A 61,231-nucleotide genomic window follows, 5' to 3' on the forward strand; every position below is an offset into this window, starting at 1 on the left:
TTGACCAGCACGACATCAGGCCAGTCAGAAGCCATATTAGAAAAAGGAGGAAAATAAAAACAAAGAGCTTGAACGCATTACTTATGAGGTGGTAGACGTAACACTATTTAGCTGTGTCCTATAAATTTCCGCGCTGTTGACTGCACAGACGTATTAGTTGAGGTGGAGGACTGCACATGTACTCGTATGGGAAATACAAAATTTTTTTTCTATCAGTTACAATTAGAGTTGCACTGCATTAAAACTACGGTTCGCTAGTTTTGGTTCACTACATAAATGAGGTAGTAAATGCTAGAATTACCTGTAGTATTGGTAAGGATAGAAAAACAAAAGAATACGTAACAGAAAAACTCGGAGCCAACGCCTTCTCTTTGTTTTTTTTATTTCTCCATTGTGTATTTGTGTACTTTATACCCTTACACAGTATAAATAGCATTTTACAAGTAACAAAAATTAATTCTGCGCTTTTCTGTAACCAAAGCAATTACTTTTGATGCAAGTACAGCTTATATGCAGAAACATAATATTTTTTTGTTATTTTGTACTTGATAGTACATTTTTAATCATTATCAAAGAGAAGAGTTTCCCGTTATTATTGATAAATGCGAAAGTTGTTTATGAATGACAAACATGTTTTGTATAAATGCGACGAAGTATTTAAGTGATGTATGATACATATTTTTGTTCCGCGTTTTTTTGTTTTATCTTTTTGTTTTGTTTTCTCACGCTACGTGATAAATCTGTATCGTTTTCTTTATTTTTACTACAACATTCGTCTGTTTCACGTTACAGACAGACAGTTTCCAAATAAAATTTGAATTTAACATTGACAATTTCAGTTTTGCTGTAAATAATGTTCATTCTTAAATAACAGCCTGGAGGATAACAATGGAGAACAATTTTCGCTAGGTCGCCGGCCTTTCATATACCCTCACTCAGTTTCTAGTCGGTTCAGCGCTTCTGCTTTTTAGGGGAATCTAGTAAGACACTGTCGCATACGTAAGGAAAGCGATCGTAATGAGGTAACGACCGATAGGTGTGCAACACACCTGACGTATAGGCAGTGCGTGTAAGATCTTAACTGACCAAAGCCACAAGGAGAGCTACAGTAGTCTACGTTCGCTTATCGTAGTCTTTCGTATCGTACGCTAGTCTTATAGCTAGATAGAACACCCCAGGCCGTCAGTGGGAGAGTTTGTTACATTCACGGCCCAGTATTCCATTTTGTATGTAAAACATGCGATTCTAGCAATTCAGCATCTCGTTTATTGCACAGCCTCGGACACAATGATATTGTAAATTGTTTTAATATCGGAACGAGTTTCGCAGAGACATTATTCGAATCCATAACAGCTAGTTGTGTAACAACTTTTTACAGATTTGTAATTTCTTGTAAAGGAAGAGACATCCACTGGTAATAAGGCGAATGCGTCATCGTACGAGTGCAATACACGAGATGTCTGCGCGCTTGGAGAAAGAAACGGTGTACAGGGACGGGCGTTGCTCAGGCGGCGACGGCCCCCCAGTCCTGCTTGATCATGTCGGCCCCCTTCTCGCCGATCATCACGACGGGGGCGTTGATGTTGGCAGTGACGATGGTGGGCATGACGGAGGCGTCGACGACGCGCAGCCGCTGCACGCCGTGCACGCGGAGGCGCGCGTCGACGACGGCGGCGGGGTCGGAGGCGGGGCCCATCTTGCAGGTGCCCACCGGGTGGTAGATGGTGGTGGCCAGCGTGCGCACCACGCACGCCCAGTGCTCGTCCGTCTCCCAGGCCAGGTGCTCGCACCCCGGCACTGGCTCGCGGCTCATCTCCACCTGCACAGCGCCAGCACAACACGCAGTCACACAGCGGACATTTAATTGGTCGTTTGATTTTTGCAGGTACTAGCACACTGGGTGTTAAGTGTATGAGCGCAGGCGTTGTGATGACTGACGCCTTAATATGTACCAACTTCAGTACAATAATTGTTTTTTCTCTGCATCCGTCTGCCCACAAACACGTCACACGATTTACTGCCTGATATCTTCTGCACGGTCGGAACTGCACCACTAAGTGGACTACACCTGTCAGTACAAACTAACTATTTTGTGTCCGAGTGTCCACACTTCGACACTTGACCTGTTGCCCAGGAGAAAATAAGTACACTCCTGGAAATGGAAAAAAGAACACATTGACACCGGTGTGTCAGACCCACCATACTTGCTCCGGACACTGCGAGAGGGCTGTACAAGCAATGATCACACGCACGGCACAGCGGACACACCAGGAACCGCGGTGTTGGCCGTCGAATGGCGCTAGCTGCGCAGCATTTGTGCACCGCCGCCGTCAGTGTCAGCCAGTTTGCCGTGGCATACGGAGCTCCATCGCAGTCTTTAACACTGGTAGCATGCCGCGACAGCGTGGACGTGAACCGTATGTGCAGTTGACGGACTTTGAGCGAGGACGTATAGTGGGCATGCGGGAGGCCGGGTGGACGTACCGCCGAATTGCTCAACACGTGCAATCGATGTTGTCGCCAGTGGTCGGCGGAAGGTGCACGTACCCGTCGACCTGGGACCGGACCGCAGCGACGCACGGATGCACGCCAAGACCGTAGGATCCTACGCAGTGCCGTAGGGGACCGCACCGCCACTTCCCAGCAAATTAGGGACACTGTTGCTCCTGGGGTATCGGCGAGGACCATTCGCAACCGTCTGCATGAAGCTGGGCTACGGTCCCGCACACCGTTAGGCCGTCTTCCGCTCACGCCCCAACATCGTGCAGCCCGCCTCCAGTGGTGTCGCGACAGGCGTGAATGGAGGGACGAATGGAGACGTGTCGTCTTCAGCGATGAGAGTCGCTTCTGCCTCGGTGCCAATGATGGTCGTATGCGTGTTTGGCGCCGTGCAGGTGAGCGCCACAATCAGGACTGCATACGACCGAGGCACACAGGGCCAACACCCGGCATCATGGTGTGGGGAGCGATCTCCTACACTGGCCGTACACCACTGGTGATCGTCGAGGGGACACTGAATAGTGCACGGTACATCCAAACCGTCATCGAACCCATCGTTCTACCATTCCTAGACCGGCAAGGGAACTTGCTGTTCCAACAGGACAATGCACGTCCGCATGTATCCCGTGCCACACAACGTGCTCTAGAAGGTGTAAGTCAACTACCCTGGCCAGCAAGATCTCCGGATCTGTCCCCCATTGAGCATGTTTGGGACTGGATGAAGCGTCGTCTCACGCGGTCTGCACGTCCAGCACGAACGCTGGTCCAACTGAGGCGCCAGGTGGAAATGGCATGGCAAGCCGTTCCACAGGACTACATCCAGCATCTCTACGATCGTCTCCATGGGAGAATAGCAGCCTGCATTGCTGCGGAAGGTGGATATACACTGTACTAGTGCCGACATTGTGCATGCTCTGTTGCCTGTGTCTATGTGCCTGTGGTTCTGTCAGTGTGATCATGTGATGTATCTGACCCCAGGAATGTGTCAATAAAGTTTCCCCTTCCTGGGACAATGAATTCACGGTGTTCTTATTTCAATTTCCAGGAGTGTATTAATGGCTTGCTCTACCCACATATACTTGGAGATACTAACCAACCTAAAACCATTCTACAGCTATGATTATTAGCACCCTGGGTAACGCTAAATGAACTAACACAACTGGCGGCAGACCGAACGAAGAATTCCTGCCCCACATCGCAGTGAAACAGAACGACAGACAAAGCGCTATGCAAGATACATACAACGGTCCTTTTAGGGACCAACTGACAAAGGATCTCGGACCATGCATCCGAATCTGCCATTTCAACATTGAGGGCATAAGCAGAGCAAAATGTCAAGTATTGCAGAGAATTTTACACGATAACGACATTGACCTGGTAGCCATACAGGAAACTCATGCTGAAAATAGAGCCCAACTTGAAGCTAGAGGAAGGATTCTGGGATATGATCTACTTGGAGCCACGTATGACAGACACTATGGCGTTGCGACATATGTGCGTGGGGACATAGAGGACGCCTTTCCAGTTGAAGCCTCCATTGCAAATGATATCCATGAAGTTGTCATCAAAATAGGAGAAGTTACAGTAACTAACATCTATAAACCTCCTGCTACTACATGGACAGCTGAAGTGATAAAGATCCACCCACACCCAAGCGTATACGTTGGGGACTATAATAGTCACCACGAAATGTGGAAATATAGTACTAATGATAGCAATGGAGACATGCTGGTCGATTGGTCCGAGGAACAAAATACATATCTGGTCTTTGATGCCAAGGACCGAGGGACATTCAGATCAGCCGCATGGAACTGCGACTATAACCCGGATCTGTGCTTTGTTTCGAGGGATACAAGCGATAAACCACTGACAGCCTCTAGAAGGGTCCTGACGGACTTCCCTCATAGCCAGCACCGCCCTGTGCTTATTAATATCGGTCTATCCATCCCGATAATAAGGTCTTACCCTCGACCAAGGTGGAATTTTACAAAAGCTGACTGGACAAAATTCTCTGTACAACTTGATTATACCTTGAGCTGGATCCCTCCAACCAGCAAGAGCTATGAGAGGTTCGTGGGAGCGGTCATTAGCTCTGCGAAAACAGCGATCCCAAGAGGGTACCGCAAAAAATACATTCCCGGCTGGACAGGGATATGCGATGACCTGTACGCGGAGTTCCTCAAGAATGGGGACCGGGAAATAGCGGATGAACTATTACATAACATCGACTTTATTAGACGGCAAAAATGGGAGAATACTGTTGAAAATCTAGACTTCTCAAAGTCAAGCCGACAAGCCTGGTCCCTACTACGTAAACTTGGAGGCGCAAACCCACCTGAACGTAGAAAGGACGAAATATCTCCCAACAAGGTTGCATCCCGCATAGTTTCTGCGTCTAGAGCCCCACGAAATAGAAAGCACACAACAAAAGTGAAGAAAGACTTAAAAACATTAAAAAGGACCCGTGCAATAGACTCAGAATATTCATCAGATATTCGCATCGAGGAGGTTACCAATGCCCTGAAGAAGGTTAAATCAGGCAAAGCTCCGGGTTTCGATGGTATCCACCCTGAGTTCCTCATACATGTTGGAGCCTACACAAAACAATGGCTGGCTAAGTTCTTTACGGACATTCTCCAAGTGGGTAACATTCCTCCCTCACTTAAACGAGCAAAGATCATCGCAGTCCTGAAACCTGGTAAACCAGGCGATAGACCAGAGAGTTACCGCCCCATTGCCCTTCTCAGTATGGTATATAAATTACTAGAAAGACTGCTCCTCAACAGAATAGGCCAGACTATACTCAAAAAAATCCCTATCGAACAAGCAGGATTCCGTCCATATCGCTGCTGTACAGATCAAGTCCTATCACTGACAACATATATAGAGGCGGGGTTCCAGAAGAAAAATAAAGTAGCTGCAGCATTCGTAGACCTAACAGCAGCCTATGATACAGTTTGGAAACAGGGGCTCATGTACAAATTAATCTGTGCCGTCCCCTGCAAGAAGATAACCAACCTCATTGATGATATGTTGTCAAATAGAACCTTCCAAGTAATAATGGGGAATGAGAGAAGTAAACAGATGAAACTCAATAATGGACTCCCACAAGGCTCTGTCCTTGCACCCCTTCTTTTCAGCCTTTACATCGCTGACATGCCTGCAACCAGATCGCGCAAATTTGGTTATGCTGATGACTGGGCTCTAGCAACAGCCCACAGAAATATAGAAACTGCCGAAGATATCCTTACGAGTGACCTAGGGATTCTCAGCGAGTACTTTAAAAAATGGAGGCTACAACCTAGTGCTACAAAGACGGAAGTATCTGCCTTCCATTTGAACAACAAAATGGCCAACAGAGAACTACAAGTCTATCTAGATGGGAAATTACTAAATCACAACAAACACCCAAAGTACCTTGGGGTTACCCTAGATAGGACACTAACATTCAAAGAACACCTGACGAAAACTGCAGCGAAACTTAAAACACGCAACAACATATTGCAGAAGCTCTGTGGCACCACTTGGGGCTCCACAGCATCTACCTTAAGAACATCCGCACTTGGCTTGGTGTATCCAGTGGCAGAATACTGTGCCCCAGTGTGGCTCAACAGCAAACACACACACATGGTAGATAGCCAACTTAATGCAACAATGCGTATTATATCAGGCACAATCAGGCCAACTCCTACAGTGTGGCTGCCCGTTCTCAGTAACATAGCCCCTCCTAACCTGCGCCGTGAACACGCTCTGGTTAGAGAATTTCAAAAAATCATGACCAACCCTCAATTACAAATCCATGAAGATACTCACGACATCCAAGGAAACCGACTCCGGTCTAGGAATCCTCCACTAAAGACCGCACAGGCTCTGCACCAAACCAACTTCAAAATAAATGACCGATGGAAAGAGGAATGGGAGAGCAGAACAGTAGTAAACTGCCACAGTATGCCATGCATCTTTAGTAAACCAAAAGGATTTGATTGCCCTCGCAAAGTTTGGTCAACTCTTAATCGCATCAGAACCAACTGTGGGAGATGTGCCGACTCCTTACACAGATGGGGTAAACTTCCTTCGGCCGCTTGCGACTGTGGCGCTGAGAGACAGACGGTCAAACACATCGTGCAGGAATGCCCACTAAGGGCATACGAGGGTGACCCACAAGATTTCCTAATGGCGACCCAAGAGGCAATCGACTATTTACTATCTAAGCTGGACGTCTGCTTGTGACTGGTCTTCTGTGAGTGTAACTTTACAATTGGCGGTGTCCTTATATACAAACTGTTATTTATTGCTCTGTTTATACATATGTGATTTTTTTTTTAATCGTGTTGTTTCTGTAATTTTTACTGTGATGTTATGAGCCATACGCTAAATAAATAAATAAATTATTAGCCTGCAAGTAAAGTAAATACTGATGTAATGTTACGATACTGCAGTGCCTATGTTGTTAAGAAAAACGAGGCAATGTTCCTTAAGAAATGCACAGATATCCAAAGGAACAGGCACTGCAGCGACAACAGCCGTTACGAAATACGAGACATGTCTTCACTGTTGCGAGTACTAGTATCCGTCAGCTGTATAAGCGAGTGATGAGAGTGAAAACTTTTGCCGGACTGGAATCTGAACCCGTATTTCCGGCTTTACGACAGCGGTCGCCTTAACCGCCTGTACCTCGACGGTACACTAATCGTGGCCCAGACCTGAGCTTCAATACATCGTCGTTCCTGCGTCACAACATGTACGCTAAGTAATTCAGAGGAGGACAGTTTAATTGAAAGTCGCTACCTCGTGTCAGCAGATTAACGTGATACTGATGCATATCTGAAGGAATATTGCATTGTTCTTCTTAAAAGGAAAGCGTCTGCAATATCGTTTTTACCCCCTGATACCAGGCAGCGACTTTCAATTAAAATGTCCTCCCCTATACACAATTTACGTAATGTGTATACGAGAACAGGTTGTAACACAAGGACGACATACGGAAGTTCGGGTCTGGCCACGAATCGCCAAAGTTTTTAAGGTGATCTCTCTGTAAAGCGGAAATTCTGGGTCCGGGTCCTGGTATGACACAAATTTTCGTTGCCGTCATTCCCTTATACAGCTGATGATTGTTCGTATCCGTAACAACGAATGTATCTCATGTGACGTAATGTTGTTCAGTACACTGTTCTCAGCCAGCAATAAAAACATGTGCACTTCTACCCCTAACACCCTGTATGTCTGCAACTCTCGTACACACTGACACAGCCGCGCAGAGTGGCCGCGCGGTCTGAGGCGCCATGTCACGGATTGCGCGGCCCTCCCGCCGGAGGTTCGAGTCCTCCCTCAGGCATCGGTGTGTGTGTGTGTGTGTGTGTGTGTGTGTGTGTGTGTGTGTGTGTGTGTGTGTGTTGTTGTTCTTAGCATAGCAAGTTAATTATAGTAGTGTTTAAGTCTAGGGACCGATGACCTCAGCAGTTTGGTCCCTTAGGAATTCGCACACATTTGAACGTTTCGAACACACTGACATCCCCCACGCCACAGTACTGCAGCAATCCGCTACAGGAGCCAAAACAAAATGCTGCAGCTCTTTCATAAAGTGGACTTTTGTACGTTAATTTGTTTTCTACATTGAATGGTAACAATGCTGCAACAATCCATACAGTGTAGGTGGAAGTGTATGTCGACAATGTACCATCATATCACACAGCAGATGAGTGGCGCAGATCTTTCCAGAGTGGTCAAGTAAATCTGAATGATGGAGAATGAAATGGCAGAACACCCTTCCGTGAACAAAGAGGAACTGCAAGAGGAGCGCAAGCTCTGGTGAGCGAAGACCGGTGTACCACAATCGAGGCGATAGTGGAAAAAGTGAAAATCAGTCACAGATCAGTTGTAAACACCTTACACGCCGTTTTGAATTTGATGAAGGTCGTCAAACCTATGCAGCACTGGAAATGTGGCAACTCTGTCAGGCTAAGTACAAGTGCTGGGAGTATCGCTGTAATTCGAGACAAAGGAGCGAAGCAAGCAGTGGACTTAGGAGTATTCACCACTTCCTGAACGGGCAATGACCCGAGAGAGTGAAAGATTGCTTTTTTGGGACTGGTGTGGTGGCAACAAATTATGCTCGTGAGGGGTAGGTGTGTCACCATTAGCGGTCAATATGTAGAGGACTACACCGTCACCAAGTTTAATGGAGGCAGCTTGATATTTTTGAGATGATACTTAAAGCTTCGTGACTACATATTGTATGCATGATGTCATGGGGAATTACACTTGTAAGGGAACTGCAAACGTGTTCACACAACTTTAAAAAATAGTTTTGGCATTGGCCATAAGTAATCACTTTCGATCTATTTCTCATTTTCGTTCGAATAGTCATCATACAAGCTGACACTACATGCCGAAGTGTCACGTGGAAATTATGAGATCAAGGGACTGATGACTTCAGATGTTAAGTCCCATAGTGCTCAGAGCCATTTGAACCATTTTTGAACCTTCTTGCTTCCCATAGTTGAAGGGCAAGTCGGGAATGGCGACTGCAACATTCAGCATGATCGAGCACCTTTTCATAATGCAGGTCTCTGGCGGTATGGTTACACGACAATAATATCCCTCTAATGGAGTGGCCTGCACAGAGTCCTGACCTGAATCCTACAGAAAACCTTTGGTATGTTTTGGAACGCCGACTTCGTGCCAGGCCTCACCGACCGACATCAGTACCTCTCCTCAGCGCAGCACTCCGTAAAGAATGGGCTGCCATCCCCCAAGAAACCTTCCAGCACCTGACTGAACGTATGCCTGCGAAAGTGGAAGCTGTCATCAGGGCTAAGGGTGGGCCAACACCATATTGAATTCCAGCATTGCCGATGAAGGGCGCCACGAACTTTTAAGTCATTTGCAGCCAGGTGTCTGGATACTTTTAAACACACATGTCTGGGTTCTCCTCCCAAAGCCTTTGATCAATTTCAACCAAATTTACCACATAAACACGAGACCTCACAACTATCAGCACTGTGGGGTTGATAATCTCCTGGCTCCATAAGGAGTGTAGATATGGGAAGAAACGTGTTTTCTCAGTCTGTGGTGTACAGGCTGCCCTGCACAAAAGGCGTATTGTGTGAAAACGGTATCTTCCTGTCAAATCAAAACTGCTTTGCAGTTACACCTATATGTCAGTGACAAGAAACGGTTTCCTGGGCTCTGGCATGTAGGCTGCCTTGTATGAGAGGTACTTTGTGTGGTAGTAGTATGAGCCAGCTTCATCGACCTTTGCCCTGCACATTGGCAGCAAATAAATGATTTTCAAGCCCCTGTGTGACAGGAATGTTGAGAGAGTAATATCAATGAGTATGGCTGGGGACTGGTTGGAATGGATAGAGAAGGGTATGGACACATTGAGGGGAGATGAAAAGAATGGAGAGAGAGAGAGAGAGAGAGAGAGAGAGAGAGAAGAGGAGGAGGGAGGATGCAGGATGAAGGATGAAGGATGAAGGTGTAGAAGGGTAGTGGCATGTGGCAAAGGAAGAGAGGGAGACAGAAATGGAAAGAGAGAGTGGGAGGAGAAAATGGTCATAGTGAGGGAGGAGGAAGCTATGGTCAGAAAGAGGTGGAGGAAGTGGACAAAGAGAGCGAGAGGAGGAGATGAAGACAAATGGTTCAAATGGCTCTAATCACTATGGGACTTAACATCTGAGGTCATCAGTCCCCTAGACTTACAACTACTTAAACCTAACTAACCGAAGGACATCACACACATCCATGCCCAAGGCAGGATTCGAACCTGCGACTGTAGCAGCAGCGCGGTTCCAGACTGAAGCGCCCAGAACCGCTCGACCACAGCGGCCGGCAGAGATGAAGACAGAGGGAGGGGGGGGGGGAGGCAAGGAGGGATGGACATGGGGAGGAAGAGGTGATGGTGTGTATGTTGAATGCATGTAGTGGGTGGAGCCACAGGGAAAGGCATATGTATGTATGTATGTGTGTGTGTGTGTGTGTGTGTGTGTGTGTGTGTGTGACAAGAAATGGATGACTGTGTGAAATAAATACCGTAACTGTAAGACATTGAGGCACTTCCAGAAATTAAGACTGGCAGTGGCACGGTGAACTCTTGGAACATTTTCAAATTATCGTGATACACACTCTAGATGAACACTTTTTGCACGTTACATGGAGTCAGATGGTGAAACCATCAGTGTATAGTTCAGATAGGGATTATCGTTCATCGTGGATGCCTTCTTAGTAGAAAACGTAGCACGTAATTTGTAGGTAGTGATTTAGCACAGGAGGCACTGACCTCGAAGTCCTTGGCGAGAGCCTTGGTCTTGGCCATGCGGGCGCTGAACTTGGCGCCCTCGACGAGCACGGCGACGTCGTGCGGGTGTGTGAGGTACCGGGGGTCGATGGCGGGCGGCACCAGCGGGTCCGCCGACCGCAGCCTGATGGTGCCCCGGCTGCGCGGCCGCTGCAGCACCGCCAGCTGCACGTAGATCTCGGACCGAGACACCGGCCGCCCGAACACCGCCTCGTGCACCTGCAACACGCCGCCGCGCCGCCTCGCGTGTCCCTGCATCCTGCTACTGCTGGCACACTGACTGAAGAGGAATAATAGCCGCACGTTCAGAATGTCATAGAAGTTCGATTGATACACCGAAAACAAGTAAACTGCCTGATCTTGGTCCTCTAGCAAGAGGACTAACCTACAACTTCTTCCGAAACATTAAGGATTGAACCATTTTCTGATGGGTCATGTAAATTTCTTATAGCGAACCAGAAGGAAAGAGAGAAACTAATTTACCTGTGGAGAAGGCGGCTCTCCAGAGTACATTTCTGGGAATGCCCATTGTGTGCTGATAGGGCCAGTGATGGGCAGCAACAACTGACTCAGCGTCGAATACCAGATGTTAAGGAGATCCTTCACAACATTCCTGACACAGTGTCCTAAAAAGGCGTGGTAAGCACAACGATATTTGAACCAACATGCTCCCCTGTACAACGAGAGAACAAACACCGTCGAAGCAGTGGTCTGCCCATCCGAGGAATCTGACAGATCTGGGTAACGCGGTCTTTATCCGGCGACAGTCGACACTGAATATAGCAACACACACCACGATCAGGGAATTGTCTCCTGCGAAGAGGAAGCACAGGAGCAAATTGTGCAGAGGAAGACTGCTATCTAAACTGAATTGGACGAATGAATCACTTTCCTTCACAAAGTCCTTTGCAGTGCTCGTAGAACTGCAGGGGAATGTGCAGAACGAATCAAAACTCTGCCCCTTTCCGGCTTGACCTGCATTATAGGCAGCTTATGTCCAACTAAGTAGCTCGTTGTGGGTGGGGAATTCCATTGGGTTTCCATCGATTACTGATTTCGAGAGTCAGTACTAAGCGATAAAGCTGGGCAAAATTTGCAACATACAGGTCCGTAATACAAATACTTACAGAGTCCTGGACAGAGTGCTGGACAATAGGGTTGGGAATGTGTCTTATGACATTGGTGCAGTGCGTGGTCAGCCGTCTCTATGAAAATGTCAAATGCTGATACAGTTCCTCGATATGAGATTATGTTGCATAGGGTCTGTTGCATGATGTGTCTGACCAAATCTAAAACAGTGACAGACATTATCTCTAAATTACGTAAGACGGTCTGTAGAACTGAAGCTTCACGGGTTCCAAAAGCATAGTAACAATAAACTTTTCGCTAAAGTTTCGATAGTAGAAAAAGTAATTTTAGACCAGGCACCCCACATTTGAGCTGCAGTGCGCGTAGCTGACTGCGACTCTTCCATTATTTGCTGGTAACCCATTAGTACATTCGCTTCAGCATTAACGGAATATCAGGGAATTCTTACCTCCAGTTGGTATTAAATGGCGGGCACACACTAAAAGACAACACACGTCAACTCGGTTTGAAGCCCGCTACAGATCGTGAGCCTGTCAGAAAGCTAGTTTCTTCGAGTCGCCGCTGGCTCACCTCTGGACGGAAGCGCGTTACCCTGGAGACGCGCTCCACCGTCTCGAAGTCCTTGTGTGGGAACCGGATGTGCTGGTACTGCACGTCGGGGTAGTCATCCTGCGGATCTTCGTACTTTGTCTTGATGAAACCCTGTGGAGGAAGAAACACATCAATTAAGTGCCAAAAACGTTTATGTTTATTCGTATCTTGATACAATCAATGCGAAAACCAACATGTCTTTTTCTACTGGAGTGCACGATTTTCACGTTTTTCTTGGGAGGTACGTTGTTTCGTTACTTCATTTAGAACTCTTGACAGCTCAAGATTAATCAGTGATTCAGATGTTGAAACACTAAAATCTAAAGTAGTTAATGTTAACACAAAATTAATATGGAGTGGAGTCGCTTCTGAGATTCAAAACACGTCATCTGTGTTTCAATGCATAAAAATCCTAGATAGCAGTTAGTGCTATTTTACGTCATTCCTTTGGTCGAGTTGGTTGCGAGATGCTGGAGAAGGACGCATATAGCTGGATCTTATCTGTTATTTTGATAGAAACCAAACTGCCTGTCCAGTGAATTTCGAACCGTATTGTTTCCCTCCCCACATCGTCAAACCAGTATTGGTCGTTTCCGAAGATTTGAATGAGGCGTCATAAGGAAGATGCAGTCCTCTGCTGGAAACAATATTCACGCCACTGAATGAACATGGTCAGTTACAACGGTTTTATAGACCACACTTGTGACTACAGTATCCTCTGAAATCCACGGAAGCCATTAGAAATCTTACAACATACAGTTGGAATAAAGTTGTCTGCGCTGTATATTTTCCTTTAAGTTGTCCACACATAAACATGTATAGGTTACAGTGTAAAAGCAAACTCTGTGCACTAGGTTATGTTTATCCATTTATCGGCAGTCCAAGGTATATACACCATGCGCAACGGAATTTTTTTTTTATTTGCGTCAGGTTGGCAGTATCAACTCTAAAACAGTTGTTTACGCAGTTGCTCTTACGTATCTTTGTTGACACTCTGGTCTTGAACACACATGCTAATGAGTAATTTCTTTCCTGATCGCATTTCACTGACGTTGTCGCCGATGAGATCCATACCTTCCTGTCCCGGCCGCCCTGTGTGTTTCTCCTGTGGCTTGTGTGTTCGCTAGGACCTGCATCTGTGGAAAGTAGCTTTTCTCCATCTTGGAGGTGCGAGATCTCTGGAGTGGATAAGCTGATTCGAAAGTATTATTGATTTACGTGTGTAGGGGACTTAGTGGTCCACCGTGACCACGAAGCCAGTAAATTTTATTTGTTTTCGTGGAAACTTGAGTGCGGAAATTATATATGACCTTTTTCTGCTGACTTATTCCTGTTTTGTTGTTGTGAAGATGGGAGGAAGTTGCTTGTAGCCTCTTAACGGCGATCTTCAAATATGTGTGAATTCCTAAGGGACCAAATTGCTGAGGTGATCGGTTCCTAGACTTACACACTACTTTAATTAACTTACGCTAAGGACAACGCACACACCCATGACTGAGGGAGGACTCGAATCTCCGGCGGGAGGGGCCGCGCAATCCGTGACATGGAGTCTCTTCAAATGGTTCAAATGGCTCCGAGCACTATGGGACTTGACATCTGAGGTCACCAGTCCCCTAGACTGAGAACTACTTAAACCTAAGTAACACACCCGTGCCCGAGGCAGGATTCGAACCTGCGACCGTAGCAGCAGCGCGGTTCTGGACTGAAGCGCCTAGAACTGCTCGGCCACAGCGGCCGGCCTTGGCGTCTCTAACCGTGCGGCCACTCCGAGCGGCGTTGGAGGTGATGGATGAACTCTTAGGAGTGAACGTATTTCCAGCCCAGCGAGAGGATGTTGGAATCTTCATGAGAGTAGATAAACAGCTAAGGGCTGTAGTTATTAACTTCTGACATTTAACACTGTCACGCGTATGAAAGCGGGATGGGGTAATTTATTTTAAATGGTCTTAAAAATGTGGGAGTGCAGAGAATTAGTCCTTGCTCGCTAATAAACGCTTTTGAGTAAATCAGTGGAGCAATATGTCGCATACTTTGTCTCGTAGCTATGCAACCTTGAGTAAGATTTCGCACGATGCCACAGCAGCTACGAGAAGGAACGTTTCAGTAGCTGTCAGCTTATTACAGATAACAATGATTGTTAATGTCTTCTAAGATACTTCCTCTGCAGTGGGTAGCAAATGAAGTATTACTAGGAGTCTGTTGGCTGTAACGGTATTGCATAACGTAATTTTGTGTATAAGCCGCTAGTAAGCGTGCCACCAGTATTGGTGCATCACCTAAAATGGAACAGAGCACTTGGCCTCATAGGAGGGCTACGACAGTAAATCAACACGACAACATAATGATCTTCGAAGTCATATAACTGAGAACGCTTTCCCTCTATTTATCTCCCAACTCATCCTATCTTTGTTCCCATCCCTCACCCATCTCTTCCCCTTCGTTGCATTTCATCCCATCCCTCTGCGTTCCCTCAAATTTTCCCTTCGCTTTCCCTACCCTTTTCTTTCTCGTCCCTTCCCTTTCTCCTTGATTTCCCCTCACTCCCTTTTTCTTCGTCCCTGTCATTTCCTGTTACCTCCTTTCCTATCCCTTCTCGTCCATACTCCCATCCCTTCACTCCTCCCATACTTCCCCTCTTACGCACCTTCCCTTACCCCCTAGCCTCCCTTTCCCCGTCCCCACACTCTCCTCCATTCCCCACTCCTCCCCTGTCCACGCTCTTGCCCTGTCCTTCCTAATCCTGTTCCCTTCCGTCATTACTCCCACCCATCCCCCCATTCCTTTCCTGTCACATTTTCTTTTTCCTTTTTCCTTTTCCTTCTCTTCTGTTTTCATTTTTGCGTAATTTTCTTTCTTCTCTTCTTTGTTTTCATTTTTATTGCTTTTTCCTTTTCGTTTCCCTTTTTTCCTTTGCTGTTCTTTTCATTTTTCTTTCCTTTATCCTTTCGTTTTTCTTTCCCTTGTTCCTTCCATTCCCACCCTATGTCCTCTTCTCATGCACATTTTCATTAACAACACAAACAAGCAAAATATAATACTATTTGTACAACACATTATTTGTATGCATCAGATGAAACCAATGGAAAATTTTATCCAGGATGATACCGGCATGTTACAGTTCCACTTCGTGCTCATAACTACGAAAGAAAATAGTAATTTTTGAGAACATTTCTCGTGGAGAAATAGTGGACTTACTAAAAATACGTTAAAAAGGGATTAAAACAGTCTTGAGTGTAATAAAATACACTCCTGGAAATGGAAAAAAGAACACATTGACACCGGTGTGTCAGACCCACCATACTTGCTCCGGACACTGCGAGAGGGCTGTACAAGCAATGATCACACGCACGGCACAGCGGACACACCAGGAACCGCGGTGTTGGCCGTCGAATGGCGCTAGCTGCGCAGCATTTGTGCACCGCCGCCGTCAGTGTCAGCCAGTTTGCCGTGGCATACGGAGCTCCATCGCAGTCTTTAACACTGGTAGCATGCCGCGACAGCGTGGACGTGAACCGTATGTGCAGTTGACGGACTTTGAGCGAGGACGTATAGTGGGCATGCGGGAGGCCGGGTGGACGTACCGCCGAATTGCTCAACACGTGGGGCGTGAGGTCTCCACAGTACATCGATGTTGTCGCCAGTGGTCGGCGGAAGGTGCACGTGCCCGTCGACCTGGGACCGGACCGCAGCGACGCACGGATGCACGCCAAGACCGTAGGATCCTACGCAGTGCCGTAGGGGACCGCACCGCCACTTCCCAGCAAATTAGGGACACTGTTGCTCCTGGGGTATCGGCGAGGACCATTCGCAACCGTCTCCATGAAGCTGGGCTACGGTCCCGCACACCGTCAGGCCGTCTTCCGCTCACGCCCCAACATCGTGCAGCCCGCCTCCAGTGGTGTCGCGACAGGCGTGAATGGAGGGACGAATGGAGACGTGTCGTCTTCAGCGATGAGAGTCGCTTCTGCCTTGGTGCCAATGATGGTCGTATGCGTGTTTGGCGCCGTGCAGGTGAGCGCCACAATCAGGACTGCATACGACCGAGGCACACAGGGCCAACACCCGGCATCATGGTGTGGGGAGCGATCTCCTACACTGGCCGTACACCACTGGTGATCGTCGAGGGGACACTGAATAGTGCACGGTACATCCAAACCGTCATCGAACCCATCGTTCTACCATTCCTAGACCGGCAAGGGAACTTGCTGTTCCAACAGGACAATGCACGTCCGCATGTATGCCGTGCCACCCAACGTGCTCTAGAAGGTGTAAGTCAACTACCCTGGCCAGCAAGATCTCCGGATCTGTCCCCCATTGAGCATGTTTGGGACTGGATGAAGCGTCGTCTCACGCGGTCTGCACGTCCAGCACGAACGCTGGTCCAACTGAGGCGCCAGGTGGAAATGGCATGGCAAGCCGTTCCACAGGACTACATCCAGCATCTCTACGATCGTCTCCATGGGAGAATAGCAGCCTGCATTGCTGCGAAAGGTGGATATACACTGTACTAGTGCCGACATTGTGCATGCTCTGTTGCCTGTGTCTATGTGCCTGTGGTTCTGTCAGTGTGATCATGTGATGTATCTGACCCCAGGAATGTGTCAATAAAGTTTCCCCTTCCTGGGACAATGAATTCACGGTGTTCTTATTTCAATTACCAGGAGTGTATTTATTTACAATGGTTGACAGTTAGCACTGTGGAGTCAATAACACCTGCTGCCCTCACCACCACCACCTAGTATCATAGTATAAATGGTCTGAAATCGGTGGCCATTGTAAATAAATGTTTCGTTGCTGTCAAGACTGCTTTTAATCATGTTACTTATTTTTTTATTCATATGACCGGTTTCGGTTCATTCAGCATGTGAAAGTTACTGGATTTGGACGGGTTACTCCTGTAACTGAAATATCAGATCTGAAGATGATTCTGAATGAACCGAAACCGGTCATACGAATAAAAATATTTGCAATCAAGACGGATTATAAGTAACATTATAAAATCACTGACTGCTGTTATCGCATCAGACATTATGTCTGTTTTTGCACTGTTTTTATTCAATTGCAGAGTAGTAAAGAGAATGTTCGCTGTCCTAAGTCAGCGATCCACGGAACATTTTACTCGGTGGATTGTGCTGGAGACGACATTAGTATCAATAAGTCTCTCGGACCTTCGTTTAACACATATAATCAAATATCGTGAGAGTGTAGGTTATTTACCATGTAAATCAGAGAGGTGGAGCATCTGAAATCCAGTGCCAATAAATAACCTACACTTTTCGAAGAGCACAGAGGGGCTATGAAGCTTAACGTCCGTATCTCGGAATCGCATCACAGGGGAGAGTTCAACGTTTCCCATGGTACTGGGCGCACAGCAAGGAAGTTGGACACAATTAGCTGCCACCTCTCGTTCCATTTCCAGTCAAATAATTGTGTCGAGAATGTCTTTCTACCTCGTACTTCGAACCAGTTACGTCTAGGTCGGACAAAAAGTCACTAGAATGGCTTAACGAATCCATTTACGGAGGCATGTTCCGACGGTAAGAAGAGCTAGCATAAAGCTGTGATGTTGGTCATAACGATGCTGAGAAAACTGAGTAACAACAGAAAATATAAACGAGGGAGATACAGCGGCACAGCACGTTCGCAGTGCAGTCCAGCCTTCTGACTGGGAAGAATCTGGCGATACCTGCTGTGCTGCTGTTGTCGGTAGTTACCTGTACTTGAAGGAGGTCCAAGCTGGCAAGTGGTCCAGTGCGGTGCGCGAAGTATTCGTAGACGTCGTCCATGCGCTGGGAGGCAGTGCGCTCCTGCGGGTGGGACCTGTTGAAGAGGTAGGTGGGCGCCACCAGCTGCATGTGGTCTTGCAGGTTCTCCCCCACCGGCAGGTCCCGCACCACGGGGATCCCCAGCGACTCCAGGTGCCGGCGCGGTCCTATCCCGGAAACCATCAGCAGCTGGGCCGACCCCACCGTGCCGGCGCTCAGCACCACCTAGGTGTTCGTAGCGTGGGCACATCGAGGTTATCTCACAGCTTTGCAGTTAGTGATCATTTCAGATGTTGGTTCAAATGGTTCAACTGGCTCTGAGCACTATGGGACTTAACATCTGTGGTCATCAGTTCCCTAGAACTTAGAACTACTTAAACCTAACTAACCTAAGGACATCACACAACACCCAGATGTTGGTAAAAATTCCGCAAAAATATTAGACATCTCTATCTTTAGTCTATAATGTGTTGGAGTACATTCCAAAAGAAAATTCCCGTTACGAAAACAACTGACGTTACAAGAAATGTTGTAAAAAGTATTTTTTACTTCAGCTTCTTGAAAAAACAGAACCATTGACATATTTGGACTGAAGAAGCAAATGAACATCCCGAAAGTTTATGGATTCATGCGATACGTATTTTATTGTGAAAACATAGAACTATTCCGAGGTAAAAACCAAAACGAAAAGAAAACTGTTCCGCCAGTGTAACGAAAGATGTCGTCGCTAATGAATTTGCGTTCTGTTGGATCTTTTAGAAACTTCCAGCGAGAAAGGTGTTTAGAAAAAGCATTTCATTTCCGAGAAACACCGTGCGCACAAGACGATAGTGCCGCCGGGATTTTAATTTGGACGGCTTACCTTAATACGAAGGAGAACATTCCCTACCTCGCGAACTTTTTCTTCAGCTCTTACCGACCTTTCGGCAGTGCACCCACCACCCAAATTGTCGATATACAAAAGTACTGTAGGTACTTTCAGGCCAATATTTGCGTTGAAATCGAGCCAAATATATTTGTACGTATGGCTTCATGAAACCCAAGTCTTATCAAAGTATATTCACGCCATTATTTCCGTTGACGTCGAGCAAAATACATTTGTGCGTATGGTTTTATCGAAGTATAACCTACAAGACTGTTGTACTCAGCAAGCAGTGAAGTACACTGAACACAAAACTTCGTTCTTGCTGCTGCGATTTCTCTGCATTCCAATAAAATTATTCCTCTATCATTACACTTTCTCAATCAAAGACCAAGTGAGCAGAGAATACCGATAACGGAGCTCCCTGATTCCCAGTGTTTAATATTTTCATCGAGATCGCTCTGTATTTTTATAGCCGCCGGATACTCTCGTCTGTCGTAGTATCTAAGTACGGTTCTGCTTACTAACTTTTTTTCAAAATCGTCCGATTCGTTTGATTTCATTTTTCATTTATGCCCCTTTCTTGGAGAATGGAAACACATGCTCACATATATAGATTATGCCTATGTTACTGCGCTGTTAATATGGAATACAGTCGATTTGGAAACAACGCAAGTTTTCGTTGTCATTTTATGAACTTGCGCTAAATTTGCATTTCTTCTAGTTTCTTCACTGTTGACCTGATCAGTAAAAAAAAAAAAATCTCAGTGCATTCTATACTACAATTTAAAATTTCTCTTTGGCTGTTACGCATACCGTTGGAGAAAGACTACATATAGGTCCTTCCTCCTGCATTTCGGTCACCAAACGCACATCAGTGCACTATTCCACGAAAGACTGATAGAACGTGTGAGCACGCGGTATCGCACGTAAACAGTGAACACTCAGCTGGCGTTGGCTTGTGCCACTTTTAGGAATGTGTATGTGGCAATAAAGCTACGAGGCGGGCGGATCGCAGCGTTCAGCACTTGCGGCCTGCAGGCAGCGGCTCTGATCTCGGGGCGTCCAGCTTCGTGGCGGCCACTCTAGTAATAATTACGTGTCAGACTAATACTGCCATTTTCTTCGAAATTGACATTTTACTGGAAATGTATGATCCAGTAGTTGAGATGATAAGTTATCAGACCCTTTTTGTTAATCACGTCCTGCAACAAGTGTACGTTGTTGGAAGGACACGTTGCGGTCAACAACAGCTGCTCCTTGGTTATGTGAGGCCTGTTTCTATCAAGGCAGCCATAAATTCTTCCTCATAAGTAGTTCGACAGGCAGTCATAAAATCATAGTCTTCCAACACTCCTATCTAAATACCTGCTTAATCACGCTACCTTCTGGAAGCGTGGACAGTCACAGCACCAGATTCATTCCTCGTACAGCTGCTCAAGTGTTAGCAGTTACCAGGACGTCAAGTCACTGTGTTGTGCAGTGAAAGCCCAGCACACTGTTTAGAAGGCTGTGCACCCCGTGTCGTGTCAGACAGAACCTATAGTAGTAAGCAGTGCAAGAGAAGCTGTACAACACCTGGGAACTGATTAGGGTGGTTTGTTTTATACGCCGAAACGAAATCTAATAAAAAATAAAAGCGGAAGAGACGCGTCGACAGACTAAGTAAGCTGCTCGAACGGTGTGCAATACATTTCAACATCAGCAGAATAATACACTACTCCTGACCAATGTCATTTGGTTGTTCCAAAAACTACTGAACAGGAAAAACTGGTCATACGGAAAGGGCTACACACATAAGAAATTGTGTCGTGGCGTCAGGAAAGGTGATAATATGAAAAAAATTGAAAACATATTGCCCAAATGTTTTGTGAAATAATTTCTGTGAAATTAAGGTATATAATGGAGAAAGCTTTGCACACCTCATTTGCTGCACACTATTTCGACCGTCATTCGGAGGCACATCAAATGTTTTCGTAATCTATTTTACATACTTTTTTAGACAAATCATTTGACCAAACATCTGGACTGAATTTTTCAAATTTTTTATTATTTTCAAGCTTTTTTCGGAAAGCATGAACTTCCTGACGTCCCTCTTACTTTCGTAGCGTCCTCTGTTCCCGAAACATCCTGAGCATTTGATCCGAAGGACCATTTTGACCGTTAAAAATCATATCAACGTAGCTTTTTATGCAGAAAATAAATAACCCTTGAAGAGGTGAAGTTCTTAGTACTTCATTTACGTAGCTGATTGTGAAATCATATACAGTCGATGTTGCTGAGTCCTATTGACTCTCACCTTTATCTACGATGATAATGTAGGTTGGAGCAGTGAATTAAATTTTGTATGAACGGCAACTCTCCTGCTTACTAGCCAGACACTCCATCCGTTGTCCCACACTGACCCTCAGAGTACCACAGCTGCACAGACAACCCTAGTACGTGCCCCTCCCCAATGCAGAGTCCTTTTCACGCCTAGCCCATAACTGCTCCCCTTGTAAATTCGGATCACTACTGCCAAGGCTCTCTGTTATTGGATTAGCACGTTAGCAACGAATGAAATGGGGTTAATCCCGCTTGTACCTCAGATGTGGGTGATACAGGGTGTCAATTATTAAACTATATGAAAGGAAACGTACATTAGTTACAAACTACGGCGTGCACACACTTTATTCAACATGTAAACGTCACTACAGATACTCGGATTTATGTGATGACATGTTAGATATGCCTGCCATCATGGGTGATGGTGTGGCCCGCTGAAGTGTCGGAAAATCTATGCTGTCGACGATCTGCTGAATAGCTGCTTTCAGCTCAGCAATTACTTCGGAGTTATTGCTGTAACGTTATCTTCAATATAGCCCCAGAAAAAGGAGTCGTACGTGTTCAGATCCGGAGAATACGGGGCCCAATCGACGGCCATGCCAGTGGCCTCCGGGTTCCTCAGAGCCAGATTGCGGTCCCCAAAGTGCTCCCGCAGGACATCAAACACTCTCCTGCTTCGACAGGGTCGAGGTCCGTGTTACACGAATCACATGGTGTCGAAATTAGCGTCACTTTGGATAATGGGGATTAAATCATCTTCCAAAACCTTCATGTACCTTTCGGTAGTCACCGTGCCATCGAGGAATATCGCACAGTTTATTCCGTGACTGGGCCGGCCGGAGTGGCCTAGCGGTTCTAGGCGCTTCAGTCTGGAATCGCGCGACCGCTACGGTCGCAGGTTCGAATCCTGCCTCGGGCACGGATGTGTGTGATGACCTTAGGTTAGTTAGGTTTAAGTAGTTGTAAGTTCTAGGGGACTGATGACGTCAGCTGTTAAGTCCCGTAGTGATCAGAGCCATTAGAACCGTTCCGTGACTGGACACTGCACACCACACAGTCAGCCGTAGAGGGTGCAGAGACTTCTCGATCGCGAAATGCGGACTGTCAGTCCCCCAAACGCAGTTTTGTTTATTGACGAACCTAGCAAATGAAAGTGGAATTTGTCGCTCAACCAAAGGCCACTAATTGTCATCTTGCTGCGCGGCCGACCGTGCAGTTTCGACGTCCTAACGCAAACTGTTCAAAAACAGTAATTGCTACTCTGCATGTTAATCACACACAGCTGTGCTTTCTGAGACACATCGAATCTCACCTTCACCTACGATAACGGTGTATACTGAAGCAATGAAGAGAAGAGCAATGGCCTGAGGCACGAATTGGAATTTGTGTCAGGGGTGGAGACATACTAGGGTAGCCTGTGCAGCTGCAGCATCCAGAGAGCTAGTGTGGTACAACGGATAGCGCATCTGCCTAGTGAGCAGGGGTCCTGGCTTCGGATGCTGGCAGTGGAACAAATTTTAATTCACTACTTCAGCCTACATCACTGTCGCAGATATTCGTGAAATTTTTCACTTTTTCCGCAAATAAGTAATGAAGTTTTTCTTAACTACCGTCGAAAACAACTAAATGTGTATTGCAAAATTAGACGTCACGCTGGTCGCCCTGAGACCCCATTTATCCGATTCTCATTCTCTACGAAAATTCGGACATAATCCCTTTCTCCGATGATGTGTATGTCCAAAAAAGGACGCGTGGCGAGAAAGGAAAGGTGCAGTGAAGTGGAGTACCTCCTTGGCGGCACGGACGGTGTGGTTCCGGCCGGCCAGCAGGAAGCGCACGCCGGTGGCGGTCAGCGTGGCGGGGTCGACGAGCACGGCGGAGGCGGCCGCGCGCCGCACCACGTGCAGGTTGGCCCTGGAGGCGGCCGGGCAGAGGTAGGCGCGCGCGGAGCTCTGGCGCACGCCGCCCGCCACGGCCACGTGCTGCAGCGTGAAGCCCGCCTGCCGGCCGCCGGCCGCCGCCCGCGTCGCCCACGCGCAGCCCCAGCTGGCGCGCCGCGCGCAGCACGCCCCCGCACAGCGGGCTGCGCCACGCGCTCTGCGTCAGCCGCAGCGGGCCCGCCGCGCCGTGCTCCGAGGCCGAGTAGTCGCCCCACGGGTGCGGCTCCTGCACGTCACCGTCTTACAACAACAAGGGAAACTACACTACTGGCCATTGAAATAGCTACACCGAGAAGAAATGCAGACAAATGTACACTCCTGGAAATTGAAATAAGAACACCGTGAATTCATTGTCCCAGGAAGGGGAAACTTTATTGACACATTCCTGGGGTCAGATACATCACATGATCACACTGACAGAACCACAGGCACATACACACAGGCAACAGAGCATGCACAATGTCGGCACTAGTACAGTGTATATCCACCTTTCGCAGCAATGCAGGCTGCTATTCTCCCATGGAGACGATCGTAGAGATGCTGGATGTAGTCCTGTGGAACGGCTTGCCATGCCATTTCCACCTGGCGCCTCAGTTGGACCAGCGCTCGTGCTGGACGTGCAGACCGCGTGAGACGACGCTTCATCCAGTCCCAAACATGCTCAATGGGGGACAGATCCGGAGATCTTGCTGGCCAGGGTAGTTGACTTACACCTTCTAGAGCACGTTGGGTGGCACGGGATACATGCGGACGTGCATTGTTCTGTTGGAACAGCAAGTTCCCTTGCCGGTCTAGGAATGGTAGAACGATGGGTTCGATGACGGTTTGGATGTACCGTGCACTATTCAGTGTCCCCTCGACGATCACCAGTGGTGTACGGCCAGTGTAGGAGATCGCTCCCCACACCATGATGCCGGGTGTTGGCCCTGTGTGCCTCGGTCGTATGCAATCCTGATTGTGGCGCTCACCTGCACGGCGCCAAACACGCATACGACCATCATTGGCACCAAGGCAGAAGTGACTCTCATCGCTGAAGACGACACGTCTCCATTCGTCCCTCCATTCACGCCTGTCGCGACACCACTGGAGGCGGGCTGCACGATGTTGGGGCGTGAGCGGAAGACGGCCTAACGGTGTGCGGGACCGTAGCCCAGCTTCGTGGAGACGGTTGCGAATGGTCCTCGCTGATACCACAGGAGCAACAGTGTCCCTAATTTGCTGGGAAGTGGCGGTGCGGTCCCCTACGGCACTGCGTAGGATCCTACGGTCTTGGCGTGCATCCGTGCGTCGCTGCGGTCCGGTCTCAGGTCGACGGGCACGTGCACCTTCCGCCGACCACTGGCGACAACATCGATGTACTGTGGAGACCTCACGCCCCACGTGTTGAGCAATTCGGCGGTACGTCCACCCGGCCTCCCGCATGCCCACTATACGCCCTCGCTCAAAGTCCGTCAACTGCACATACGGTTCACGTCCACGCTGTCGCGGCATGCTACCAGTGTTAAAGACTGCGATGGAGCTCCGTATGCCACGGCAAACTGGCTGACACTGACGGCGGCGGTGCACAAATGCTGCGCAGCTAGCGCCATTCGACGGCCAACACCGCGGTTCCTGGTGTGTCCACTGTGCCGTGCGTGTGATCATTGCTTGTACAGCCCTCTCGCAGTGTCCGGAGCAAGTATTGTGGGTCTGACACACCGGTGTCAATGTGTTCTTTTTTCCATTTCCAGGAGTGTATTATACTAGAACTGACATGTGATTACATTTTCACGCAATTTCGGTGCATAGATCCTGAGAAATCAGTACCCAGAGCAACCACCTCTGGCCGTAATAACGGCCTCGATACGCTTGGGCATTGAGTCAAACAGAGCTTGGATGGCGTGTACAGGTACATCTGGCCATGCAGCTTCAACACGATACCACAGTTCATCAAGAGTAGTGACTGGCGTATTGTGACGAGCCAGTTGCTCGGCTTCCATTGAGCAGACGTTCTCAATTGGTGAGGGATCTGGAGAATGTTCTGGCAAGGGCAGCACTCGAACATTTTCTTTATCCAGAAAGGCCCGTACAGGCCCTGCAACACGCGGTCGTGCATTATCCTGCTGAAATGTAGGGTTTCGCAGGGATCCAATGAAGGGTAGAGCCACGGGTCGTAACACACTGTTCAAAGTGCCGTCAGTGGGAACGAGAGGTAACCGAGACGTGTAACCAATGGCACCCCATACCTTCACGCCGGGTGATACGCCAGTATGGCGATAACGAATACACGCTTCCAATCTGCGTTTACCGAGATGTCGCCAAACACGGATGCGACCATCGTGATGCTGTAAACAGAACCTGGATTCATCCGAAAAAATGACGTTTTGCCATTCGTGCAGCCAGGTTCGTCGTTGAGTACACCATCGCAGGCGCTCCTGTCTGTGATGCTGCGTCAAGGGTAACCGCAGCCATGGTCTCCGAGCTGATAGTCCGTGCTGCTGCAAACTATTCGTGCAGATGGTTGTTGTCTTGCAAACGTCTCCACCTGTTGACTCAGGGATCGAGACGTGGCTGCACGATCCGTGACAGCCATGCGGATAAGATGCCTGTCATCTCGACTGCTACTGATACGAGGTCGTTGGGATCCAGCACGGCGTTCCGTATTACCTTCCTGAACCCACCGATTCCACATTCTGCTAACAGTCATTGTATCTCGACCAACGGGAACAGCAATGTCGCGATACGATAAAGCGCAATCGAGATTGGCTACAATCCGACCTTTATCAAAGTCGGAAACGTGATGGTACGCATTTCTCCTCCTTACACGAGGCATCACAACAACGTTTCACCAGGCAACGCCGGTCAACTGCTGTTTGTGTATGAGAGATCGGTTGGAAACGTTCCTCATGTCAGCACGTTGTGTCGCCACCAGCGCCGACCTTGTGAATGCTGTGAAAAGCTAACCATTTGCATATCACAACATCTTCTTCCTGTCGGTTAAATTTCGCGTCTGTAGCACGTCATCTTCGTGATGTAGGAATTTTAATGGCCAGTATTGTAGAAGCAGGACTATACATCGTCGACGGAACAACTGTGATAGATCGGAAAGATCTTGGGGGCAGGTAAAGTACTCCTAGATATCTCTCATGCAACTCTGTCGTAGGGATCTGAACGCCACTAGTAGCCCTCCCGTACACTGATACTCCTGGCAACAGCGAATACAGACATTTATAGACTAATTTTCTAATTCGTGTTAAATGTTGGCATTGAATTGCAGCTTGTCTGTGTGTCGTTTGTGTGCGTGCGTGCGTACATACGTACTTCCACGTGCCTCGTGAACAGAACAGGAAAACTGACAGTATCTTGGGAATAATTCCCATCTCGTCTACCTGCTGCTGTGTGTTTTCTAACACCGCTCTCTGCGAATACTAACAAACGGCCAGAATAATGCGACTCGTCAATTTATACACACGGTTCCGTAACATTAATCTGGCCACCGTCTGTGTCCGACGTTAACGGGCAATAACCACTCGCAGGTGGCGGCACTAGCAGTGGAGGGTACATAAAGGGTGTCGGGAGGGGGGGGGGGAGGAGGGACGCGGAAAACAATAGAAAACAATACATTAGTCGTTATAATGCGAAAACAGAGCGATTTATTTAACGTTCAGGAGAGCATGACCATTTTCTTTCACGCCTAGTCTTGAATCGTATCCAAAATGGCTCGGATTTTAAACTGTTCTGCTGCCGCCGTGGGGCGCCAAGGCGACTGTGATGCTGTGCGCACCCTAAATTATAGGGGTGAACAACGGCTGCAGAGATGTGTACGGCCGCATAGACGTGCAACTATTGAGCAGATGAACCGAGGGGCTAGCAACACGTCTCCTCAAAGACCGTTCGCGCAACGTGCCGTGTATGCTCTTCTGCACCGTTCGCCTCGTTCGTGCACCCACGCTGACTGCATTTCATCGGCGACAAAAGCTGGAATCTGCACGCCAATACCGCAAGTGGACGTCCACTGAGTGGCGACAGGTGGAGTTCCCAGGTGACTCACATCTGGTGCTCCATCGGAATGACGGCTGCTGCCATTGTGGCGTCAAGTGTGTGAAAGCAAAGGCTCCAGGCTGGCGGAGGGAGTGTAATGGTTTGAGGAATATCTCTGTGCATTCTCTGGGTAATCTCGTGATTCTGGAAGGCACAGTGAACAAACACAAGTACGCGTCTATCCTAAGGGACCATTTCCACCCGTGCATGCAGTTAGATTTCCTCGGCACGATGGTATCCACCACAGGTCAATACAACGTGTCACGCAGCACGCAGTGTACGTGCGCGGTTGGAAGTGGTACAGGATGAGTTTCCCACACTGCGCTGGACACCAAACGCGCCACGCATCCCCGATCGAGTAACCTGGACGAAACGGCCACAGCATTCTCGTCCTGCACTTCTCTCAGCAGTCCGCCCTGCAAAAGGTGATTATTCGGGCTTTTAATGAGTGATCACATTGACGTAAATGGACAGTGTATAAGACGACAGAAGACCTTGCAGCTCAGTATACTCTTCCGCGTTGTCCTCACACCCGCGTGTGACAGTGTTACCGAGATCGCAGACGTGCGGCAGCCCGCCTATGCTGTCGGGCGACGCTCGCGGTGAACTGATGCCGCAGTGCTGCAAAGTAGACTGGAACTGTGCGGCAGCCAGGAGTGGAGGAGCCGGCACTGACTCCCCTCGCCAGCTGATCTAGCCTGGGGAGGTCGCAGGTGTGGTGCATGGTGGCAGTTACCTCGGTACATCTACATCTACATCTACATCTACATCCATACTCCGCAAGCCACCTGACGGTGTGTGGCGGAGGGTACCTTCAGTACCTCTATCGGTTCTCCCTTCTATTCCAGTCTCGTATTGTTCGTGGAAAGAAGGATTGTCGGTATGCCTCTGTGTGGGCTCTAATCTCTCTGATTTTATCCTCATGGTCTCTTCGCGAGATATACGTAGGAGGGAGCAATATACTGCTTGACTCTTCGGTGAAGGTATGTTCTCGAAACTTCAATAAAAGCCCGTACCGAGCTACTGAGCGTCTCTCCTGCAGAGTCTTCCACTGGAGTTTATCTATCATCTCCGTGACGCTTTCACGATTACTAAATGATCCTGTAACGAAGCGCGCTGCTCTCCGTTGGATCTTCTCTATCTCTTCTATCAACCCTATCTGGTACGGATCCCACACTGCTGAGCAGTATTCAAGCAGTGGGCGAACAAGCGTACTGTAACCTACTTCCTTTGTTTTCGGATTGCATTTCCTTAGGATTCTTCCAATGAATCTCAGTCTGGCATCTGCTTTACCGACGATCAACATTATATGATCATTCCATTTTAAATCACTCCTAATGCGTACTCCCAGATAATTTATGGTATTAACTGCTTCCAGTTGCTGACCTGCTATTTTGTAGCTAAATGATAAAGGATCTATCTTTCTGTGTATTCGCAGCACATTACACTTGTCTACATTGAGATTCAGTTGCCATTCCCTGCACCATGCGTCAATTCGCTGCAGATCCTCCCTCATTTCAGTACAATTTTCCATTGTTACAACCTCTCGATACACCACAGCATCATCTGCAAAAAGCCTCAGTGAACTTCCGATGTCATCCACCAGGTCATTTATGTATATTGTGAATAGCAACGGTCCTATGACACTCCCCTGCGGCACACCTGAAATCACTCTTACTTCGGAAGACTTCTCTCCATTGAGAATAACATGCTGCGTCCTGTTATCTAGGAACTCCTCAATCCAATCACACAATTGGTCTGATAGTCATTTCCAGTTTTAACATGATGTAACGTAAGTTGTTACTGTCATTTACTGTTGATGTCATGTATTATATGTAGTTTAATACGGGGGACGAGGATGTTCATCGATGGCTAGTAGCAGTGGGCCACCTCAAGTCGGCTGGGATGTGCAGCAATCTGGGAATAGCCCAGAGAGGATAAACGGCGTAATACTTGTACAGCTGTCCACCTTGGTAGCTGCGCGGTCAGCATGGCAGATTGCTAACTAAAGGGGCCCGCATTCGATTCCCGCCCAGGTTACACATTTTCTCCCTTATGGGACTGGCTATTGCGTTGTCCTTGCTTTCGTATCGCTGTAAGTGACCAGAAAATTGTCCCCAATACGCTGTCCTATCGTCTTTCCATTACAAATGGCTGAATGGGCACGACCCGAAAGGCAATAAACTAAAAAATTAAAAAGACTGTATAGTCATAAACATTTTAGTATGTGTGTATGTGTATGTATGTGTGTGTGTGTAGTTACATCTATTTCCTATGGAAGTACATTAGTTTTGCCTATTTCAGTAGATCAGCAAAAGTAGTTTTGTTCAGTTGTAGCACAGCTCACTGAAATTTTAGGTACGGAGATTTTATGCACTAATAAATGCGTATAACAACTCAAACTCACTGGCTGATGGGAAACTGATGTTCAATACAAATTTCTATATGTACATTGCCGAACAAAGACATTAATAAGTTTGAAATGAAATTCATTTTACTGTTTATTTAGCCACGTTAGGGTCTGGCTCATCTGATACACGGGTCAGGGCGACTCTTGAATTTCATCGTGGCGTCAGAGAAGTAGATTTTACACGGCTACCAACTATTACAGTTGTAGTGTTGTTGTTGTGGTCTTCAGTCCTGAGACTGCTTTGATGCAGCTCTCCATGCTACCCTATCCTGTGCACGCTTCATCATCTTCCAGTACTTACCACCGAGCGAGGTGGCGCAGTGGTTAGCACACTGGACACGCATTCGGGAGGACGACGGTTCAATCCCGTCTCCGGCCATCCTGATTTAGGTTTTCCGTGATTTCCCTAAATCGCTTCAGGCAAATGCCGGGATGGTTCCTTTGAAAGGGCACGGCCGATTTCCTTCCCCATCCTTCCCTCACCCGAGCTTGCGCTCCGTCTCTAATGACCTCGTTGTCGACGGGACGTTAAACACTAATCTCCTCCTCCTCCTCCTCTCCAGTACTTACTGCAACCTACATCCTTCTAATCTGCTTAGTGTATTCATCTCTTGGTCTCCCTCTACGATTTTTACCCTCCACGCTGCCCTCCAATGCTAAATTTCTGATCCCCTGATGCCTCAGAACATGTCCTATCAACCGATCCCTTCTTCTAGTCAAGTTGTGCAACAAACTCCTCTTCTCCCCAAATCTATTCAATACCTCCTCATTAGTTATGTGATCTACCCATCTAATCTTCAGCATTCTTCTGTAGCACCACATTTCGAAAGCTTCTATTCTCTTCTTGTCCAAACTATTTACCGTCCATGTTTCACTTCCATACATGGCTACACTCCATACAAATACTTTCAGAAATGACTTCCTGACACTTAAATCTATACTCGATGTCAACAAATTTCTCTTATTCAGAAACGCTGTGCTTGCCATTGCCAGTCTACATTTTATATCCTCTCTACTTCGACCATCATCAGTTATTTTGCTCCCTAAATAGCAAATCTCCTTTACTACTTTAAGTGTCCCATTTCCTAATCTAATTCCCTCAGCATCACCCGACTAAATTCGACTACATTCCATTATCCTCGTTTTGCTTTTGTTGATGTTCATCTTATACTCTCCTTTCAAGACACTGTCCATTCCGTTCAACTGCTCTTCCAAGTTCTTTGCTGTCTCTGACAGAATTACAATGTCATCGGCAAACCTCAAAGTTTTTATTTCTTCTCCATGGATTTTAATACCTACTCCTAATTTTTCTTTTGTTTCCCTTACTGCTTGCTCAATATACAGATTGAATAACATCGGGGAGAGGCTACAACCCTGTCTCACTCCTTTCCCAACCACTGCTTCCCTTTCATGCCCCTCGACTCTTATAACTGCCATCTGGTTTCTGTACAAATTGTAAATAGCCTTTTGCTCCCTGTATTTTACCCCTGCCACCTTTAGAATGTGAAAGAGAGTATTCCAGTCAACATCGTCAAAAGCTTTCTCAAGTCTACAAATGCTAGAAACGTAGGTTTGCCTTTCCTTAATCTTTCTTCTAAGATAAGTCGTAAGGTCAGTATTGTCCGTAATTGCTACGGAGTTATGGGAAGTTATTAAAAATTACAGAAAGACATACAATTTGATGTTTTAAAAAAAATTCCGAAAAGATACTATTTGCGTTTCACTAATCATATGCTGCTAAAATGTTTAATACACTGAAGCGCCAAAGAAACTGGTACAGTCATGCGTATCCAAATACAGAGATATGTCCTATATACCTATTGGACAACAAGAGTCTGACGCAGTTGTTAGATCGGGTACTGCTGCTACAATGGCAAGTTATCAAGATTTAAGTGAGTTTCAACGTGATGTTACAGTCGGCGCATGAGCGATGGGACACAGCATCTCCGAGGTAGCGATGAAGTGGGGATTTTCCCGTAAGACCATTTCACGAGTGTACTGTGAATATCAGGAATCAGTTAAAAGACCAGACTTACGACATCGCTGCGACTGGTAAAAGATCCCTCGAGAACGGGACCAACGGCGACTGAAGAGAATCGTTCAACAAGACAGAAGCGCAATCGTTCCGCAAATTGCTGCAAATTTCAATGCTTTGCCATCAACAAGTGTCACCGTGCGAACTATTCAGCGAAACATCTTCGATATTGGCTTTTGGAGCCGAAAGCCCACTCATGTACCCTTAATGACTGCACGACGCAAAGCTTTACATCTCGCCTGTACGCGTCAACACCGATATTGGACTCTTGATGACCGGAAACATGTTGACTGATCGGACGAGTCTGGTTTCAGATGATATCGAGCGGATGGACGTGTACGGAAATGAAGACAACCTCATGAGCCCACTGACTGCATGTGAGCAGGAGACTGTTCAAGCTGTTGGAGGCTCTTTAATGATGTGTGCGTATGCAGTTGGACTGATATGGGACCTCTGATTCGTCTAGATACGACTCTGACAGGTGACACGTACGTAAGCATCCTGTCTGATCATCTGCATCCGTTCATGTCCATTGTGTATTGCGACAGACTTGGGCAATTCCAGCTGGGCAGTGCGACATCCGACACGTCCAGAATTGCTACAGAGTGCCTCCAGGAAAACTCTTGTGAGTTTAAACACTTCCGCTGGCCACCAAACTCCCCGGACAAGAACTTTGTTGAGCATACCTGGAATACCTTGCTACATGCTGTTCAGAAGGGATCTCCACCCCGTTGCAGTCTTACGGATTTATGGACAGCCCTGCAGGATTCATGGCGTCATTTCCCTGCACCACTACTTCAGACATTAGTCGAGTCCATGCCACGTCGTGTTGTGGACTTGTGAGTGCTCGTGGGCACCCTACACGATATTAGGCAGGTGTACCAGATTCTTTCACTCTTCAGTGTACATTGTAATAATTTCGGTCCTGAGTATGGTATGAACCTTCTACGAATATTTCGTCACTACCGCTTACTTTGAACCTGAATTGCGGTTGGCGGGGTATCTTCTTATCTTCTCATTATGGTTTTGGTATGTGTTCAGTAATAAGGCCCCGACTATTTTTTTTCTGTTAATTCTAGAGGGCTTGGTTTCTGCCCCTTTATTAATACGTGCGTGTGTAACTACACTCGTAGTCATGTTTTGTTTAGTTCCATGGGTTGTTTGGGGGAAGATACCAAACTTCGAGGTCATCGGTCTCATCGGCTTAGGGGAGGATGAGGAAAGAAGTCGGCCGTGCCCTTTCAAAGGAACCATCGTGGCACTTGCCAGGAGTGATTTAGGGAAGTCGCGGAAGACCTAAATCAGGATGGCCCCACGTGGGATTGGACCATCGTCCTCCCGAATACGAGTCCAGTGTGCGAACCACTGCACCACCTCCATCGGTATTTAGTTCCATGAATGAGGGGTTAAAGATCATTTTTGATTTGGTTATTTGTTGAACTTAAACATCCTTTTTCTTGCCCGGTAATAATATCAGTAACTAGCGCCATGCGCAGTACTGTCTCGATTACCTGGGAGGTGTCTGTATCTGATTTACGCTGAGTAACTACCTGAGTGCAGCCGGTTGCATTCTGAGGTCGTGGATTGCGCAGCCTCAGGTGCTTCACGCGACATTGTACCTGTCTTGGCTCTTTTTAAATTTCTGTGTTTTTGAAATGTGTGAATCCTTTTTGGGAACTGAATGTAGACTTTAATGTCATTGCGTTAGTAAGTTTTAATTCCTTTGGTTAGTAATGTTGTGGAACATTCTGTGATATCAAGCAATTGTAAATCAGTAAACAGGCTGTCAGGAAATATGACAAGGTGAATTGGCAAATTGTTTGTGACACAAATTCTTCGTGTTGTAGTTATGGTTTTGAAGCATAGATATTGCATTAAATTTTTGCATCGTTCTTCTGTCACATACACTTGTACCAAAAAATATCTGTGTCCTCATAATTACACGGTGTCTCATTATAGGAACTGAAACTTAAGCGATTAATTCTCAAGGAACTACAACAAATTTCTTCGCCTCTGTGATGTCGGGTGTTGAAAGTATTTGCTTCCATAACTGTGACAGTTAAGTGCAAAGCTCATTTGTCGCCTTTGAACATAGATATGTTCATAATCACTTATATCATTTTGGATTTCTTATGTTTTAACACTACACTGCGGGTCAGTGTGACAGTGTATTAAAGTCTTACTTGAAAACAAAGTAAACATTGCAGCTCATGTTCAGGGACGTGCGCATTTATGAAATTTGATCACCTTTGACACTTTTTGTTATTGTTCTTAACATGTTTTCTATTAACTGTTGAAAGCTTGCAAGTAAATTTTTCTTAATTGCTTTGATTCTACTTTTAAGCATACGTTGTTCAATAAATATTTTGGTCGCGAATGATGTTCAGTCCTTACTTGGGCCTATTCCTCCTCCTCCAAGTCAACCCCAGGCAGTAACTGTGTTCCGTTTTGATGTGTTGAAAATTTGTGCAGGACGGGTATTAATTTGATTTTCAATTGCAATTAATTCATTAATTTCAATGCCGTAATGCCAACACCGTCGGAAAAATTTCCCTGACTATTGATATTCACGGCCGCTGAATCATAACAGCGTATTGTCTCTCTTCTGTAGGACAGGTCCGACAGAACAGACATCACGAATATTCCGTGTTCAGAAACTTTTAGTATATGGTCAAGTTGAATTTTATACGCTACAGGTGCTCTGTCAGTTCTCGAAAGACAAAATAGTCTGGGAGGAGGGGAGAGGGGTGGTGAGATCTGGTGAAACCGAAGTACATTAACAAGTTGAGACTTATTTACAACTAGTAACTAGCTATGTTTGGTGCCGAATGAGTCTGGTGCTGCTGGGTAGGGAACTGAACGTAAACACAGAGGGTGAAAAGGTCCGCGAACTCGTTGGACTGAAGCTAGAGTCTTTATTTGATATTCTCCCAAAAGGTGAACCTTTTGCGGATTTCAAACTGAACTTTTGAAAGAGCACTTCATTTCGATCTTGGAAATTTTTCATCAACACATTCGGAACTCTCGCGTCTTATTTAAGGTTTGTAAGCCATATATTAAGTCTGTGTAGCAATAGTATTCTCGTATAAAAAAGTGTCGACTGGTTATTCGTGGATAATGAATGCCAAAAAGCGTGTGTCGTAAATAAGTGTGTGTAGAGTCGCCATAACTACTATACTAACAGGAAATTACGTAGCTACTGGTTGTGGTTGTAACTGAAGTTGAGTTAGCCACAGAGGTTCATCGTGGGTTGTAGTTATACATGGCTGCCAAACTTGTTAGATATTTTAATGCATTAATGCGGAACCGAATTACGCTGGAAAAATTGGCTCCAGTTTTGACTTCCGAGTGCAATCTGGCACTGTGAATGCAAAAAAGAAGTGTGGAAATGTTTCCATATGTATTGGATTAGGAACAGGACGTGGCAGAAAAGTTCAGACAAGTGAGAAAGGCATAATGTTGATTTTATTATTAACCGCCGCTTACACAATGTGTTCAATACGAGCATCGGGAACGTCGACGAGACGCTTTACTGCGCCAGATTTGCACCTGGTGGCCAAAATTGGAAAGAATTTTTTTCCAGCATAAATAGGTTCCGCATTATCGCATTAGCATATCTGCCAAGTTTCGCTCCCGTACGATAATTACAGCCCGCAGTCGACCTGCGTGAGTGAGTGAACTTTAGTTAACAACCAGCCAGTAGTGTTTTCGGGCCGCCGCGCTTTGGGCTCGGTGCGATGAGAGCTGGCTTCACCTGCGGCATCTCGAAGCTCTCGGCTTTGATGAAGTAGGGCCTGACGTGGCGGTACGCCCAGCCCGGGTTGCCGGCCGCCTCCCACGCGTCGTAGTCGCGCGGGTTGCCGCGCACGTGCAGCATGGCGTTGAGCACGCCGGAGCCGCCCAGCGCCTTGCCGCGCGGCCAGTAGCAGCGCCGGCCCTGCATCCCCAGGCAGGCCGCCTCCTGCGGCTCCGTCTCGTAGCCCCAGTCTATCTCCGACTCCTGCACAAGCAAGCACACAGTGGCAGGCAGCCCCATGGCAGTCGGCCGCATACTCCGCCCACCTACCGACGTCGCCACGAGATGTGGCTATAAAGTAATAGGAATGAGGCTGTCACAGATGTGAAGCCGAATACGGCGTCTCTGGCGCCTGTACACAAATCGGTGTGGCCGTGACCTTCGTTTATGTGAGAGTTGTTAGTTTTTGCCGGAAAAAATGATAAGTGTAATAAGAGAGCAACGAATTGGTAAAACTCGTGCCGAAACCTGTATTTCAGTTAAAGAAGTGTATAGCGCTAAATGTTTACCACGTACGCGCGTTTTTGAGTAGTTCGAGCGTTTCCACGATGCCCGAGAAGACTTTGAGGGTGACTCACGCCCAGGACGACCTCCAACACCAAAAACACATGAAAATATCAAAAAGTTTCTGATTCGATCTGATGGTCGGCTGAGAATTCAATCGACTGTTGAAACTGTAGCAATTGCGTAAGGCAAATTTTACATAACCATTTTAACATGAGAAAAGTGTGTGCGAAACTAGTGTAAAAAAATCTCGAAAAAAGGTTCAAATGGCTCTGAGCACTATGGGACTTAACATTTGAGGTCATCAGTCCCATCGACTTAGAACTACTTAAATCTAACTAACCAAAGAACATCACACACACATCCATGCCCGAGGCAGGCTTCGAACCTGCGACCGTAGCAGGCTCGTGGTTCCGGACTGAAGCGGCTAGAACCGCTCGGCCACAGCGGCCGGCTCAAATATCTCACTTTAGAACAAAAAGAGGTTGGGAAAACGTTTGTATTGACACTTTGACACCATTTAAAATGATCCTAATTTTTTGGAAAGGGTGATAACATGTGCAGAAACTTTGTTTTTCACTTAGGATCCACAAAATAAGCGCCGGTCCAAGCAACTCAAGGATCAAAGCGATGAGGGTTTTTTTTCTATATTCATGGAATTGTGTATGTTCACTGGGTACCTGAAGGTCTAACTATTAATGAGAATTGCTACCTGCAGGTTCTATCTCAACTCTATGAGAAAATAATAAAAAATTATCCGAATTGAGGAAGGAGACGTCATGGGTTCCGCATCGAGACAAGACACCGTCTCATACCGCATTGTCTGTTAAGAGGTTTCTATCGAAGCAGCATCCTAGTATTAGATCACGTGCCTTATTCGCGTCACGTAGCACAGTGTGACATATTTATACCCGAAGGTCAACTCTCCATTAAAAGAAACAAGATTTCAGTCCGTTGAAGCACCCAAAGGAAAAACGTTGTAGGGATAGGGGAGGGGAGTATACTGAGGGTGACAATAACCAAATATATATTTTTTCTGAAACAAAACGTTTTGTAGCACTAGTTCCGTTATTTTATAGCCACACCATGTACCCCTGCGCTGACGACACTGCGTTGGTACACCAAAACAAACTGCCAGAAGCCACACAGCGCCGACTGCAGCCTGTACCGTCGTTGCATGCTCCTAGCAGGGTGACGCGTCGGTTTCAACGCAGCTAAGAGCCAAGCGATGATCCTGACCGAGAGGCATAGTCACAAAAACAGGGAGCACCACGCTTTTTCGTACTCCGATGCCGTGGACACCAACAGTGAAATACTTAGAAGTCAGACTGAACCGCCAGCTGTTGCGGAAACACGACGTAAAGGAGACCTACAAGAAGACGAGCAACACCCTGGGCGCCGTCGTTCCGCTCATCAGAGAGTCACCAGCCCTCTCTGCAGACGACGGGCGTCCTGTGTCAGACCTGTTACGGATTACTTCCGCCCTGTCTGGAGGATGGCAACAGCTCCAGAATGAGGCACTGCGGTCGATCTTCCGTGTACTCACGAAATTCCCTGTGGAATACCTTCACAATGCAGCAGACGAAAAGCGTGCCCTGGACAGCTTTAAGTAACATGCCAGAAAAGTTCACAGCAAAGCGACGAATTCTGAATATTCCTTTATTCGTCGCCTCGGTCAGCGCAATGAAATTTCAGGCGCTACAAGCCGCGCGTGTTTCTACTTGAAATGTAGCAGGGCCACCAGCGGCTGAGCGCAAAGTGATAAAATGAGACCCAGCGCCTCGACAGGAAATAAATAAACGGCTCCACATAGAGTACCAGGCAAAACCAACCAGATAAATACTACATCTTATGTACAGGGAAATCGTCCCGTACGAAATGAAATGATCGTGTGGTACTGATGGCCGGGATTCCGCACCTGGGGAAGTTCGGCCGTCGAGTCGCAAGTCCCATCAGTTGATGCTACACTGGGCGACTAGCGTGTCGACGACGATGAAATTTATGGTGACACGGCAACACCCAGTCCCAGAGCGGAGAAAATCTCCGATCCGGACGGGAATCGAACCCGTGCCCGCAGCGTGGCAGTCAGAGGCGCTGATACTCAGCTAAGGAGGCGAATATCATCTCGTAGAGAAGATACTACAGCGTCTGGGCAAGACGCGTGGCCGGAGCGCATTTGATCGCGGTCAGATTCGAGATTGTGCGAACACTTGCATCAGTCCCTTCATCTCCCAAGTCATGCAGGCACTGGCCATTTTACGTGCCAGGATCTTCACCATAGGGACTGTGAATGTCCTCTGTAAGAACTATTGTGGCCATAGAATGTCACGAAAACCCTGCTTCCAACAGCTTATGTGCCTCCAGTAGTTGTCTCACTGTGTCCGTCCTTCGTTCTTTCTTATTCGATAGACCAATGCACTTCCGTCCAACAAAAACAGAAATGTGCTGTTTGGCCCTTCCCCCCACCGCCCCCTCTTTTAAACCAACCAACCAACCAGAAACGGGGCTCACTGATACTGATGAAGCAATTTTCTCCTCCTCTGCCAACTTGCTTTCATTGCTCAAGATGCACTGAGCGTACTTCAGATTTTTAGTTCTATGCGAAATCATGTTTGGGAAACACATCTCATAGTCCACGGTGGCGTTGTGGGAGTGAAACACAAAACAATAAATTTGAGATTCGGTTCATCTTCGGATTTGTAGTTTCGCTTCCGATGTTAGCTGCAAACTCCTTGCGAGTCTTTGCTAGTGCCCAGTTCTACTTTGTTTTGTTAATTACTGTGGCAGTTGGCTGTCGGTGACTATTTAGGTTTCTTTGGTATTCGTTTAGTTTGCCTTCTCTCCTGAGTTCTTAATACTTGCATCGTATAAGGGGCAGTCAAATGGAAACGAGACAGATGGAAAATAGTAAACTCTTTATTATTTCAAAAGCAATCACCGTAATTGTTATAAATTTATCCCACTGTAAAGCAGTGCCTGAACGGAAAAATGTTTGCGGTTGCCTACGGAACCATGATTGTACCCAGGCGCGCATCTCTTCGTCCGAAACTAACCGACGGCCACGGATATCTGTCTTCAAGGCTCCAAAAATATGAAAATCGCATAGCAACAAGTGGGCGGGCATTATCAATGATGCCGTCCGTCAATATTACTGGGCATTTAGACTTTGCAGTGCGCTTCTGTTTTTGCAAAATGTCGACGAACAAATGTGTTAATTGTGGCGTTGTGTTCCAGAAAGACAATGATCAACGGGCCCTTGCAGTAGAAAACCAAGTATCAGGACTTCCCCGCAGATGGCTTTCACGGCTTGAAATTTTGTTCGCTGGGGATGACTCCATATGGTTCGTTTGTTGGCTCTGACGCTCGCTCCCCGGCTCAAACTGATGACACCGTATTTCATCCCCCGCGACTGTACGGGACAGGGACTTATTGTCTTTACCGTGACACTGTTCCAAGTGCTGTTGTGATGTCGATAATTCTGCTCCGCCATCAGGCTGTAGGGAACCCTCTGCGCGCAGATCTTCCGCAACTTGAGATACTCTGGCGTGACTGATGCCCAACATGAGCCGAGTGTCTTCCACCGTGCATCGTCGGCTGCACCCACCGCAACAATGACGACTGCTGTGTTTCAGTCACACCCGACCTTCCAGAAATCCTTAATTCCACAAAATCCCAAGTGCGCATGACATACTGTGCTCGCCTTACACGGCAGACACTCTAGCATGAATTTCGCTTTCTGACACTCCTCCCACAGTCAGTAAACGGCATGATACCTCGCTGCACTCTTTCTCGGCCTACATAAATTAAGTCTGACGCGCAGACAAATCGCTGACATCACGTCGAGCACGTCTAACAGACAAATGAGACAGCGGTCAACGTTCGATCTGTTCCTATCTCATTCCCAATATTTTACGTATACACCTGCCTGCGTTACCAACGTCCATGCCAGTTTGTTATACTGTATAGTATCTCCTTTACACCTGAGTGCTCCTTGTACATTCGCCATCGAGCTCCGTGCCACAGTAGTAAGACACTGGACTTTAATTCTGTGCGGCCATCCAGTTGTAGTTTTCCGTGTGAATCGACTACGTCACCTAAGGTGAATGCTGGAATGGTTCCTTTGAAAGAGCATGGCAGCATTCCCCATCCTTCGCCAGTGCCAGCTGGTACTCCGTTTATAAAAACGAGACATTAAACCATTTTCCTCCCTTTCCGCCCTCCTTTTCTATGTATTAGGGCTTTCAGTGGGAAGATAAGTTTATATACAATAATGTTGAGGGAATAATTCTCGGAGTACTGTCGCATCTTCGAGGACAACGGTGCCGTCAACACCGGGTGAAAGTGAATAACTAGAATTATACTTTTTTTTTTTACTTATAAACTGCATGGTGGTGTCCACTTCCGCTTGACAATGATGCTAACATTGGAACTGGTCAGTAGCAAATGAATTGGAATGAATTTAGTGGCCATAATTGGTGTATTTACATACCACCTGACAAAATGGAGCACCAAGAAGACATAGTCGTATGTGGGTATAACGCTCGACACATGCGCACAATCGGCGGGAATGCAAATGATTAGAGTTGTACCTCTCTGTGACAGATAGAGCGGCCGCCAGAGAGCACAGGTGTTCTTCGTGTTTAGTGTAGCTGCCAGACCTTGTAGGGTATGTAAGGGACGTGAAAAGTCAGATGCTGGGTGATCACGGGCACCAAGATGTCGCATACTCGTGAGAGACAGCAGTACCGGCGCCTAACAGAGTTTGAAAGGCGCTTCATTGTTGCTCTCGAATTGGTCGGCTGGTCGAGTACTGCAGTATCCAGATTCGTGGGCCGTACGGTTGTGACAGTGGCCCGATGGCGGCCGACCACATCTGATCACCGCAAGGGAGGATGGCCGTGTTGTGCACAGAGCACACCGCAGTGCCTTCTCATCTGCGCCTACCGTTCGAGAACAAGTGACGGACATCCCTCACCACTTGTCAGAGACTAACAACAGCCGGGTTAGGGAATTAACCGTCCCCTGGGTAGGCAGCCATTAACACCACAACATAAACGGCTGTGTTGGAGCAGTTTCATTACAGTGAAACATGGACTGCTGATGAATGTTGTCCCACTACACTCAGCAATGAATCGCAGTTCTACATTAACCCGGACGGGTATCGTTGGCGAGTATGGCGGCGACCTAGGGAGACGTCCCATTCATCTAACGTTTTGGGGAGTGACAGCGGTTGCTATGGTGTGGGGTGCCGTCGACTATGTGATGGAGGGAGCACAGTGGTACTCCACAGACGCCCCACGTCCTCATGTTTTACCTCTGTTGCGACAGTATCGTGGTACTGTTCTGCAACAGGACAATGTTCGTCCATACATGACACGGATCCTAGTGGATTTTGTGCGTGAAGTTCAGGTACTATCTGTACCCGACACAACATGGGGTGGCTCAAGTGGGCCGTCAGCTCCATCCCAGGTTATCAAGGTCCTCTTACAACAGTTGCGGGCTCGCCAGCATGACAGAATATGACGGCCTTATGACAAGCTTCTCACCCGGATAAATGCATGTATCCAGGTCAGACATGGTGCCACGTCATGTTAATAAGTTGACATGTCCTGCAAATTTTTTGTCAATTGGATTCCGTTTTGAAATTAGAGAAATAATATCCCATACCCTCTCAATCCGTTAATTTCCATTTCGTTTACTCCTCTCCTTCTGGGTGTTTCACTTTTTTTGTTGGCCAGTTATGTTCATCGAGGATGTAAGATAGAGCGTGATTCGAAGGGTTGAGCGGCGCTCGGGCCGTTAACGAACAAGTGGGCACCACCTGCAGTAGAGGCAAGGCTCGTAATGCACTGTGCCACTGAAATTTCTGGTTGATGGCTGCTTTACCTCCCAATTGATTATAAGTAACCAACTTCATTCAAAGCTGTTTCATTTCGTCAATGGCTATAGTTGGCAACAAAGTTTTTTTTTTACCCTCTTGGTCCCAAAGATAAATCCTTCGTTTAAAACAATATTCTGCAATTGTAGTGCCTCAGTCATACGACCTGACTATGCAGTTGTTACGGAATCCATTGAGATACCTTGTTTTGTCAGCCTTATACATACACTGAAGTGACGAAACTCATGGGATAGCGATATGGGCTTATACAGATGATGGTAGTATCGTATACAGAAGGCATGAAAGGGCAGTGCAGTGGCGAAGCTGATATTTGCGCTCAGGTGATTCATCTGAAAAGGTTTCCAACTTAATTGTGGATGCACGACGGGAATTAAGAGTTTGGCGCAGACCCTTGGAAGCCATGGACGCGAGCTGTCAAAGAGGCACTGCGCAAGGTGGTGGTGGCTGCATAATGGTGTGGGCCGTGTTTACATGGAATGGACGAGGTCCCCTGTTCCAACTGAACCGACTTCACTGGAAATACGTATGTTCGGCTACTTCATTTTCAGCCATTCACGGACTTCATGTTCCCAACAATGGTGGAAAATTTATGGATGGCAATGCGCCGTGTCATCGGCCCGTAGTTGTTCGCGACTGATTTGAAGAACACTCTGTACGACTGGAGCGAGTGGTTTGGGCACTCAGATCGTCCGACACGAATCCCATCGAACATTTACGGGAAATAATCTAGAGGTCAGTCCGTGCAAAAAATCCTTAGTGGCAACACTCCCGCAGTTATGGAAGCAGCACGGCTCTAGGTTTCTGCAAGGGACTTCCAACGACTCGCCGAGTCCACGGCGTGTCGATTTCTGCAGTGCGGCGTTTAAAAGGTGTTCCGGTAGGATATCAGGAGGGGCACCTGCAGGCTGTGGAAGAGCGGCGGGATGTCTGCGGTGAGCGGCGGGTCGGCCCCCGCCTCCAGCAGCAGCACGCGCCACTCCGCCACCTCGGAGAGCCGCGCGGCCACCGCGGACCCGGCGCTGCCGCCGCCCACCACCACGAAGTCGTACTCGGGCAGCAGGCGGTCGGCCGCGTCCGGCGGGTAGCCCGCCTCAGCGCGCATGCGCGCCGGCGCCCCCGCCAGCGTCGTCAGCAGCGTGGCCAGCAGCGCCGCCCCCAGCCCGCCGCCCCCGGCCGCCGCCCCCGCCTCCACCGACGACCACGAAGCATTGGTCGGGCAGCTCTCCATCGCGTCGTCGTCGTCGTCGTCGTCGTCACCCTATTCTGAGTGCCAAAACGCGTTAGTCCGTAGACGTTATGTGGGATGAACAAAAAGTTCGTTAACATTTGAAAATGCACTAATTCTCGGAATATCGTAGGCACAGAGAGAAAACTTAACACACCTGCTTGAAATGGGATTAGGTTGTGTCGCAACCAAAGGCGAGTACAAAAACCGTCCAACAGATGGCACTGGACAGCAACACGTCAGTAGCGCCGCGCGAGAATCGTATATAAAATCAGCTGTAATGAGACATGATGTCGCATCTGCCAGCAGTCGCGGAGTGTCGACTTTACCAGGAAAACTACTGTTACTGAAGCTCTAGTGTCAGAAAGGAGAATCCGCTACTGAAGCTTTAACATCCTATCGCCCTAAGAAGGGTACTATAATGGGTAAAGGTCCTGTGGCAAGTATCACTCTCTGGAAAATGACAGCCAAGTTCGAAGAGAAAATGCAACTGTTGCTCGGACAGTTCAGGTAGAAATGGAGACTTCAGCGGGTTCATCTTCTACATCTACATCTACATTCATACTCCGCAAGCCACCTGACGATGTGTGGCGGAGGGTACCCTGAGTACCTCTATTGGTTCTCCCTTCTATTCCAGTCTCGTATTGTTCGTGGAAAGAAGGATTGTCGGTATGCTTCTGTGTGGGCTCTAATCTCTCTGATTTTATCCTCAAGGTCTCTTGGCGAGATATACGTAGGAGGGAGCAATATACTGCTTGATCAACTTTATACGTTCATTCCATTTTAAATCACTCCTATTGCGTACTCCCAGATAATTTATGGAATTAACTGCTTCCAGTTGCTGACCTATTTTGTAGCTACGAGTCGGGGCGTGGAATGTCAGAAGCTTGAACGTGGTAGGGAAACTAGAAAATCTGAAAAGGGAAATGCAAAGGCTCAATCTAGATATAGTAGGGGTCAGTGAAGTGAAGTGGAAGGAAGACAAGGATTTCTGGTCAGATGAGTATCGGGTAATATCAACAGCAGCAGAAAATGGTATAACAGGTGCAGGATTCGTTATGAATAGGAAGGTAGGGCAGAGGGTGTGTTACTGTGAACAGTTCAGTGACCGGGTTGTTCTAATCAGAATCGACAGCAGACCAACACCGACAACGATAGTTCAGGTACACATGCCGACGTCGCAAGCTGAAGATGAACAGATAGAGAAAGTGTATGAGGATATTGAAAGGGTAATGCAGTATGTAAAGGGGGACGAAAACCTAATAGTCATGTGCGACTGGAATGCAGTTGTAGGGGAAGGAGTAGAAGAAAAAGTTACAGGAGAATATGGGCTTGGGACAAGGAATGAAAGAGTAGAAAGACTAATTGAGTTCTGTAACAAGTTTCAGCTAGTAATAGCGAATACCCTGTTCAAGAATCACAAGAGGAGGAGGTATACTAGGAGAAGGCCGGGAGATACGGGAAGATTTCAATTAGATTACATCATGGTCAGACAGAGATTCCGAAATCAGATACTGGATTGTAAGGCGTACCCAGGAGCAGATATAGACTCAGATCACAATATAGTAATGATGAAGAGTAGGCTAAAGTTCAAGACATTAGTCAGGAAGAATCAATCCGCAAAGAAGTGGGATACGGAAGTACTAATGAATGACGAGATACGTTTGAAGTTCTCTAACGCTACAGATACAGCAATAAGGAATAGCGCAGTAGGCAGTACAGTTGAAGAGGAATGGACATCTCTAAAAAGGGCCATTACCGAAGTTGGGAAGGAAAACATAGGTACAAAGAGGGTAGCTGCGAAGAAACCATGGGTAACAGAAGAAATACTTCAGTTGATTGATGAAAGGAGGAAGTACAAACATGTTCCGGGAAAATCAGGAATACAGAAATACAAGTCGCTGAGGAATGAAATAAATAGGAAGTGCAGGGAAGCTAAGACGAAATGGCTGAAGGAAAAATGTGAAGACATCGAAAAAGATGTGATTGTCGGAAGGACAGACTCAGCATACAGGAAAGTCAAAACAACCTTTGGTGACATTAAAAGCAACGGTGGTAACATTAAGAGTGCAACGGGAATTCCACTGTTAAATGCAGAGGAGAGAGCAGATAGGTGGAAAGAATACATGAAAGCCTCTATGAGTGTGAAGATTTGTCTGATGTGATAGAAGAAGATACAGGAGTAGATTTAGAAGAGATAGGGGATCCAGCAGTAGAATCGGAATTTAAAAGAGCTTTGGAGGACTTACGGTCAAATAAGGCAGAAGGGATAGATAACATTCCATCAGAATTTCTAAAATCATTGGGGGAAGTGGCAACAAAACGACTATTCACGTTGGTGTGTAGAATATATGAGTCTGGCGACATACCATCTGACTTTCGGAAAAGCATCATCCATACAATTCCGAAGACGGAAAGAGCTGACAAGTGCGAGAATTATCGCACAATCAGCTTAACAGCTCATGCATCGAAGCTGCTTACAAGAATAACATACAGAAGAATGGAAAAGAAAATTGAGAATGCGCTAGGTGACGATCAGTTTGGCTTTAGGAAAAGTAAAGGGACGAGAGAGGCAATTCTGACGTTACGGCTAATAATGGAAGCAAAGCTAAAGAAAAATCAGGACCCTTTCATAGGATTTGTCGACCTGGAAAGAGCGTTCGACAATATAAAATGGTGCAAGCTGTTCGAGATTCTGAAAAAAGTAGGGGTAAGCTATAGGGAGAGATGTCATATACAATATGTACAACAACCAAGAGGGAATAATAAGAGTGGACGATCAAGAACGAAGTGCTCGTATTAAGAAGGGTGTAAGACAAGGCTGTAGCCTTTCGCCCCTACTCTTCAATCCGTACATCTAGGAAGCAATGATGGAAATAAAAGAAAGGTTCAGGAGTGGAATTAAAATACAAGGTGAAAGGATATCAATGATACGATTCGCTGATGACATTGCTATCCTGGGTGAAAGTGAAGAAGAATTAAATGATCTGCTGAACAGAATGAAGAGTCTAATGAGTACACAGTATGGTTTGAGAGTAAATCGGAGAAAGACGAAGGTAATGAGAAGTAGTAGAAATGAGAACAGCGAGAAACTTAACATCAGGATTGATGGTCACGAAGTCAATGAAGTTAAGGAATTCTGCTACCTAGGCAGTAAAATAACCAATGACGGACGGAGCAAGGAGGACATCAAAAGCAGACTCGCTATGGCAAAAAAGGCATTTCTGGCCAAGAGAAGTCTACTAATATCAAATACCGGCCTTAATTCGAGGAAGAAATTTCTAAGGATGTACGTCTGGAGTACAGCATTGTATGGTAGTGAAACATGGACTGTGCGAAAACCGGAACAGAAGAGAATGGAAGCATTTGATATGTGGTGCTATAGACGAATGTTGAAAATTAGGTGGACTGATAAGGTAAGGAATGAGGAGGTTCTACGCAGAATCGGAGAGGAAAGGAATATGTGGAAAACACTGATAAGGAGAAGGGACAGGATGATAGGACATTTGCTAAGACATGAGGGAATGACTTCCATGGTACTAGAGGGAGATGTAGAGGGCAAAAACTGTAGAGGAAGACAGAGATTGGAATACGTCAAGCAAATAATTGAGGACGTAGGTTGCAAGTGCTACTCTGAGATGAAGAGGTTAGCACAGGACAGGAATTCGTGGCGGGCCGCATCAAACCAGTCAGTAGACTGATGACAAAAAAAAAAAGAAAGATAAGCGATCTATCTTTCTATGTATTCGCAACACATTACACTTGTCTACATTGAGATTCAATTGCCATTCCCTGCACCATGCGTCAATTCGCTGCAGATCCTCCTGCATTTCAGTACAATTTTCCATTGTTACAACCTCTCGTTACACCACAGCATCATCTGCAAAAAGCCTCAGTGAACTTCCGATGCCATCCACAAAGTCATTTATGTATATTGTGAATAGCAACGGTCCTATGATACTCCCGTGGCAACGGTCCTATGACACTCCCCTGGGGCACACCCGAAATCACTCTTACTTCGCATGGTCAACTCAGCACAGGACATTCCACGCACAGCTGTTTGGAGGGCGCTAAGGTCTACACTCCAATGATATCTGTACCCTTATCGTGATCGTGAACTATTGGGCACCGATTTTGTGACGCGGAGAGCATTTGCGGTGTGGGTACTTCGGAAAATGGGGGAAGAAGACAACTTGTTCTCTAGCAACTTGTGGACCGACGAAGCCCATTTCACAACCAGATGGTCTGCCAACACCCACAGCTGAAGAATTTGGGCTACAGAAAATCCTACAACTGTCGTGTAAACCCCACCGCAATACGATACGGTCACGGTTTGATGTGGATTTACCGCATCAGTCATAACCGGACCCTTTTCCTTCGAAGAAATGAGGAGTGGCGCCTTTCAAACTTGTCAGTGTGACTGGTGCGAGGTACGCCGATACGTCACATAATCGCGTCATCCCTGCCCTGCCCTGTCCTAATACACAGCTGTTGGGAGGTACGATTTTTATGCAGGATGGAGCTCCAACCCGTATTGCTACACATGTTAAAGATTTTTGTGCTCTTTGTTTGGTGAGGACCGCATGCTTGACCTCCCAGGTCCCTAGCCCTCAATCTGTGTGATTACTGGTTGTGTGGTTATCTGAAGTCTCAGGTCTACCGCAATCGTCCGAAGTCATTATGGATGCTAAAAGACGACATCGGACGGCAATTTCTCACCACATGTACTGATAAGCTGTATGGTACTGTTCACAACATTGTTCATAGGTTGTAGGTATTGTTGATGAATGATGGACGACATGTGGAGGGTGTGTTATAAAGAACATTGTCTTTCCTAAAAATCAGTTGTTACTCTAAACATTGCTTTTGTTTCATATGAAGCGCAAGTATTGATCATTTACCGTACCATTTTTTGGTTTCAGTAGAATACTATGTCATTTCAAGCATCTGTGTCACTTTATTCATCCCTACGTGCATTATAACTACTGTATTTTGAAGTGTTAACAGACTTAAGCGTCACCCTGTACACAGCACATGACGTCTTTACATTGAAACCAAACACCTCGATGAGTTGTGTAGTGGCAGCATTTAGTCGCAGGTGACTTCTAAAATAGTGTTCAGTCTTAATTGTAGTATTTTTGGTAAAGATTTCTTTATTAGAATGATGAAATCGTGTGCAGCGCTTCGTTGAACCAAAAGTTATGTTAAGGGAAGTAATATTCCACAGGAAAATTTGTTTTAAAATACAAAAAACAGCGGTTACAAATTTGGAGATTCGATGACTTTATGCGATGAAACTAAAGAGTGAGATAGTTATCAATCAGATGCGAATGACCGTTTATTTGATAGTATTTATTTAATGTCTAGATAATACGAATTGAATGATAAGAGTCATTAAATATCTGTCTCGTAATTTATGAAATAGATTAGGCGACACTCTATCCAGGTCAGAGAACGGTTGCTGTACAAAACCCCGAAGTATCAGTGTAAGTTCGAAAGAAGAGCCTCCCATAGGCGAGAGTATTAAACTGCTAATGGTTAACTGCTGAAGCATTCTTATCGAAGTGCCAGAGTTTGAAGCGCTCCTGAAAAGCAGTGAAGGTCACGTAATATTAGGTACAGAAAGCTTGTTGAAACCTGAAATTCACAGCAGTGATATTTCTGCGAATTATATAAGTTGATATCGAAAGGATAGGAAAATGGAAGTGGAGGTGGTGTATTTGTCACAGTAGATAAGAAACTCAGATCCACCAAGGTAGAAACTGAAGTGCATGTGAGACTGACTGGGCAAGACCCAGAATCAGGGGTGGGCATAAAATGATAATTGGGTCCTTCTGTCGGCCACCTGACACATCTCCTGATATAACCGAAAACTTAGAGAAAACCTCTGTTCACTTGTACGTATGTTCCCAATCATACTGTAATCATCGGTCGTCGAGACTTTAATCATCCAACAAATATTTGTTAAAATTACAGTTTCGCTAGAGGTGAGCGTGATAAGACATCCTGTGAAACATTGCTAAATGCTTTCTCTGAAAACTCCTTAGAACAACACTCATGATGGATATATATTGGATCTAATGGCAACATATAGACCTGACATCTTTTAGGATGTCCACGTGAAAACTGCTATCAGTCACCACGACGCGGTTGCGGCAACAGTGGTCAACAAAATACAAAGGAGAATTAAACAAACAGAAAGATATGTGCACTAAACTAGATAAAAAATCTGTGGTATCGTACCTCGATGAGGAACGTGAACCTTTTAGCAGAGGGCAGGAGGATGTAGAGGAAGTATGGCTCAGTTTAAAAGGAGGAGGAGGAGGAGGAGGAGGAGGAGGAGCAGATTAGTGTTTAACGTCCCGTCGATAACAAGGCCATTAGAGACGGAGCACAAGCTCCGATTAGGGAAGGAGTGGGAAGAAATTGACCCTGAGCTTTCAAAGGAACAATCCCAGCATTTCCCTGAACCAGTTTAAGGAAATCACGGAAAAGCTAAATCAAGATGGCCGGAGGCGGGTTTGAACCGTCGTCCTCACGAATGCGAGTTCAGGGTGCTAACCCCTGCACCACGTTGTTCGATGAAGTTTAAGAGAATAGTTGACCATGCACTGAATAGATACGTACATCGTATATATCCAGCAGAACAGTCCATAATGGGAAGGGCCCTCCTTGGTATACAGTTACTGTAAAGAACCTTCTAAAGAAACAGAATTTACTGCATAACAGGTGTAATAAAAGTGTGGGGTTAGAGACAGAGAGGTGCTGAGTGAAACGCGTTTGGCTGTCGAGACAGCAATGCTTGATGTCTTCAGTGACTACGGCAGCAGAATATCGTCAAATGATACTTCACAAAACCCAAAGAAATTCTTGTCGCATGTAAAAGTTGTTAGTGGCAACTGAGATCGCGAGAAAACGTTTCGTTAAGGTTTGAAATTATATGTAAAGTTTATTGCAAGTCACTAAGTGCTCCCTTTCTCAAATACTGAGTGAATAAAATCCGTGTATTCGCGTGTAGTGGCCTACACTTCTTTTTCACCCCTACCCCCACCCCTTTGATGAGCAGATTGTTCTTACCCCGACAGCGATTCTTTCCAGACAATAAATAGTATGTGTATCAAGTTTTGTTGTAATCGGTCCGGTGGTTCTGGAGGAGATGTGGAACATAGATACATATATTTTTATAATATTTATGAATATATTTTTCCGTGATCCGATTTTGATGAAATGTAGCCTATATAGTGCCCCTAACTGCTCTGAAGTACCAGTGAAAATCCCGTAAAAACCTGTTTAGTAATTGAGATTACGGTGTACAAAGGCATGGCAATTTTATAGAATTATTGTTAGTATAGACATAAGTAGACTAATTGCAAGGCCCTTATTTTTTACGTTCACTTTCAAGCCTTGTTTTTACTTAACCTCAATACTGATTACAGTTTTTCCGCTGACTAGACAGGAAAATGTTTGGGCCCTTGCTTTCAAGAAGAAGAATTTTTAGCCAAACGATTACACAAGGCTATATCGTAAACTTAGTTCGGAATCCTTATGGAGATCTCTCCACGAGTTAAAAGTGTGTGTGCTGATTCTCATATCTGTATCTCAGTGAATGGCGAAGATTTTGATGCATCAGAATAACTCGCTAGTTGAAGGGATTCGATGCCGATTCCGGATAAAATAAAACACTGAAGCCCCTCCCACATCGCTTCCTCCTTGCCCCCTCTGCTCATCACTGAACTTCCCCTCACGATAGCGTGGCTTAGGAAAGGAACAGCAGGGGAAGGGGGTGAAGGGATAGGAGGGGGGATATGCGGTGATAGGAGAGGACTTTCGGGGAGAAGAGGCAGTTCAGGGTGAGAACGGCACTGCACTCCGACTGTCACTACTAGAGTTTTTTATGTAGGCAAGGTTTTGTAGGATATTATGTTTCTTATCTTGATATTGTTTCAGTATCGGTACTGGATTCAGCAAAAGTCATAAAAAAACTAAACGCTTATTTCCTGGAAAAAAGAACACACGTTGCGAATAGAAGTGTCCGCCTGCATAGCTGAGAGGTCAGCGCAGCTGACTGCCATGCGGAGGACCGAGGTTCGATTGCCAGTACTGCCAAGGATGAGTCTTAGGCCGGAGGGTTGGAACGGGGTGCGTCCAGCCTCGTGAGACAATTTGAGGAGCTGCTTGACCAAGCAGTAGCGGCTCCGGGCTACCGAAACTGACAACTGCCAGGAGAGTGGTTTGCTAAACCCGTGCTCCTCCATGGCGGAACCGATGGCGCCGTTGGCAGAGGACGACGTGGCGGTCGGTAGGTACGACAGGCCCACCAGAGCCTGTGGAAGGAGTTTGCGTACGGATAGAAATGAATGTCTTTTCTTATAAAAACGTAATGAAACTTTTTACAGGTATTGTTAAGAAATCGTCAGAAAAGTAAAGGCTCGCTGCCAAACTGAAATATAGTCTTTTACACCTGCGGAAGTGGTGAACCGAAGGACTCGTAGTGTAACGAAAAGAGGAATTCACTGAACGACTGTAATTCTGTCGTTTGCATAAAGAAAGAATTGACAATACGGTGTTCCAAACTGTTCGTTACACTGTCACATGACCAAATGTAAAAATGATAACTGTCGCATTAATATTGAAGAAAATATGTGAACTGTTATACTATATGTGTAATACTAATGCAACAGGCCGTTCAGCCGTAAAAATCAGTGTTTTGTTTCATGTGTAAATGGGAGGTCAGCAACTGTTGGCTTCACTTCACCTAGTGTGTAGTGACAGAAACTCGGCTTTTTGCCCTCCGTCACTTGACTTAAATGTTGATTTCGACACTTAACACGGAGAGATAGCGAAATGCGTGCTCTATAAGTGTCAGTGGTCTAAGCACAACGCAGCTACCGCGTGCCACAGGTCACTGCAGCGGCGCCGACCCTTACGTCACCTCACGCATCGCTTAGCACTAATTACAGAAGTGTGTGGCTTGCGGGGACCTGATCGACGAGTGTAACCCATTAACTCCCTACGCAGTCATTGTGCTAGCTTGACTGCAGGTAGCGATTCCTTCCGCTGATTTCAGGTGACTTTTTACGACCACCTCCGGCAGTGGCCGACGGTGGCTCCGTACGTGAGGTCTGCCTGGTCACGGTTCGATTGTGTTTGTCCGTTCGTGGTTCCACGTCATCAACAGTCGATTAATTCAGAAACTATAAGAGGCGCTCAAAAAGGTTTCGTTCGAAGGCCGAAGGCCTTTCAGGCGAAATCGCCCCGTGTGCATCCCACCGACGCACCACGTTGAAGGTACCCGTTTGGTAAAACGCCGTATCCTGCTGCTGAAGAAGTCCGCAACTGTCTGCCGCTCACATCGCCTGACTGGAATCGTCGACCGTTCGAGGCCTTCTGTAAGGGGCGGGAGGCGTGATAATTGCATGGAGAGAGAGGTCTGGGTGCTCGGGTGTCGCACTTGGGTTGGCGCAGCTTCTGCGTTACTCCACTTACAGTGAGGGGGCGTGCCTCGTCACTAAGCAGCAGCATCCCAGCGCGCCGGTGGCTTTCCACAGACACGATGCCCCATGTACACTCTTCATACGATGGATGTCTAGCGGTGTTTGTCCTTGACAGCCAAGAAAAGAAAAACAATGCGTTCGTCGTGTTGGGCCCCTTTGGTAATAACATCGCCATAGTTCACGTTCCCGCATTTACCAACGCACTTCGCAGACACGAATTCCACACTATTCCCTTGCCTAAATGTCGGTGCTTATGGCAGCGCGGGGTTAGCCGAGCGGTCTGAGGCGCTGCAGTCATGAACTGTGCGGCTGGACCCGGAGGCGGTTCGAGTCATCCCTCGGGCGTGGGTGCGAGTGTTTGTCCTTAGGATAATTTAGGTTAAGTAGTCTGTAAGCTTAGGGACTGATGACCTTAGCAGTTAAGTCCCATAAGATTTCACACACATTTGAACACATTTTTCGGTGCTTATGTACCCGCGTCGGAGTAGCACTACGTTGCATATATGCTGCAACAACGACCTTAAACGGAAAATTTCTTATCTCCCCCTGTAATGAGATTTAAAAATGTTGAAATGTCTCTCGTGGATTTGTTACTCAGGTGACGCACAATGACGTGTTAATGCCGCCGGCTGTGCCCTGTCTCTTACGTCTCCGTGATTTTATCTCTCAACAAGATAACGCAAGACCTTATGTTGCCCTTCCTATCCTGCCTTACGTCGATACAATGGGTTTCGATGATTTGCTAGCCTTACTGGTGTTGCAATTTTAATGACCATCAGTATTGAAAAAGTATATTTGTGTCTACAGTCGCCAGCCGCCGTGACCGAGAGGTTCTAGGCGCTACAGTCTGGAACCGCGCGACCGCTACGGTCGCAGGTTCAAATCCTCCCTTGGGCATGGATGTATGTGATGTCGTTAAGTTAGTTAGGTTTAAGTAGTTCTAAGTTCTAGGGGACTGGTGACCTCAGATGTTAGGTCCCATAGTGCTCAGAGCCATTTGAACCATTTTGTGTACAGTCGCCATTGATTTATTTTGCGTACCGGCTACCAGTTTCCCGTAGCCAGCACGCAGACTAAATCATTGTAGACACATACATACATTTTTTCAGTTCTGTATTGGCCGTTGTTCTACTTACAATTTGTTGGGAATATATGACCAGCAATGTATAAAATAGAGTATATAAAATAATAATATAATAAAGGGGTCAGATAGTTGTGACCACTTTTTAGTATTCACAGGAACCACTGTTTGAAAACACACAGCATCAAGTAGACGGAGCAGGAATTATTCCCTAAGACACTGCCAGCTCTCTTATTCCATTCAAAAGCACGCGCACGTACCAGTGCACACAAACGACAAACAAACTGCAGTTTCATGACAACTTTTAACACTAATTCCAAGGTTAATTCAAAATGGTTCAAATGGCTCTGAGCACTATGGATCTTAACTGCTGTGGTCACCAGTCCCCTAGAACTTAGAACTACTTAAACCTAACTAACCTAAGGACATCACACACATGCATGCCCGAGGCAGGATTCGAACCTGCGACCGTAGCGGTCGCGCGGTTCCAGGCCGGCCCAAGGTTAGTTAGTAAATGTGTATATTCACCACCGCCAAAAGTATCAATGCATTGCCTTCAATGTTAGTAAGAGTATCAGCGTATTGGTGGGTAGCTCTTGTTCGATTTTAGCCTGATGCGTAAGTATCCTTCTAGTTGGCGTCCTGGATATGATAGGGGCTCGTGAGGCATATGGGACAATAATGAGGGAGTTTTTGGGGGCAAAGAGGGGGTGAGGGAGAGGAGACAGAGGTGTTTACTAGGCGTTTTTAATTTTTTTTTCTTTGCATACTTTAGTGGTAACTTTAATTCGCTCTAACATGGTCACCATCTCTAGAACAAATGGCGAGGTGTATCGATTTTATTTGTAAGATTGTACCGTATTTTTATGTATGCGCGTCGCATGTTCAGTTGTGTATTGTGAAAAGAATCATTGTACAAAATCACTTGCACCCTTTTTCTACTAGCTTTTCTCCCCTTACTTCAGTTCTTAGAATGGTCGGAGTCGTGAGACCCACTTAGATTTAGCGGCGCTCTGGGAAGCCCAGGGGAACGCGGAAATGGAACAGGGCCTTTGATGACGGAGGGAAAGTTGACAAGTCAGCAGCCAGCAACCGCTGCTCATGGTGGCAGGGACAAGGAAAAAGGTAACGGTAGTGAGCGCCGGCAGGCCCCGCTCTGGGGGCTCCAAAAGTCGCGCGCAGGCTACAAAAAATACTGGGGTCCGATCTGAGTCTAAATGCAGAGTAATCACAGAGCTACGGAGAAAGTAAGGCGGCCAGCTGTAGACGTTTCGAACTCGAGGAGATAGTGGAGTAATTTTACACAAGGGGAAGGCAGGTGTATTAAGGAGGACCAGCAACGGATAATATTTTTCGCAACTACGCTGGTACATATCGAAATAAATTAAACTGCTATACCTGCTGTTGTAACACATTAGCGAACCTGGCAGTGCTTCGCAGTTATTAAATATGTGTGGGAATTGGATGAACATCCTAATCTCTGGCTCCCCCTTCTCTCTGTCAATCTCCTCCCTTTCCCCTCTCTGCCCAACTCCTCCTCCTCCCTCTCTATTTTCATTTCCTCCCCCTCTTTGTCCAGCTCCTCATCCCCCCTCTCTGTCTCTGAGCCTTGTTTATTGGTGTTTCAAGGGAAGCCTTGAAAGGGAATTGAGGTCGCTCAAAATGAATTGGTATGCAGCGTACGACAGACACCTCCAGCTGCTGAATCTGTCAGGATAGTAGCTCCGATGACAGCTTTTCCCACGGTTTTGTTCTGGCGAACTGGTGGGGCCACAAAGTTTCGGACGATTCAGCTTCCATAGCAGTATTCTAATGGAAATTGCGCGTGGCTAGGGCCACCCGCCGGGTAGACCGTTCGCCTGGTGCAAGTCTTTCGAGTTGACGCCACTTCGGCGACTTGCGTGTCGATGGGTATGAAATGATGATGGTAAGGACAACACAACACCCAGTCCGTGAGCGGAGGAAATCTTCGACTCAGCCGCGAATCGAACCCGGGCCGTTAGGTGTGACATCCCGTCGCGCTGACCACTCAGCTACCAGTGGCGCCGGCCGAAGTGGCCGTGCGGTTAAAGGCGCTGCAGTCTGGAACCGCAAGACCGCTACGGTCACAGGTTCGAATCCTGCCTCGGGCATGGATGTTTGTGATGTCCTTAGGTTAGTTAGGTTTAACTAGTTCTAAGTTCTAGGGGACTAATGACCTCAGCAGTTGAGTCCCACAGTGCTCAGAGCCATACCAGTGGCGGACAGTATTCTAATAATAATATGACAAGATAACAAGCGAAGTCCTCGAATTTTGGTCACGGGTCACCTGGAATATTTTGTGTATCGTCACGGACTCCAAGATCGTTCTTAGAGTAGTTACAAGTATATATTAGAATAATGCACTGAATGATGTTATACTAGAACTTATTGAAGAATATATTAGAACTCGTTAACATGATGGGACATTCAGTTTCGTACCCTCCCACACGGGAGTGCCCTTCAACGAAGTCGTGATGAACTACTCAGAATCGACGAAAATGAGACTTCCTCACTCAGACTTTTAAGCTCAAATACTCTACCGAAAGATGGCAATATAACTTTAACTAAACATTCTGAAAGGTAGGCAATAAGCCCTCATTGAACCATATATTCCAAGTCAACTTCAGTTCCACGAAGTCAAAGCCGTTAAGCGGACCCCGTAACGGTACAGTGCTGTCTCTGGTAGAGCAAAAGTGACTGTTGAAAGCAGGAGTTACGGTTGCAGAGTAGTGAGTGTGGAGATGTACTAGTGACCGGACCTATTCACGGCCAGTGCGTCCCGGACCACAGAATCGTTCAGACTGTTGCATTCATGCTGAGTGACTTGATATTGAGATATCATGGATATATGTAGCATTTGGAATAGGCATATGAACAGTTACCTAAATACTGTATTGATGACATTGTAATACGTGTATCGTGTCGCGCAGGTTAACAGTTATCCGCGTCAAGGCGATTGTGCTGAGACGTGAGCACGCGCAGTCTTGGTACTTCGGTGTGAAAAATAAATGTAAAGGCAAGTGCACACTAAATGATATTTTACGAGCGGCTGAAGCGTCGCCTCGTTATCGCATCGCGGACAATACAACATCCGGGTCACGACCGTTACGTGGGCCCTGGTGAAAAGGAACTGTGCATTATCAGAACAAAAAATATTTATATTTTGTAAATCAGCCACCACAATTAAAAGTTAGAATATAGATGCGTATAAAGTTTTAATGTTACAAATAGACGAACGGTTTTACCAGAAACCTGTGTCAGTGATTTCGCAGTACGTCCTTAGCCGAGACAATTAGACGTTAATTACAGGCGCGCACACTGGCCAAGTGAGTCGTCTGCCTGAGTGAGCTGCCTTTTATATATATATATATATATATATATATATATATATATATATATATATATATATATATATTCTTTACTATCGTTGTTCCCAAGAATTAGCAGCTTTCACTCAGTTAATACTAGGGAGAAATCCAACCTGCATTAGGATCGCTCTTCCTTAACTCTTGTGCAGAAAGGTGTCCAGTATACTGCCGCGTCCATTTTCAGTAAGCTACCACAAGAATTCAGAAATCTTGGCAGTAGTCCACGCGCTTTCAAATCGAAACTGAGGAGTTTCCTCGTGGATCACTCCTATTCTGTTGACGAGTTCCTTGAAAACCTAAGCTGATTCCTGTGCTAATTGTTGTTTGCGTTTACTTAAGCTTATGGCTTGACTTTTTTCGGGTTCATAAACACTGTACTCGTATTTTACCTGTTGAATAGGATTGGGGAGAAGAGAAGTTTGTGGCACAAGTTGACCAGAAGAAGGGATCGGTTAGTAGGACATGTTCTGAGGCATCAAGGGATCACCAATTTAGTATTGGAGGGCAGCGTGGAGGGTAAAAATCGTAGGGGGAGACCAAGAGATGAATACACTAAGCAGATTCAGAAGGATGTAGGTTGCAGTAGGTACTGGGAGATGAAGAAGCTTGCACAGGATAGAGTAGCATGGAGAGCTGCATCAAACCAGTCTCAGGACTGAAGACCACAACAACAACACATGTTGATTTCACGTACTGGCACGTTTCATGACCTTGGAGATTTGCTCCTCTGTTTGGTCCTACGGAACTAGACGTGCCACGTGTTCCTGCCGGCGTCCTTGCAGAACTTCAGAACCACTAACCGTCTGAAACACAGTCACTTCGATCGTCGTCCTCATTTTCACCGCATTAACTTCTACACACCTCACTCAGGCTGCCACGACGTTTCTTTTGGTGGAGCTAGTCTCATGCTGCCTGCTTGGTGGAAATATGGAAACTCATCTTTTTTCCTGTTTCTCTTATTCAAACGAACCTTATAGATCCCTACAGCAGCAGTAACTCTGACGACTTCGAAAGTGCGGACACAGAGAGCAGTCGGTGATTTCCTGAGGAGAAACGGCACCAGCACACAACGAACGCAGTCCAGCATCACCTTTGTCTTATGAGACATCACATATCTCACAAGACGTGGAATAATGACTAAGCGAGTCCGGTAAGGTTAAACGTCCATTCTCCTCAGTCACCCTATACAGTAAGCGAGTTTTCCGATTTTTGGGTGGAAAAACTAATGAAGCAATCAACAAATCTTCTTGCGCGTTATCTATTGATTCTTGGACAACATTTTCTGATTTTTTAAGAAATGCTGTCATCATTAAGTCCCCCATCCGAGGAGTTAAATTTTCTGTGTCGAGAATGAGGTGTCTTCATGACGGAAATCCTACAACTGCAAATCTTATCTGAAATCAAGAAAACAAACATTTTCTTTATCTATAGCATATAGCGCACGCAGTGATACCACGGTTTTTTGAAATGCGACATCATAATAAAATGGGGACGTTTGAAACAAAGTTTTAGTTTCGTCGTACACTCCTGGAAATTGAAATAAGAACACCGTGAATTCATTGTCCCAGGAAGGGGAAACTTTATTGACACATTCCTAGGGCCAGATACATCACATGATCACACTGACAGAACCACAGGCACATAGACACAGGCAACAGAGCATGCACAATGTCGGCACTAGTACAGTGTATATCCACCTTTCGCAGCAATGCAGGCTGCTATTCTCCCATGGAGACGATCGTAGAGATGCTGGATGTAGTCCTGTGGAACGGCTTGCCATGCCATTTCCACCTGGCGCCTCAGTTGGACCAGCGTTCGTGCTGGACGTGCAGACCGCGTGAGACGACGCTTCATCCAGTCCCAAACATGCTCAATGGGGGACAGATCCGGAGATCTTGCTGGCCAGGGTAGTTGACTTACACCTTCTAGAGCACGTTGGGTGGCACGGGATACATGCGGACGTGCAATGTCCTGTTGGAACAGCAAGTTCCCTTGCCGGTCTAGGAATGGTAGAACGATGGGTTCGATGACGGTTTGGTTGTACCGTGCACTATTCAGTGTCCCCTCGACGATCACCAGTGGTGTACGGCCAGTGTAGGAGATCGCTCCCCACACCATGATGCCGGGTGTTGGCCCTGTGTGCCTCGGTCGTATGCAGTCCTGATTGTGGCGCTCACCTGCACGGCGCCAAACACGCATACGACCATCATTGGCACCAAGGCAGAAACGACTCTCATCGCTGAAGACGACACGTCTCCATTCGTCCCTCCATTCACGCCTGTCGCGACACCACTGGAGGCGGGCTGCACGATGTTGGGGCGTGAGCGGAAGACGGCCTAACGGTGTGCGGGACCGTAGCCCAGCTTCATGGAGACGGTTGCGAATGGTCCTCGCCGATACCCCAGGAGCAACAGTGTCCCTAATTTGCTGGGAAGTGGCGGTGCGGTCCCCTACGGCACTGCGTAGGATCCTACGGTCTTGGCGTGCATCCGTGCGTCGCTGCGGTCCGGTCCCAGGTCGACGGGCACGTGCACCTTCCGCCGACCACTGGCGACAACATCGATGTACTGTGGAGACCTCACGCCCCACGTGTTGAGCAATTCGGCGGTACGTCCACCCGGCCTCCCGCATGCCCACTATACGCCCTCGCTCAAAGTCCGTCAACTGCACATACGGTTCACGTCCACGCTGTCGCGGCATGCTACCAGTGTTAAAGACTGCGATGGAGCTCCGTATGCCACGGCAAACTGGCTGACACTGAAGGCGGCGGTGCACAAATGCTGCGCAGCTAGCGCCATTCGACGGCCAACACCGCGGTTCCTGGTGTGTCCGCTGTGCCGTGCGTGTGATCATTGCTTGTACAGCCCTCTCGCAGTGTCCGGAGCAAGTATGGTGGGTCTGACACACCGGTGTCAATGTGTTCTTTTTTCCATTTCCAGGAGTGTATGTTTTTGCAGTAACTAATGAATAAATTAAAATTGCTGTTAGTCCTTGCGAACATGCCCAAGGAGCAATTCCGTGAAAAGAAAGATATCTTCATTGCCCTGTCCCCTGCCCTCTCCAACCGAGCGAGGTGGCGCAGTGGTTAGACACTGGACTCGCATTCGGGAGGACGACGGTTCAATCCCGCGTCCGGCCATCCTGATTTAGGTGTTCCGTGATTTCCCTAAATCGCTCCAGGCAAATGCCGGGATGGTTCCTTTCAAAGGGCACGGCCGACTTACTTCCCCGTCCTTCCCTAATCCGATGAGACCGATGACCTCGCTGTCTGGTCTCCTTCCTCCAACCAACCAACCAACCAACCAACCAACCAACCTACCCTCTCTCCCCCCCCCCCCTCCCTCAATCCAATCCATACCGTCAGCTTGAGATACACTGTATCTGAATTATGGAACTTGGCTGAATTACTCCATTGGCCTGTCGCCAAGGACTAACAACTGTTTTTTTAACTTTTAATTTATTCAGTAGTTATCGCAAAAAAGTGACAAAAACACACGACAAAAGCCATCTTTGTTTCAAACGTCTGCCATTTTATTATTTTTTTCAAGTTTAAAAAAATTGTGCATTACTCCATGCTTAGTATTCTATTGCTTTCGAAAACTGTTTGTTTTTTTATTTCAGATAACATTTGCAGATTGCACGACCTCCGTCGTGAACACACCTCATTTTGGACAGAGGAACCGTAACTCCGCGGACGGTGGCTCAGTGATGACTAAATTTCTTTCCAAAAAAATCAGAAAATATTGTCCAGAAATCAATAAATAATGTTCAAAAAGATTCACGTTCACTGCGGAGAATGGACGTTTAATTTTCACATATTTTATCCCCATTCGGAGTTAGCTTCAGATCGCTAAACCCCCGCAAAATTTACAATTGCAATAGGGTATAAAACAGGACGTTATATGGAACTTCCTGGCAGATTAAAACTGTGTGTCGGACCGAGACTCGAACTCGGGACCTTTGCCTTTCGCGGGCAAGCGCTCTACCGACTGAGCTACCCAAGCACGG

General features: G+C 46.8%; 1 protein-coding gene across 1 annotated transcript; it reads right to left on the reverse strand.

The window, feature by feature from the left end:
* Nucleotides 1–1,243: 1,243 nt before the first annotated feature.
* Nucleotides 1,244–43,195, reverse strand: LOC126101634 (glucose dehydrogenase [FAD, quinone]-like). The gene is given in 8 exon segments (XM_049912320.1): nt 1,244–1,819; nt 10,781–11,017; nt 12,458–12,589; nt 18,193–18,468; nt 23,218–23,361; nt 23,363–23,596; nt 35,590–35,835; nt 42,933–43,195. Coding segments are annotated over 8 exon segments (1,788 nt in total). The 5' UTR covers nt 43,137–43,195; the 3' UTR covers nt 1,244–1,504.
* Nucleotides 43,196–61,231: the final 18,036 nt, after the last annotated feature.

This window comes from Schistocerca cancellata, chromosome 9 (genome assembly GCF_023864275.1).
Source record: "Schistocerca cancellata isolate TAMUIC-IGC-003103 chromosome 9, iqSchCanc2.1, whole genome shotgun sequence".
Lineage (NCBI taxonomy): Eukaryota > Metazoa > Arthropoda > Insecta > Orthoptera > Acrididae > Schistocerca > Schistocerca cancellata.